Source organism: Ceratosolen solmsi, unplaced genomic scaffold, assembly GCF_000503995.2.
Source record: "Ceratosolen solmsi marchali unplaced genomic scaffold, CerSol_1.0 scaffold41, whole genome shotgun sequence".
NCBI classification, from domain to species: Eukaryota; Metazoa; Arthropoda; class Insecta; order Hymenoptera; family Agaonidae; genus Ceratosolen; species Ceratosolen solmsi.
In genome coordinates, this window is record NW_011948424.1 from 5,133,681 (window position 1) to 5,205,769 (window position 72,089).

A 72,089-nucleotide genomic window follows, 5' to 3' on the forward strand; every position below is an offset into this window, starting at 1 on the left:
GTTAAACATATATTATCACGTTTAACGGCCGAAACAATGGAAACTCACTGTTACGTTTCCGTAAATATTTTTCTAATTACCAAACTATCTCGGCATAGTTATGTATGCATGCGCCCGTGTGTATGTAAGAGAGAGTATAGATTGCCTAGTATGTGATATGCGATATATATTTTTTATCTTACTTTGCATCTGCTTGGTATAGTCGTAAGCACATAGATTATCAATGCAAATCTTTTTATGCTTTCATTCTTTTCATTTCCTTTTTTCGCTTTTCTCTGCGTCTTTTCTTTTTTCTGTATATACTATAGTACAAAAGACATTACAGAGATTATATGTGTAAATAAGTATCGTCTGTCTTCATCATTTTTCACTTTTCAGTAAGTGCCTGCTGATGTTAAACATTTTATTAGATGCCAATATTATTAGCTACAAATAAACACTCAATTCTAGTAATTTATCGTTTCAGTCGATTTGTATTTTGCCCAATGGTGTTACTTTTGCACGCCATTGATTCTTCCTGATATTTCATGTTGCGGTTTAAAACCGAATATGATTAAGTTACTCGTTTCTATTGCATCAGAAATATTTATTTTTTTTTTGCTTTTCGAAGGCAGTACTTAATATATGGTGTCGACTATGTTTTATGTACTTTGTATTCTTCGAAACATTTGATATTGCATTTAAGGTTGAGAAGTTGCGAATCTTGCGAGAAGGATGCGTCTCTATAATTGTGTTAGCATATAGTAATATTAGCATTAATACATATAAAAAATTAAATGGTAGTTAATGACAAATATATTAATAAACGGTCATTTGAAAGTATCCTAGCAATTCAATAATGAGTTTAAAATTTTAAATAATATTTTAATTAAAAACTGATTTCTAGTTAAATCCTGTATTTTTGTATGAAAAAAATGTTTAATCAATACATTACAATGAAACAAGCATATTTTTGTGATTTATGTTTTTTTTTTTTTTTTTTTTTTTTAAAGTAAATACGTTCTTAAACGTATTTATTGAATAATTTTAGAATTTTAAATTTCTTTAAACTTTATTTTCTACAAGTTGAATTTCAATATAAAAAACTATTTATATTTATAATAAAATTGTGAATAAATTTTTATGTATACTGAATACAATAGATAAAAATGGATATAAACGTTATTCAAAAATATTTATGCAAATAATTAAATAATGTATTAAATAAAAATTTAAGCTTGAAATTTAAAATCATTGAATTTTATATATTGAAATAAAAGATTAGACGTTAGCCATTATTGAAAGAATTTTGCCTTTATTGTAGTAAAATAATTTTGATTATAATGGGAAATAGTTTTAGATAGTAGTCGTATAATTAAATTTTAGCTGTGTTTGTAAATTTCTTTCGAAGACTGAATTCTTTAGCAGAAATTGCCGGCTATCGAGTCGCGAATTAAAAGAAGAAAAAAAAAGAAAAAGAAAATACCCGTATAGTCTGTATGTGTGTAATGTCACATGTATTGTATTATGTGTGTGCGTGCGTGTGTGAGGTTGGCAAATGAGTTGGGAAAAGATGTATATTGACGCGTATCGTAAACTAGTCGATTCGTCGCTCGAGTTGTCAAATTGACACATAGGCATATCGCCCGTGTAAAGTTGACGGCGCTTGTATCTTATCATTGACATAAGTCGCGCGTGTTACACGTATGCAAGTACGAGACGTGCCTACGAGTGTCGAAATCACTTATGATCGATCGACACGGGATATACTATTTCAGCTATAAGTTTCATTCGAAGAGCCAATGCGCTATTTTACAATTTAATTACTAACTCGTTGAATAGAATAAACCAAAGACTTAGAATAATAACCGAAGATAAATGATAGAAACGACTTAATTATGCAATAACAACATCAATAATTGTTATTATTATAATTAATTGCTTAATTATAATATGATCATTGATTAGATAATTATCGACAATTATTTAAATACGGTAAGTTTGCATTAAGCTCGTTTACAAACGCGACTGATGGCTTATGCATTGACTTTTAATTTCCGAACATATTATATTCTTGTAAAGGACTTGGCTTATGAAATCATTAAATCGACGGATGATCAAACGACCGCGCATCCATTAAATTGCAGAATGTCCATTCGAAAAGCCTCGAGAAGCCCTAAATGTTGCTTTACATTAAAGGTGGCTGCTCGTCCTTCGGGCACTCCTGCTACGGTGGACACGGGAAAAGATCGTCGTATCCAGAAGCCCTTGAATTCGATGTGGTGAGAAACGATAATGATCTTGAGATGAATTACGATCCGGATAGATCGAACGCCTGGAATCTGGCACTTCTGCCCTCCCAAGATTACGAGCGTCACGCGCAAAATACACTCAATTCAATGTACGAGCAGGCGCTTTCTTGGTCCATATTTATTAGAAAATTGGTGAGCCTCGATAGATCATTTTGTCGATTACATGTACATTGTATGAATCAGTGGTTATGTAAGTGACGCAATAAGTGGTCGTAAAGAAATAAAGAAATTTAATATAAGATGGCATGCGCATTTGGTTTATACGGCATAGTATTGTTTAAACGGAGGGAATCATGATAAATAAACTTACGGGGATAATTTTAGTACTAGTAATTTTAAAACTTTTATATATCGATTTTATTATGGCAAAAGTAAATGTCTCGCTTTTTATGATTTAAATTATTGGAAAATTTCGAAATTTTGAAAAGTCGACAATATGAAATTAAATACTATATTTTTATTTATTTATAACTGATTGATATATATTTATTGTTATTTATGATAATTGAATACTGTTAGAATTTTTTATTTGTATTATAATAATTGTATTTTACAAGTTGATGAGAAATTTCATGCAATTATGATAGTTTAAAACTTTTGCCGTAGAGTTCAATGAATAATTATATTATTTATAATTTGAATTCTCATTTACACATTTTATTCGATATATATATATATATATATATATATATATATATATATATATATATATATACATATATATATATATGAGATGAAAATAAAACGTATATTTGTATAAAAAACACTTTCACTAATACAGAATTTTTTTCAGTTGGCGCCTTTGCGACGTTCTTATATGGCCTCTCCCGATAGTAGAAATTGATTGCTTAAATAATTTTCTGTAACATTAAATTTAAAGTCATTACGCATAGAGTAATATAAAATCATTAATAAATCTACCAACAAGTCCAAAGCTTCCTTTTCACATGTTTCAATGTCTTAAACGAATAATACAATAAATCTATATATGTATACACGCACGTTCAATCTCTCACGCATGCGCGCGCGCACACACACACAGAGAAACGCACACGTACGCAAATGTATCGAAGTACACTACTATTTGACGTGCATACTTCTTTAGAAAATAGTCACAGGCATTTTGTAAAATTTTAAAAACACTAATTATATCATCCATATTTTAATTGTTTTATGAAAAGCGAATGAATTATGTTATTAATGAAAAGTATTCCTTAATAAATAAAATATTAAGCAAACGAAGATAGAATTATTGTCAATTGTAATCTATTCATTATTATTATGTAAATGGCAAATTTAATTATGTAAAAAAAATATTTATTCAATTATAAAAAAATATCACTAGATATTGATTTTCTTTTATTCAAAATTAAATTACACTTATACCAGTGCTAGATCATTTCAATATTTATTGTAATGAAATAATTAAAATTGCTAATAATAAATTATTACCTATTTATTTATTATAGTTAAAAATTGGAAAGTAGTGAAATATATAATAAACAGTATTAATATTGAAATAATTAAGAATTACAATTTATATAAATAAAGAAATATGTTTTTATTAATTAATTATATAATAAGTACTTTGAGAAAGTTTTAAAATAAAAAATTAATGCTCATAGATTAATATTAACCATTTCTGACATTTAGTGAATATTAGTATAAAATTAAAAATTCAATAGAACCTTCATTATAGTTTACTTTCAATGGTTTTAACAACCATAGTAATTCTAGTAAATTGTAAAATTTCGTCGAATGGCTGTATAAAATATTTTAATTCTTCTCTCGGACTAATTTAACTTGTTCGCTAAAGCGTATTATAATGTTTGAATGCTCATTTAAAATTTTCTTATTTAACTTAATTATGATTTATATTTAGCGAATATTTTTAATATTAATATGACTTATTTTTCCCGCATATTAATTAAAATTATCCTTCAAGTATAATTACGAAATTATTAACTTATCTATCCGATTAATTATTCTTTGAACATTTTAAAATCCATTTCCATTTGTTGTTTATCATTCATAACTGATTAAAATTTTGGAATTATTCTAATTCATATGTATTTATTTAATAACTAATAACGTATCCATTGTACAGTCTAATACTTTATTAATCCTTAAGTATTTTATTATTTGGTAAGAGAAAAACAGGAAAATGGTGTATCCAGTGAGATTATGTTACATAAATTAATATTTAACATTCTGTATAAATAATTATAATTACATGGGCATAAATTACATAAATAGTACACATTATATAATTTTTTATATATAGCCGATGATCATTTCATATATATTTTCAATATTATTTATATACATATTATTATTTATTCATTTTTTTTTGTTTTTTTGTTTTTTGTTTGACAATAAAGTATACAGATTAAATAGATGTTGTATTGTAGCATAATACTTCAACAAACTTTCAGGAACGATTATTTGACTAATCTAAAACTTTATATTTATTTTGTTTTAGTGTAAAAATAATGGAATTCTTATAATATTATATTATAATGTATGATCAGGATTGCACAAAATCTTAAATAATATATATTTATATATAGCAATTTAATTTAAGGAACAACTATTTAAATGTATCGAATCATTTTCCTACTCGATGATTAAAATTGTCAAATTACGCCATCTTTTACACTTTCTGATACAACATTGTAATGTTGATAATTTAGGAATCGCCTTTTACATTTATCTACTTGAGGTAAATTTTTTTTTTCAAAATCTTTTTAAAATCATTTTAAACGGAACATATTATTATTTTCTTACAATAGTACATCAAAAGACCATAAACAAATTAATAGTATATGTAAGTTAAGATAAATTATACTAAAGAGGTAGTTAATTTATAAATTTTCATACCATACATATGTGTTAATTTATTTAAAAGAAAAAGGAAAGACTATCAGTGTAGTATTTTTACATATTAAGAAATAAATTTGATTCATTTTTGAAGCATTTAATTTATTAAGAAATTTAAGAAATGGTTACATATTAATAATATTTTTAATATTATGCTCCATAATACAATATCAAACAATTCTTAATATTTAACAATACAATGAAATAAATCTGTATGCGAAATAAAAAAAAAAGCAAAACAATAATTAATCTCTTATTTTTTAATTACAAACCAATATTATTTAAGTTTAAAACCATATTAAAATTACCAATTTTACATTTAAACTTGAAAAATACAACAATCGCTTGATACAATTTGTCTTTGTTACTTAGGCTGAAGTCATTTATAAGCATGTTATTTCTAAATTTAATAGCATTTAATAATTTCACTGAGCCGTTTAGAAATTTTATTAAAATTTTTAGATGATTAGATTCTAATTGCGCCAATGAAATTAATACAGCTAATTTTTCATCCATATGGATGAAAATACTTTATAACAAACATTAATAAAATGTATACTATGTTTTTATTAAACTTACGTTCTTATGTTTAATAATCAATGGAAGGTGAAATATGTTAAAAAACTGTTTCATTTTAAAATTTTTAAATGCAACACACTATCATTTTTATTTATTTAACTATTCTCTAAAAGAAAATATGATTTTGCATATAAATATTTCTGATGAAATTCATTATTTTTAGTGCAAGCGTAATTTAACTCTTTAAAAATTGGTAATGCAATTTTCTAATGTTGTGTGGACGAACTGCAAAAATATATATTTGAAGATTTTATTTGAAGAACTCCGTCTTCATATTATTCAATTTAACATTTGCAAAATTACAAAAAATAAACGTTGTCACAATTTTCGACCCACACACACACACGCGCGCGCGCGTGTGTGTGCGTATTATAAATAATTATTTCGAGGAATGAGTTTTTATTTTTGATTGAATAATTTTGATAGAATTTGAATTTTTTTTAAGACAAAAACTTCCCTTTCAGACTGAACAAATCAACGTAATTATATAATATAAAAATATTTTGTTGAAATCTTAATCATCTAATGCTGTGAGATTGTAAGAAAATGGAAGATGTCCTTATTTCAACTTGTCGTCAATATTTTTCTAAAAAAAAAAAAAAAAAAAAAAAAAAAAAAAAAAAAACAAGTGTTATTACAAGTATATGTAAACATTGTTATATATACATATATATATATATATATATATATATATATATATAAATTTATTTATATTGTTGAAAAATATCTTACTAATATTTTATACAGTTCAACGTTTATTGCCTGGTCGTCTTCATTGTTGAAATTTTTGCGACTTGGAGATAGCATATTTTTCGGTGAAATGTCTTCATTTATATTTGAATCTCCTTTCGTATTGTCTATTATATTCATGTCATCCGAAAAATTATCTATGGCAGGACTATTTAATTCGTCAAAATGTAGCAGTATAATATTCTTGTGAAGTTTAAAATTATATTATTTACTAGAAAAAATGTTTAAGTCGATTGCTAATAGTAGATATTGTCTTGTAATTAACTTGTAAAGTAAGTTTTAATGCATAAATTGTACAGAAAGGGAGAAAATTTAACAATAACTTCTTAGAAAGATAATCTATTGATAATAAATAATATAACGTGCTTACGTTATATATATTTTTATTTTCTATGGAAATGTGAATAATATAAAAAATTTAATTCAATACAAAACTTTTTATAGCGCAATCTATATGTTTCTTTTTTAAAATATATATATTATGTTTATTTTCGATCAAGTTTTTAATTGTATTACACTATATATTTATTATTTCGCAAATATGTAACAAACAAATTTTAGTAAAACAAAATACACAAGAGAAAGAGAGAGAGAGAGAGAGAGAGAGAGAGAGAGAGAAAGAAAGATGCTGATGTATTAAGAAATGAAATTTTAATGAACTTAAGAAGCAGATAGATTTCAGTAAAGATTTTGAATCTTTAAATTATCATAGAAAACTAGACTATTTTTACAACATTTATTTAAGCGTTTATTTACTTATATAAAGTAAAAAGGTAATTTATAAAATATTTATTTTTAAATATTTTTTTAGTTAATATCTAAGAAGTATAATGATGAGAATATATAAAAATTCTATTATCATTTTCACATGAATAAATTAACATCGAATTACTTTATATTACTTTAATGATTAATAATTTGACATATAAAATTTATTGCTCTCGAAATGATTTTGATAATTTTAGTAAAATATTAAAGAGTTGTCTCATAGTTTTTGTAGAAATTTGGTATTTACATTACTACTTGTACTAGCCAATGTAAAATTGATAAACTTTTTATTGTTTAATTCATAAATATTCCTCTACTGGTTTTAACAATGTCTTGCATAATAAATTGTTTCATATTATATATATATATATATTTTTTTTGTTTTTTTTTTTTGTTTTTCATCTAATAACACGTAAGTATCAAATATCATAGAGTATTTGTAATTTTAATTAAAAAATAATTTACCACAATACGTAAAGTCTTCTACAGGATAATGGAATTAAATTTAAATAAGTTATATTAAATTTAACTCGCATTTATAATGCCGAGACTACTTTTAAACTTTAACAAGTTTATGTATGTACTGAAATTAGAGTAGAATAAACTCTGAATTCACATGAATAAGAGAGATGGATAATATCCTTCGAAATTTTAGAGAACTTTGTTAGCTGATTGTTAAGAAAAGAATATACATCTAGATTGATAATGTTAATATTATTTGAATTAAATACATTACACATTTATCTATCTCTATCATATGTTTATTAATGATGAATGAGAATTATAAAATTTAGCCTTTAACTACATCATTATCATACAAGTAATTTCAATCTTACAAAGTACAAACATTAGAGAGAAATATTATTACCGAAACGCAATCTACTCAATTCGTTTTATACTTTGATTTCTCAACTTTTACTGTAAGTTTCCATACTACATCAGTCCGAAGAATTAATGAAATTTTAAGAACAAAGGCAAATAAAAGGCAAACAACATTGGTATATACATCCGAACGTATAAAGATTCGTTGTAATAATATGATCCAGTAAATATCCGTAAAAGGGGCAATATTTATGTGCAAATTACAGCTTTTTCGGTGCATCTCGATAATTAAAAAGGAACTAATTATCTAAATGTAAGTCGAGATAATGTATGAATAATTTCGTAAACCTGGGTGACATCATCCCCTCGTCCCCTCCCCAGTATCGAACCACATTAATTAGGCAAACAATACTAAGTTAAATGCTCACCTCAGCCTCGGCTCGGTGAGCAGGGACATCTCGGGCATCATCCTGGGCCTCGACCGCGGACTCAGTGCCGCCTGCCGGTTGACCATCCGCGAGAAGAAGAGCCATCGGCTAGCCAAGCCCGAAGGGCCGATCCTCCTGTTGCCGGGGTCGGACTCAGGATCGTTCCGCTTCCCGTGAGCTGAAACTTCCGTTTGTTAGGAGAAATCTACACCGGCCGAACTACACTACTTCGCACTTTATGTGCGCGCGTCTAGAGAATCGATTACTCCTTCTCTCTCGATCTTTATCAAGTACGAGCCCTGTATTTGCATTTTTGCCTGGATGAAATTAGCCGACGATAAATAAACTTATTCGAGGCAAATTTTCTTCACAGTAGTTTTCTCATGGTGTAAGTTTGTTTTACGCGAATTACATATCCATATGCATTTATACACATATATTGGTTATATTCGAGCAAATACGATGCAATGGAATGAAAAATTGTAAATTCTTTTTAGGTTTAAACTGAGCCCAATAAAGGTGATCAAAGAGCTTTATATCAATCATGAATTGCGTAGATGAGGGAATCGTTGGAGTATAAATTAATTTCTTTTTATTTATACTTACCGCCCCAACAGGAGTGACCATAACTTAAACAGGAACCTGAAACTCGAATTAAAAATGTATCATTGTTAAGCGTTTGTAAATGGCTAATGCTTTTATAAATTAATTCAATCTATTCAATACAATAATATATTATTTTCAATATGATTGGAAATAATACAAACATCATCGAGTCTCGATAAAAGTCTCGATAAACATAAGGCAAAGTTAGTTTGGTATAGTTTATTTTCTATCGATAGATAAAAGTCAGAAAATTTGAAAATTTGAAAGAATTTCTTTCAATCATACACTATCGAATAATTTTCTTATAAGGCTTTTCTCTCTCTCTCTCTCTCTCTCTCTCTCTCTCCCCCTCTTATATATATATATATATATATATATATATATATACGCTAAGTTTTCACAATTTATAATTTTCCTTGCATGCAAGTACTTCTATACGTAATTATGAGAACGACAACAACATCTACGTAGGACGTTGTGAATGAAAATTAAAGCTTCGGATGCAGCTTAAACGCATTGAGCCGCTTCTGGACGAAAATTAATGGCGTCGATAACATTAACACTTTAAAGTAAGGGCTCCAAGCGTATCGTGTGACATAACAGTAAAGGAAGGGACCTATCAATGTAAAGCGGAACAAGATGAGAATAAACGCGACACATAATGCGTGAAAATGACCGGCCATTGAAAGCATTCTAATCGGCGAGAGAGAGAGGGAGTAGCAAGAGTAGGGGTGGGGACAGGAAATCGAAGCAACAGTCGTCCTCCGGGGACACGAAGTCGCGCGCGATGTTTTTTTTTTTTTTTGCTCGACATTGTAAAGCTTTGGCGCGATTGGCCACGTAGATCAACAGGTACCACTCGACCTGGTATATTCCGGCGATTATGGCATCTAGAAAAAGCACCTGCAGATACTTTTCAACAAGGAGTCTCGTTGCCCCCCCCCCTCTCACTCACTCACTCTCTCTCTCTCTCTCTCTCTCTCTCTCTCTCTGTCGCAGCTCCATCCTTTATGACTATTTCTCCGGTCGTTTTTGTTTTCGCGTCGGGGGATCAAGGCTATACTTTCCGATTCTCGATAGAGTTATTTTTTCATTATACGAGAGCTACGAGCGAGTGTCGCTATTTCAAAACTCGAAAGAAAAATAGACTTTTGAAAGGTCGGGAGTAGGACATAAGTGAAACGTCTTTAATCGCGTTATTATTTAACAATATTTCTCAAGTAAATATCGTTTATAACTTTTTTTTACGCGTCCCATTTAATTTATTAAGCTGAATAATAGGAAAGAGCTTTTCGACGATGAGTAATGAACGCGAATCAGTTTTCTTCTAAAAATAAATACGAAAGAAAAGAAAAGAAACCATAAAAGGAAAAAGAAAGAGAACAATCAAACTATTGTAGTTGATATTAATAAAAGATGTTGAAAGTGCTTAACTTTTAAAGTAGCACATGCAAATAAGTAGTGTCGTGCCCTCGCATACATCACCAACGATATCCGATATTAAGGCCAATATTTTTCTAAAGTTTCTTCATTAGGTTTGACGTTATTACCTTAACGACTACAATAGCAATTTTGCTGACCATTACGCTATACTTATCACCGTATAAAGCCAATCGCACACTATTCGTGTCTGTACAACGCTATTGGAAAAGCTACAGAGATTATTTTTAGCCGAAGCTCTTTATAGGTTAATGTGTATAAGCATATTTAATCATTTTGCTAAATGTTAAGAAATGAAAATTATATGCATAAAGTATCGTAAAAATGAAAATAATCTTTTAAGGAAACTTTGTTTAACTTTGTAGGAACGTTATTGTACGTCATGCGTTCGCATGATTAGGATAAAAATTTTACAATCTGTTGCAGATATAATAAAGAGTATGATTTCAACATTTATCATTTAATTATTTAAGATATTATGCGTAGACTAGAGAATCGTATAACATTTATTTGAATTGAAAATTTATTCGCCTTATTGCATGCTCAAATGAATGGCCATTTTAGTCATTAAATATTACTTTATTTTTAAAGGAACATTAAAGGAGCGCAGTTTCAATGAATAAAATTCAATTTAATATGTATAAGAAAATCAATCGACCGCAACTGTTTGCGTTTATATAAAGGTAGTAAGATCTGCTCAACGAGTTTACTCTCAACATCCAGATCCGTAAAATAATAATAACTAAAAATATGATTATGTTATTACTGTAGTCTTAGCCTCTCCCGGTAGAGTCATAAAATAAAGCAGATTGTCATCCCGTAGACGAATTTAATTTTCTGTCCAAGTCCGCAACGTAGTATTTGAACTCTGTTCTGCTTCAATAAATTACTCCAAGTTTGTAATAGAATAAATAATATGCATTAATACATAAATTGCATTTATATTTGAAATTTTAACTAAATTTAACACTAAAGTAGACTAGAAATCTAATATTAAATTACGAATTGTTTTTTTGTTTTTTTTTTTAATTTTTTATTTATTCATTTATTATTATTTTTTTTTTTTTATTGAACTGATTTAAAAAAAAATATATGAAAATTTACGAACTGTTAAATAACTCCAATAAAATTTAAAAGTATTTTACAAATTTCTACGTGAATTTATAAAAACAAAAGTGCACTTTTTATTTTAAACAATGATTTATCGAAGCTCGAAGGTAAATTATAAATGAACAAAATGTCTTCACAGTATATTGGGAGCAAAATAAAAATGGCGCTTTGTATACCGAAAGCAATGTACGTCATGTTATAAGAATTGTTATATTCCATACGTATGTACGGAATATCGATTAATACGTAAATCAATCAATCATTCAACAAAATTGTCACTCGATCAAATTTTCCACAACACACAATAGTAATTATATTGCTATTTTATTGTTTATTCATTCTTTCCTTTATTAATCTATTATTAATAATTTTAATTAATAACGATTACTTCAAAATTGACAAAAATATTGAATCTTTTATCCTCCGTCATTTCATTAAAAATCAATTATTTGAAAAGTGGCGTTAATAGGCAATAGAAAGCACCATCTTTTGGCAGCTTGAGTAATGGAAAAGTAACTAGGATTCGGATAATTCAGATAATTTTAATAAAAGCAACTGACTAGTGTATTAACACTTTCATGTTTATTAAGTATTACCTGACACTTTTTTTTATTTATTTATTTTTTATTTAGTATATTTGTCAGATAAGTATGAATAAAGTTATATAATCATTCGCTATTGCATAAATTGATAAATCATTTATGTATCTACGAAATCTGATGACTAAAATTGTTTCAGAGAGAGAGAGAGAGAGAGAGAGAGAGAGAGAGAGAGAGAGAGAGAATTCTAATCGAAGTAAGCGGAATGAATCCGAGAGAATATTTCTTTTTCATGAATAAAGTAATTTTATCTTAATATTTGGATTTATAATTTATATTTTGAATTTATTAGAATAGCCTAAGGAGATTGAATATCTTATTCTCTGTCTCATTGTATATAAATTAAATCTTTGCAATAAAGCATATTTAAGCATGTAATAATTATTGCTTTAATATGCCTCAATTAACAACAACATTCGGCTGTCGTAGAATTATATCAAATAACTACATTAAATACGAGATTAAACGTGAAATTATTAAAAGCCAAAGTATCGAAAATCAACAGCTAATAAAAATTTTTCATCTTTAATAAACTGGGAAATGGTTTCTTCTGTATATAATGATTATTATGGAGTATCGAGACCATTTATAGGCGTAGACGTAGCGTTCGTCTCTTTATGGAACGCTTTGGCTTTACTATGTGCACGTGCATGAGAAAATGCAAAATACAAGTACTTGGGTATCCTGGCAGTTTATGTCTTATGAAATACTGGAGTAGTTGCGATAACCGCTTTCTCTTTTCCATTGTGTAATGCGAATAACTCGGGGGTAAATAGATATAGTCGGAGGAATTTCGTTGAGATCTCAGTATCGTTGAAAAATTCTGAAAACTCGAATACTGCGACGATGAAATAGTTATGATTTTGTAAAACAATAGTATAAAAAAAAAAAAAAAAAAAAAAAAACGAAGATTTCTTCGGTGGCTTTTAAAATTAAAAGGTCCTATCGAAGCTTTTGAGTAAATTTTTCATTGGTTAATTCATTTGATCGAGTATATTATATCATATTGATTTAATTTCTATCCATAGCTATCCAAAAGCATTTGTTTTCCCATTAGATGATTTACATATTTTAAAAACACATAATTAATCTGCCAAATCTAAGGAGCAATAAACTTTTAGTTGGGCTTTTTAAAGCTTAAGAAAAAATAATGTTTATCGATATATTACCCATAATTTGCACATTATCATTATGGTGAATGTAATTTAATTGCATTACGTATATAGTCTTTACAAGCTAGTAATTCTTACGTAAATGTACATTTAATTTATATACAATGGAAATTTAAAGTTTCATATACTTGTTATGCTAAAATAAAAATACATGCAAAGACAATATTCTAAATCCATAGAATTTCTATTTTATTTTGCACGTACGTCAGATTTTTATTCGAACAATTTTTTAATCTTTCCATTTTCATCACATTAAAATATAAAAAATATAAGAAATATAAAAAAAGTCATTTTTAATACTAAATTCATGAGTGTATTTTATTCATTACGATGATTCGATTAATTCAGTAATTTTACGAACAATATTAATAAATGCATATTATTTTTTAATTTAAATCGAATGTACAGTTATATTTATAATTTTTTTTTTAAGTTCGTTAAAAAATACGTCGATGAAAAATGATTTCAATAAATATAGAGAAACTGTTTACTTAAATTATATAGGAATGAATAGAGTGAAGATTGTATTGCGAGTTACAAAGTTTTTTTTTTTGCACATTAAGACCACCATATTTTGCCAAATACTTTTTTTTTTTAAAACAATCCCTTTCATTCCGTGTGCCAATTGCAAAAATTTAATTGGTCTTGATGAATTATTCTAATTTCCAAAAGCGATAATTAAAAAATTTTTTTTATTATTAGCTTAACATAATAATGGTCCTATAGATTTTCAATATTTCATATAATCTACCTATATTTATAGATAAATAATTACCGTTAATACTGTATTGATTCAAACGATATACTATTTATTTTCTTCATCTTTTTTTTTTTTTTTTTTTTTTTTTTTTTTTATAATGTTTCATCATTAATTTAATTGAATAAAGTGTAATTAATCTTTTCACAAAATGTTTCTTCAACACTGCCATAATGTAGCGCCATTAACATTTCTCTCACTATTGTTCTTTAATCGTTTAATATATTCATTGCTTAATGGGAGGACGAAAAGCATATAATATATTGGAATATTTGAAAAACTATTATAAGTTATACCTGCTGCACATCCGGCGAAAGATGAGATTAATACCAATACAGCGATGAAACAATATATTTTCGACAGAATGATTAATTCGGCATTTGATCGCATTTTTACACAGTGATATTAATTATCACGTCTCCGTTGATTTGATCTGAAACAAAAAACATTCACAATTTCATTATTAATTTATAAATTTTGTACATATTATTATTCCAGTAGATGTAGTATACGTACGATCCTTAATATACATGAACCAACTTTCGGTGAGTATTATAGAAATATTAATAACTAATATTAATTATTATTGAGCATCTATTTATTCAATTATTCTTAAATAAGATATATTTTTTATAATCACATGTCTAAAAAAGTATTTGTACTTAATAAATATTTAACTAATTTCTTATAACATTTGTCCACATTAAAAATAAAAAAATATATTGGCATTATATATTGCTTTTTAAATATACTTGTATATTATTTATTTATTTTTTCAATTATCGGATTATAGGATGTTTATCGGCACTTTATATTATGTTTATCAATAATCATAAGTTGTTTGTAAGATTAAATATATATTGAGTACAATAAATTGAATAATTTTATATTTGAATTTATAATAACAGTCTGTGATTAATTTCAACGAAGCCAATGAATTCTTCATCATTATTCACGATAACTTGATTTATCCATCATCTCTATTCTGATTTTATATACTTTTTTTTTATCGAAGTACTTAAATAATGTTAAAATACAAATGAATATTCTTAATATTATAGCACTTTTACTAGAAAATCTGCTAACATACTTGGCTTAATAACTTCGAATTTAAATAATATGCACATTAAAGTTTCTCGCTACATGAAATTCATTATTTTTACATGAAAATGTTTAGAGGTAGATTATTTAAATGTTGGTTTATCTTCAATTTATTGTTGTACTTTCCTACTTTAAATTAAATTTGAATAATACAATAAGGTAGGGAGAGTCTGTACTACATCGATAACAATTTCTTTAGGAATTTTCGAATTAATATAATCTAAGCTATTGTTTTTGTATTTACTTTATTTGCTTTATTATGTAATGGATAGATCTATTGATTTAGAAGATTGCGAAGAAATGTATTCAATTTTATTTGATCGAATTACTTCGAAGGACTAACTTCTCATTACATTTACCGACATAGATTATTAATGCTGATCGAAATTAATATTTGCGTTGCTTTATTGAATCTTTAGTAGATGAAATTGAAGTTAAGTATTGAAATACCTTGAATTCCTACCCTATATGCTCGTATTTACATATAAATACATTGGAAATTGTAAAAATATAACAATTCACTTTAGAAAATGTATTCGAACAAATACATTTCTGTTCGGAGTGCATACATTGGTAATTTCACTTATATGATATATTCGGATAATAATAATAATAATAATAATAATAATAATAATAATAATAATAATAATAATAATAATAATAATAATAATAATAATAATATGTTAAAATTTTAATCAATAACAACGATTTTCACTCATGCAGTAAGCAATCTTGCATTAATTTGCTGCCTCATTTGTAATTTAATAGCTTATTCACAATTGGCCACTGTTCAAACACGAAAATTCAACTTCGTTTCACCATTCTTTAATTGACAAGAAAAAAAATAAAATATTTTTCAAGTAAATCGTTATTCAAAATATTATTTAATTTTTATATGGGCAAAATGATTTATAGTTATTAAATTTGAATAGTGTATTTATAATTGTTATTATTTATAATAACAGAGATATTTAAATAATAGAAAGAACAATAAACAATGTTTGCTCAAAAATATAGTTCATAAGCTGAATAATTCAACAAAATTATAGCAATAATATAAATAATACTAATGTTCTTAGCAAATATTGAAATATTTATTATTAAAATCTATATTCCGAGTAGTTATCAACAATTATAGATTATCAATTAAATAAATCAAATATATGTGTATTGATTAAGGTATCGATTATTGATAAAGAACTATTAACATTGCATTATAAAGATAATTTGATTATAAAAATCATTCTTTATAAAAAGCAAAAAATTAAATATAATTATTAGAATATTATTTTCATTTGGTTTTCTATTATAATTATTATTGCACTTTAGTATCTAGTTTTTAGTAAAATTAATTCTTTTAGAATATGAAATATATTTTCAAACTACACTTCATACTTTATTTTCAAATGAGAAAATTCCTTTTAAGTGACTTAATGCAATAAAAAATTTACCCAAATATCAATTAAATATTGTGAATTATGTTATGAACCTGATGATGTATTAATAAATTCTTCATTATACCTTTTTATCATAATTTCATTAAATAAAGATGAAATATTGTATTTAATTTTTTAATTAAATAAAGCATAATGTTAAATATTAGGCAACCAACTTATGATTTAATGATTAAAAATTGATTTACAAATTTTTATTTCTAATATGTCTTAATAAAATCTTTGACAGTAACTGATTTACAAAAAACATTTATTATAAAATTTCATCTATCTTGCTGTTATCATTTTGCATAATTGATAATTTTATTTAATTAAAAAATTTTGTTTTAATGTAAATATTTTTTAATTAAAAATAAGAAATATGAAATAAGAATTGATATACATTTATGGTTTTACTAATATTAATAATATATGCTATTTAATTTATTTTGCTGTTCTTATTGCTTTGGATTTTACTTAAAATCGATAATTATCTTAATTATTAACGTTAAACAGAATATGTTACTGTTCTAAAATAAAGATTTTTTTCAATACATGGCACGTGGATCTTTTAATGTGATGACTAAGAAGTGCCATTAAGAAGAACTCTTGTCAGAAGTTTAGGAATTATTTAAAACAATTGTACAATTTAATAGCAATCTACAAGTAGCATTAACAAGCAAAGAACTAATGATTTAACAAAGCATTCAAGTTTTCTGATTAGATGAAATTCATTTTATATCTAAATTATATAGAGGATTTCAGTGTCTCGTATATGCATGCATACTTAAAAAGGTTAAGGTTTTTTATATTTGTGAATTCACATTTGAATCAAATCTCAATACTATGGATATCGATTAATTGATTTTGAAGCTGAAAATAATTGTGCAAATAATATAAAACTCACCATCCTCGCAACAGGTTTATTTTGAGAAATGAAAATATGTTGTAGTATTACTTGTAAATATTAAGATTATAATCAATGAACCGATATGTTATTAATAACGTCGGTGTCCGATAATTATGAATTATGTATTAACATGTTGTTTAGTCATTGAGTAATTTGAGTAATAACAGCGAATAATTAATTGGAGATATTCACCGAAATTGAAACGTCCTTTTATAAATAAAGAGTTAGCAATCTCGATTGACTCGATCATATGCATTTAGGTTCCGACAGCACCAGCCGATTAGGTTCCGCTTACGTCCGGCACCAGAACTACAAACTTTCCCATTATAGAAGGTCAAAATGTATCACTTGGCGTGCCGCTCGCAACTTCAACTGCAATAGGTACATACGAGCAGTAAGGATTGACTCGTGTGTGCGTGTGCGCGTGTGTGTTTGTCTGTGTTTCCGCGTGTGTGTATGAGCGCGAAATGAAAGGTATCATGCACTGATAGGTTCATTAAAGTACGTTAATTCGCTCTCTCTCTCTCTCTCTCTCTTTCTCTCTCTCTCTCTATCTCTCTCTCTCTCTCTCTCTATCTCTCTCTATCTCTCACCGCAGTTCAGCGCTGCTGTTAGCGCCGTAATAGAGCGACAGCCAAGCAGTCTGAAAATGGAATAACTGGACTTGATTTGGCGCGCGCGCGTCGACGAAGATGTGCCGAAGGGTGCGCACCTGAACTCGCCGGGAGATGCTGTGCACGAGGGCTTTTATAGAACTCTTCCAGGGGTGAAGTGGCAGACGGGGGTATGACAGCGGGTAGGGCGGGGTGGGATCGAGAGTGTTTGAGGGATCACCCTCGTTGGTATCACGAGCGGTGGGGAGGGGGGATGAGGTGTCCCCCGCCGAGCCGACAGCGCACCTCCTTCACGTCCCCCCTCCATGGGCTGGGGCGACTGGAGATCGCGCACCTGAGTTATTTGCGCGCACCTGAGTTATTTGCGCGCACTTGTGCTTAAAATTTTCTTTGGGGGATGACACTCTTGGCGCGAATTATTTATTCTTACACAGCAAACGGTTTCCTCTCCTCGAGAATTTCATCGATTAAAAAAATTGATTAAAATTTTTTTCACTAACATAATTTTAAAACATTGCTTAATATCTCGAGCAATAAATGATATAAATAAAGCTAAGTATATGAAAGGAAATTGGAAAATGATAAAGAAGCGCTATCAGGTATTTACAAATGTAAATAAGTATGACGGTAGTTGAGATTTCGATAATTGTGAAGAATCACATTCTTCAGTTAAAGAGCATCTCGCGGTTAAGTTTTAAAAGTCTATCCAATAAGCAATAAAATAATATTTTAAAATTGATTAAAGTTTAACGAAGTATCTGATATAAAAATAAAAAATGTAATAATCGTGTATCGTATACAATTAGAAGAAAAAAAACTAAAGAATATGAATAGTTAGAAAAACAATGTTCTTTGATACACACACACACACATATATATATATATATATATATATATATATATATACATGTGTGTGTAGGTATAAACAATTTTAAGGAACGATTGACTTTAGGCAATAATCCTTATAATTTTTATAATTGTTATCATGTGCATTACAGATATATGTATATCCTGTTTAGTTTTACTAGCTTGTATGCTTTACTGATTATAATCCATCTATAGCTATACACGTGAAATATATCGTCCTTGTAATATACAGGATTTTACAAGCTCTGTAAGTAAGTTTGCGTGCATTTGCATTAATACAGAAAATATAAAAGCGGCGAGGTAAGTATATATATCGATAATGTCTTACTGCGAGGTAAACTTAGCTTAAATTTAATAAACATTATATAAATTTATATAATTTGTTAGATTAAATTTTTGTATATTAAGCTTTAAAGTCTTAATACAAAGTATTAATTTTTCTATTTTCATATATTTTTAGGCATTAAAGTGCGATTTAATGAAAGAATTATTCTGAATAATATAAATGGTGAATCGTTAGAGAATTTTTATACTATCATTTGATGTTACGAAAGACTTACAATATATAAGTCTTTTTAACAATAATGATAGTTAGAGATGAAATTAATATCTAATTAATTGAAAGTAATGAATTTTTCATTTCTATTATAATTTGCTGAGAATAATATATGAACTTGTAAAGATGACTATAAAACGATTGATAAGCTTATAAAGGCTAAATAGACAATATCCTTGATCAAAAGATCACTTTAGATTTTACTATTATTTTTAATTTTATTTTACTAAATATGAATAAGAAATTTGAAAAATAAACGAAATTAAAATTGTAATGAATAATGCAGCATCAATTGTCTCAATAACGAAAAAATCCAATGACGTGGATATTCATCTTTGTTAACAATTTCTTCATAATAAATATACGCGTTATTGATTAAATATATTTAGTGACGATATAAGAAAAGTGTGAATGTTAAATATAGAATAATATAGATAAAACGAACGCTTTAAAATATAAAAGTTTTTGAGCGTAAATTATAGTTATCATGAATAATTAAAACGAACAAATTAAGCTTTTCTTATTATTTATAAACAATACAATGTTCAAGATTTAATTATAAATATGTTTATCGTAGGACCTTTGTATGATATTGTTGTCAAGTTAGAAAAAGTATAAAAACTACAAAATACATATATTTGTAATAACATATCTTTGAATAATTTTATTTCATACTAAGAAATAAAGGCTAATAAACTTTGTATAACATTAAGTATTGAAAAAAAAAAATTATATTATAAAAGTGTAATTAAATCGAAAACATCGATACTAAATAATAGCAAATATAATGAAAAATTATCTTTATTTTATTATCCACTTTATAACAAACATCACACATACACGTATTACAATATTGTAATATTTTATTGTTTATAAAATCACTTGGTGCAATAATTATAAAAATATAACAACGTGCAGTCAATTTATATTATAACTATACTCTCCTTCTGTAAGGTGATGTGTAATATTTCTAGGAACATGTACATATACATTGCTAGTATTAGCAAAGCGTAAAATCTGGCTTTTAGAACCATGCAGTCTCTCCTCCCCCCCCCCATCCACCCCTCATTCACTCACATATTATCTCGCTATATCTTTACTATTTTTTAGTACGAGATTAACATTAAATGGTCGCTTGTAAAGAAAATAAGCCGATTATGAGGGCGATAATGTCAGATGTCGACGCTTGTCTTACAGTACATTACTCTAGCATATATATCTAACATAAAAAAGCATAAATATCGAACACCTGTAGCTGCCTCAAATTTCTGGGTCACTTAGAGTGTATTTGAGTTTATATTGGTCCATTGGAATTTCAGCAATTTTCGGTTATCGCGTTTTTTCATTTTCATTTTATCTCTGATAAATCCGTGATAAATCCCTACGAATAATCCCTTGCAAATAATGATTATTCCTGTTACATAGTCATAGCAATTTTATAATTTAAATTTTTAATGTTATAGTATACATAATGATATATATATATATATATATATATAATGATATAGTATTTAATGTGATAGTACATGTAGTATCACATGTAGCGCAAAGAAAATTTTCAGCTTCAGTTTTAAACTACACGTACTGCTTCTCTTTTTATAAGTTAAAAAACTATTACTATAATACTTATTTCTTAGTAAACTTATCAAAATTGAATAGTATAGAAAATATATTGAAAACAAATTCCCTAAAGAACTTTTGAAATATAGAAAATTATTTTAACACTATTTTTTCTTTTAATGATTTGAAATGCTAAAACTCGCAACGATCACGTTCCTAATATAATTTCTACAATTTTTTGTAATTATAAAACGTTGAGTTTTATAATAAATTTCATCATTATCTAGTAATTATTCTAATGACAGTTTCTACTTAAATCATTTTAAAATCTACTATAAACTATAACATTTTTTCTCTCATTATATTAAGATATAATTGTTTTAATGTAATTTTAATTGTTGCAAGTCGATAATCATTGAAGATTACGTTTATTTTTAAAACGTTTCTTCAAACATAAGTTTAATGAAAACACGTATTCTGTAAAAATAACATTTAAATAATGAAAATGACATTTACTTACATTAGATTTGTTGGAATTAAAATCGTTGAAATATATCATGTATATAAATTTAATTTTTAGAGATAAGGAAAAACATTGAAGAAACTAATTACTACGACTTGAAATACTTTCGTCGACAGACTATATCGGATTTTTACTACTCGATAGAAATTTCAAGACATCGATGTCCCATTCGTTCTTATTATTATTATGCTTGTAAATGATCGAGAAATGATACTTGTCAATATGTAAATTTGTTATAATGTTTGTTTGTTGTTTACGAAGCTAAATTGTTAAAATTTACATTTTAAAAAATTGTCGAATTTAATTGTCATCTTATTATAATTTAAGTGGGATAAATAACAGGAAAGCTTACTTGATTGTATTAATTTTAGAATATTATTTGAAACTTTACCGAAAAATAAGAGCAAAATTTCATTTAATAATCGGAATGAAGTTTTTAATATTATTTTCATACGGCAAGCACTAAAAATGTAAATATACTATTATTACAAGCAGTGAGATAAAAAATTAATGCATAATCTTTGAGTGAAATTGAGAATGCCCAGAGAAAAGTAGAATTAAAATCTTTAATTTTACAACGGAAAACATTTTCCTTTTAACTCTACTGCTTTATTTTTTTCTTTAAATACAATGTCGTGTCACGTAAAGTGTCTTTCTCCTTTAAAGTCCTGTATAAACAAGCTTGGGAAAAAATCATTTGTATATACAAGCACATCTAAATGGTATATTGTATAAAGGCAAACCTCGTTTGCAAGTTGATAAAAGTATGAGAGATCAATCGTATAATTGAATATAGTTGGCGTATATAATTAACAATAATTAAATATTATTAATATTATAATGAAGCTATTCGACAATGGAAGTTTAGATGGATATAGAATGAGATAGGTTTGGTCATCTCGAGACCTCCGTACCCTGGCCGCATATCATTTTATATTTGTTCTGAAATCATTATTTTCTCTCAGAATTTCTCATTCATTTCTCATCGAGTCGCTTAACTCGCACTGTTTTTAATTACAAACATAAAAAGAAAAATATATGGATCTCTTAGAAGGTGGCGAATGACAATGACAGTGAATGCTAACCACTATAGGCTATATTAGATATAGATTTTCTAATTGTAAAGTTTACAATTTGGTGCTGCGAGACCGTCATCGATTAGCAACGATTCGTTGTCACTGTTATCAGTACTTGCTGTACTTATGATGCAGACCCGAAAATAATAGGATTACGACAAATAATGCACTCAATTTTGACAATAAGTTAACCTTATTTTAATTTTAATAATTTAGCATATATCAACTAACTATTTACATACATTCGAAACAATTTTTAACAAAACTAGCTACAGATAGTATAAAACTTATATAATTCCAAGATGTAAGAGTTATCATTTTCTGTTTCCTCTCGTTCGAGTGCTATCAATGCAATATAACATGAAGAGGAATAGTTTTTTTTATCTATTATTATTATTTTATTATTTTTTTTTTTTTTTTTAACAAGAAGAAAAAAATTAAGTAAGAATACAAATACAAAATTATATATTCATAATGATATTCATACACAGAGGATGAGAATATGATTAGAATATTCAACGTTAAAAGCAATATATCTATATAAATTTATAAGCTATGTTTTATTATACTCGGCATGTACCTACTTACTTACATACAAATATTGCGATGCATTAGCCTTACTATTTTATGCATCTTCCATGTATAGAATGAACTTTTAGAACGTTAAGCTGCATCATTTGTGATTTAAATGAAAGGGGAATTTAGATATTAAACTTCATTTCAGAGTAAATTCGTGCATGCTCCACCTATTGCAAAATTTATCATTACAATTTATAAAGATGAATGAAAATTGAAAATTATGTTTCTTAAATGTAAATCTTACATGTAAATCTTGAATTATATAATGTTAAATCTGACTATTTAGGCCAATCGACACCTGACTTATTTATCGAAATAACGCAGTCATCTTCCCTATTTCTTGCTATTGCTTCACCTAATATTCAATAGGACTTATTCGATAAAAGTCAAGTGCAGAATATGGAAAATGAATGATTATATTTAATTTTAAATGCATTAAAAAATTTACATGGTAATCAATTTTTCTCTCATCACGCATTGCACTTATGCGCATGCGTATGCAGATATGAGAGTGCGTTCTTCCAAATATTTCTCCATATTGACGTAATATTGAAAATCTTGCGGGTTCGTGTATAAAATTATTGTTAAATATTTATAGGATACTGCGTCTATGTAAGTACCGTTCGAAGTATTAGATTTAATATAGATTAATTAGATTTTATAACACTTTATTATACACGTATAACAAAGATAAATAGACGTAAAATTTTCGATACTTCTTCAAGTCTTCGAGTATTAATATTATGAAAATGTAACTCGCAGTATTATGATTTATCTGAACAATAAGTTTAATTTAATGTTAATTTAATCTACGCTAAAATAAAAATCATAAAACTCTGCGTTCTATTATTTCTTACTATTCTGTACTGCAGAAAAACTTACCAAACCAAAGATTTTATCATATCGTCCTCGAATAAATCATGAAAATAACTTTTTCACGAATAATTCACATAAATTATTAGTCTTCGATGATGCTTTGTATTGGTCTATAGAATATTTTTCAACTTTCTCAACTAATAAAGTTCTTTATTAATCATAAAGGCTAAATATAAATAACAAATATAAATATAAATGCTTATTATAATGCTATAATTTAGGAGTTATTATAAGTTTAAGCAAAATCTTCATCGAATATTATCGATTTTTATCTTTTAACTAGAATGGTGAATAAGAGTATTCGATAAGAGCCTCAAAACATTCATACGAATGTTCACATAGAAATAAGAATAACAACGTTGTTGTTTATTCCAGTGAATGGGCAAGCATTTTTATTTGCTCCTTCGATGCGCAATGTAGGATAAAAGAACGTAAGTTAACGTGCCAATAATCTATTTTATGTTTAAAAATAAAATAGTTCAGACAACATTTATTGACATTCAGACAGACGAAAAGTGACTCCTTAATCTATCGTAATAAATATTTCTCATCTCGATAAAAAAAAGTAAAAAATCCTCTTTAGATAATATATTATTACGTTAATTAACGATATTAAGAATGGTGTTTTCTAAAGCTTAAAAGTTTCAATATCTATAGCCAAACAATAGATATTAAAAATAACTTTTTAATTCGTAAGTAATTTTAATTTTGTACCATATAAAATATCAATATCTTCTTCTGAATCAATAAATTTCTGAATATAATATATTATATGGATACAGAAACTTATTACTAAATATCAAATTTCAGGATGGTGGACTTTTGAATACTTTTGAAATAAACAAAGCCAACGCAGTTTTAATACGAATTAATAGAAGAGGCAATTTATATGTTAAAACGGGGGAGGATGGGACTTTAGAAAATTCAGGTTCAAGCGCATGGGGGCAGACTATTTTCAGAATAATTAAACCGGATATCGCGCGATTTTCGTCGCTCCGTAGATTTAAAACGTGACGTCCATTGAACGAGGATAAATTCTCGGCTAACATTGTATTTACTCGCAGCTCGACGACTCCATGAACTTTCGAAGATTATAGAAATATAGATAATACGCATTACTTGCGCCCGATAAAAAGATTCTCGGAAGACAAACGGCCTGTAGATGTTTGTTGCTTTTAAAGTTTTAATCGAGCGAATTTTACATTTTATATCCATTTCCTCCCCTTCTATCTAAAAATTTGAATAATTTTTTGTTTTATACAAGTCCTTCTTCGCGCTACGGACGTACCTATCATTGTGCACGACATCTGGCTTTATACTTTTATTTTATCAATGATTACAATGATGAAATTATTTTTGTCTCCTTTCTACCTTATTTACTTATCAAATATTATTAAACCAAGCGCGACGACTGGGAAAATAGCGATAACATAATGATACTCATTATAATAGAAGATATTTTATATTATAATTAAATAGATAAATTTACAAGAAATAAAGAGACATATTTTGCAGATTAATGGAATTGCCAAAACATATTATTCGCATTAATTTGACTTTACTTATCTTTACATCATTGACGACGACTTTTTGTAATCTTTAGTTTAAAAAAGAATTTTCAACAATATCATTATATTGCTATTTATTGTATATGTTTCCATATAAATTTGTATATTATTGATTTATTTTAAATTGATTATATTTAAATTTTCAATTTTTATTATGAGAAAGAAAAATTTAGTACTTGAATTATTTATACAATATTATGCTTTTCGTCATTAAGAAGCTTACTCGAAGAAATATTTTACACTCATTTTCAAGACGATTACTCCCTTTCTACATTGAATGCTCAACAAACTTTCTATTTTCTTAATCTTTTAATTGAATTTAAAATGCATATTAATGAAAGACTTTATGTTATATTTATGAAATATCCATACCTCATTCATTGGCAAATAGAATTTCAATATTTAAAAATATATTATTCGTTCAAGAGAAACTTCATTTTGAAATTATTGCTATCTTTAATAATACGCGCCATAATATAAATGTAAAATATTCAGATAAATTCAACACTATTTTAAAAAATATAATTGCATATTATTTATATATCTATTTTGTAAGAATATTGTAATAAATTAATAATAATTAAATCTGAATATCAGAATATGGTATGACATTTCTAGAAAAAAATTGTGATTAGCAGAAGACATCTATGTATATTCCAATAATGAAAAATTAATTAATAAATAATTTTTAAAATGATTAAATAAGTCGCTTGTATTTTCATTAAATAGTAAGAAAATTATTCGTAAAATTGCAAGATGTCGTCAATAGTTTTTGAAAACTAAGAGAATAAATAGCATGTAGTTTTTACGTTTCTACAAGCACAAAATTATCATTATTTTTTCAACTTAGAAATCGAATATTTGAGTTACAGCTACAAACATCGATTTTACGATATTTTGACTGTATGGGTGTGGCTAATAAATTAGTTACTAATAAAAAAAAGCATATAGGAATTCATCGAAGTTAAAAATTATTATGAAAATTTATAAGAATGCTATTCTCCAAGAAGGAAAATCTATATTTCGTGATGTAAGTATTGTATCTTTTTATACATAATTTAAGCAATAAATTTTATCTACATAGATGCACATATATTTGTAGTAACAAAACTAGTAGTTTAATTGAATTATAACTTTTATAATTAATACTTCACGACCTAATTACTTATAATTATATATTTGATTTTACCAGATTATATATACATATATATATATATATATATATATATATATATATAATTATATTTTATGATCAATATACTTTTCACATCATTATATTGTATAATTTATAAATTTAATGGAAAAGAATTACGTAAATAGTTTCTGTATATTAAATTTGATAATAATAATAAAGAAGATTATTAAAATTTAAGTAAAATTTAAAAGTATGATATAGTATTTATAATTAACTATTGCGTTCCCATATATTGTACGAGAGAGAAAGCCGTATTTATAGGATTCTATTAGTGGAACGTTTATAAGTAATAAATAAAAATCTTTGACTGGATTTTAATAAAGAATATTGAAATAATTTTATATATCTTTTCGTATTGTCTTTCTTTATGTATCGGAGAGAGATTGTAATAAAATAGGTGATAAATGGGATTTATAAAGTAAAATCACTTAATTCTTCGAGGAATCGTCGATCGTTGTAATGAAATTACTCGTACTATCTCTTACTTTTTATTTTGCATATTACAACGAATATAAATAAAAATACTTATAAGCTTATGAAATTTATTAAATAAATCTGAATATATTTGTAGCATTGCATTGGGAAATAACGAAATCATTTATTAATTATAATTTATCAAGGTTTGATATTAGTTATATTTTAAAATAAGTACATTTCATTATACTATTTATTATTATATTTAACTATGCTATTTAGAATATAAATAGAAATTTTGATTATCTTTGAAGAATTAATTATATATCGCAATTCATATAAAATTAGATTATTATATGAGCATAGATAATGTTATAATATATATATCATCATTATCATACAGTCGATAGAATACTTTTCTGTATATGTGCTTTATTTAAAAATCTCTAGATTTACTTTACCTTTGAGGGTATTTTATTTATGAATCGATGTATTTATATTATGAACATTTATACATAAAATGAATATTTATACATAAAAAGTATCTACCTTTATTGAGAGCACAAATAGAAAATACATTTCTATTGTTAATAATTTTTGAATTATATAAAAGTAAAACCATAAATCAAATAGAACATGTATGAAAGATATTCTGTTATAAACATTGTAAAGTTTTCATTACATTTTCTGTGAGTTATCTTCATGTATTACATCGTATCAATAATGTTCAATATATATTAATTATAAAGATTATAATGATACTGTTCTATACATTTTTCTCACTCACGTGAACATCGTTTTATCTTTTATTTTTCAATTAACATATGAAACATTCGAATTCATGTTGGTGTGTTTAATTACAATCAAAATATAATGCTTATATGTGTATGAATTATCCCTTTACATTCATTACATTAAATGATATGAAAGAAAATTTTTTCATTAACAAAAATTTAAGTGAAAAAACTCATCAATTTTCAGAAACTAAGCACTTTTCAGAAAATGCAGATTTCGCTTTGGTTAAAAAATAATAGTAAATAATATTCATATTCTAATTTTACACTTAATTTTTTTATTATTTAAATTTAATAATAATATATTTATATTTATATATAACTGATATAATATTTGCATATAATGGTTAAAAGAGTTCATCATTGTTTTAAATATTAATCAACAATAGTGGCTCACTTAATCATTCTGCTTTGAACACATCAAGGAGCTTTACATTATGCTTTATTCATAAACTGACCTTTCGTCTACATATTATTGCATAGTGTGAAAATAATTGTAAAGCACAGAACATGAATAAATAATAATATATTAATGGGTAAAAAATTATTTAAGACAAGGTTTACGAATATATAGATCAATATATTTCGTAAGATTTTGTTTATTTACATAACGCGTATTAATTAAATGTCATAAAATGTAATAGAAAGTAAAAAAAAATACCTAAGTAGTTTTCAATAAAAAATATATGTTTAAGAAAATAATAAAACCTTTGTAAATTTTGAATAGAAACATAGAAACAAATCAGTTAATTTAATTATATTGTGCAAAGCGACTTACGAATGAAAATACACTTGCACATAATTAATTATTATCTAATATTTATAACGCATAATTTATTACATTTTTAGAAGGCCAATTTTATAATTACAAAGTTAATATATGAACAATTGTAAAACAGATAAATTAAATACAAATGATCATGTTTTTTTTTTTATAAATGGATGAATCGTATATTATATTTTATAATACTTTGTATAACACCTAATAACGATATATGAAAGAATTTATATTATAATAACCGGTAAGTTCCATTCGTCAAGTTATAGTATTTTAATTATATATACGTTTTAATGTTTTAAACAATACGAATAAAAAAAATTAAATATTGTTTTGACGCTAAGTTTATATATGGTTTAGTCACTGTTTTACCAACTATCGTTGATGGTGCGGAGCATAAATTTTTGAATACATGATTAAGTTTAAAAAAAAAAAAAAAAACTCTTTTCAACGAAAATATTCAAATATTATTCGATTTAATGCATTCGATGTTTCATATTGTATATGATTACATATATTATTACATATACTGTGATCTCTAATTTAATTAAATAATATTATTTTAACAATACTTCCCAAAAACTTTTGATAATAATTTATTCTCATTACGCCTAAGTTTTAGTGTATATGAACCAGTTAATGATAAATATTTCAATTGTGATAGTAAAATTAATTTGTTAGTTAACTATTTCTTGGAATATTATTACGTACGAACTCTATTTCTTTCTAAAGTTAAAATTATATTTTACTTTTAGTTTAACATGTCATGAAATAATGTATTTGTACTTCTGTTAAATTTTTTGATTGAGCCTTTAGAGATAAAATTTTTTAATAGTTTATTAATTTGTCGTAAGAGTAGTATATTTAATATTGACAATTTAATAGTTAAGGCTATATATAATTTATTATTATTTAATGGTTTGTTAGAAAAATTAAGGATGATGGTGTAATAATAGGGAAAAATCTTTCTTTAAACAATTGAAGAGAAATATCGATTTTTATTTAATCTGATAAATGATTTCACATGTTAAACGATACATTATATATTTTAATATTTGTTAATTATGACTAATAAAGTGTCAACACAGTCGATAATTTTAACAAGCATTCATTTTAGATTTATGTACGTTTACGTTTACAATCACCAATTGTGAACAGCAATGACATAAAGATTTACCATAGAGTCAGATAATCGTAATGTAGTTTCGACAAAACTTTCCGTAAGTATTCGTTAATTAATAAATTGAGTATGAAGAAAATCAATTGAATTACCCAATGAATAAAAAGCAGACGATACATAATATTGTGAATCTACCGATGCAAGAAAAATGAGAAATAAATTTGAAAATCTCATAGTAACATTTGATCCCTTAATACCATAAATCCAATTTTCTTTGTACATAATACGTCCATTCTGGTAATTCAATATTCTTATATTGATAATTTCAATTATTTTTTAATTTATGCCTTTTTATGTTTTAAGAGGTCAATGTCTTTACTATTGGATGTGAACAATCAATAAGTGTTTGTTATTTATTAGATGAAAGAAAAAGGATTTTAATACGTCGAACCACTCGCCCCGTAAGATTCCGATTCCGATTCCGATTCCAATTCCTTTGAATTTATTACTATACTCTATAATTTTTGACAATAATTCATTTTATTCTTCTCCTCTTTGATTCTTTTCTTTTGAAATAGTAACGTAGAATGACGTCTAAGGATCGTTCTAATGGATTATTTCTGCGCATATTATTGGGCAGTGTGATCGACGTTTTAGAAAATCAATGAGAAAATCACAGAGAACTTGAATTTCGCATGTAGAATATACCAAAATGCATATATATATATATATATATATATCTTGCATAATCCAATTCTATGAAATTAATATTTTATTCAATATATTTGACACTTAGTCTATAACGGAATTATATATATATATTTTTTTTATTTATTTATTTATTTATTTTTTTCTTATTCATACGTCAAATAAATGCTTACGCTTTTTTCATCATCATCATCTTCTTCTTCTTCTCTTCTTGTGCATAATACTCGTGAACGTAATTTCTTTGAATGACAATTTCTAGATGACATCTATTATGATTATATATAATTATTTTCAACGCAGAAATATATATTATATGTTATTATTTATTAAAACATATAATTCGGCTTAATAACATCGTAGACATAGCATATAATATTTTTTCATTAATTTTTATCTTAATATGGCAAACGATCGTTTGATTTTTCCTTTCTTTCTATCCACTATTCATTCGCATATTTTGTTGTTGCAGCTAGTAGTAACGTTTCACGCCTACGCTTATTCCTTCCTATACACGTCGATCAACTCGTCGAAAAATACTTTATCTATGTAAATTTATATAGCTTTATTGTTATGATTACATAATTACTTCATCTCTTATTAATATTAAAATATTCTTTTCATTGACTCGTTTAGTTTGGCATAGTTGCATTATAATTTGTTTATTAAGATATTTCGATCAAAATTTGACCAGTAGCATGCGAACACGTTCCGTTTGTAATCGCGCAGATATGTGGACATAAACGTTAATCGAAATGACTTTTTAAGGGAGGAACGTAAATCAACTGTTATTTACTTTTTGCATGACTTTGATATAATCATTAACAATTGAAGCACATTTTACAGCGATCGTATGAAGACACGGAAACATCAAATGAACGCGACAATATATTCAATATCCGCTGATTTACTTCACTTAATTTGTATTTCTTTATTGACATATTTTTGTATTATTTATTTATTTATTTATTTTTTTATTGGATAATAGTGAGTAGCTAGGAACGTTGATTAAAGCTTGTAATGTTGTTCTTCCGTTTTATTATAGGATAGTTTACAGATTAACAAGGATAAAGTAGACGTAACATACAGTATTTGAAATTAGAAGACAAATAGCGCAGACTTAATTAAGCTGAACGTGATCTGTAAAGCAAGCGTTTGTTGAAGAATAAGTGGGCGCAAATTATCACGAGACTTTGAAAATTTGAGTAATCATCGTCGCATGCAATCATCGGCGAAGCAAAAGTAACGGGCGTTTGTAATGCGGTAGAAGCCGATCCGCGCTTTCGACGCGGACAATTAGTTGTCTCCATTGGAATCTTTAGTCTCTCGCGCTGTTTGTCGTTCCTTTGCCTCTATTGTATTTATTGTAGCTCTGTAGGGTTTTTAATTCGACTGTATTTGCCCATTGGTATTCCGTTGCCTGACGGCTTCGTCGTTGCTCGTTGCCGTCACCGACACTCGGGCAGTTAGAATGAATAAACGTCGCCTGCGCATACGTTGACCTCATCGCTGCTGCCCAATTGTTTAATAGACCGTCTTCCCGAATATGAAGTTACCGGCTGAAGTTGGGTCGTCCGACGAGAAGAACTGCTGCCAGAGCTTTTCGAACTTCTCGCGCGTCACCTCGTTGCCCTGCAAGTCGTGCACGCTTTATTTTAGTAAATTTTATTGGTGACAGGGGAGATTGGGTTTTGGTATTTATGAGTCGTAGAGCTGCTCGATAAACTTTAATGCTTACTCCCAATATTTTTAAGCTGCTTAAATTACATTTTATCGATTAGTTTTCTATATCTTTTTCTTTTATTAATGGTACAACGATAGGTTGAAGATTAATTTTTCGAATTATGTATGTCATTAGTTATTTATAAAGCCAAAGACGAATAAGAAAAAACGATGGGAAAGGAGAGAAAAAGGAAAAATAAGAAATTCATACGCATCGAATGATAGAATTATTGAAAATTATGTAAAATATATCAGTACCATACTTTCCATTACCTTAAGTATACGTTACCTGCTGTTTCTTACATGGAGATTTTTCTATAAATAACTTAAAATATTCAACTGAAATTTAAATACCATAAATAAATGTAACACTTCGTATAAACATATCTATTGAATATCTTAAAAATTTAGGATAATGTTATCATATTGTACTATTTATTTCATTATATATGTATGTGTTAGCGGGTTAGGGGGAAACTGATTTCAATTGAGAATACGAGATAGAAATATAACACAATACTAAAATAAATCATAAGATGTTGTTTTTGCTGAAATATTATAAGAATATCGAGTTAGCAGATGTTTTTATTAAAATAGTATAATATATATATATATATATATATATATATATATATATTGTTACATTGAATTTATTGGTTAAATTTCTTCTTTTATTCAACTCTCGTAAATTCTATTTATCGTGTAGTGGCAATATTGTTGTGTAATAATAAAAATTCATAATGATTTGGTAAATCGGTGGCGCATTTCAAAACAGAGCCTATAATGATCAAAGTAACACATTTCATATCCTACTATGTCAGACGTGTATTGTAATATTGTAAATGATCTATTCCAATGAAATACAATTTTCTTAAATAAACATTATTTTATGAGATAGCTAAGAATTGAAATCGAAAGTCGTTAAGTGACTTATCAATTCTAATAAATCCCCGATATAAGGCCGACTGGTATTGCCAGAAACTCAGGCGAAACATCTATTTACGGCCATCTTTCAATCAAGCTGCGCCTCAGCTGAGCAACGCAAACGCTTTAATGGAAAACGGAAACACTTACGACTTGGAGCTTCTTAAAGGCCTCTCGCGACTCGTTCTCTTCCACGCCGTAGCTCCTGCACACCTGACTGAATTCTGTCTCGTCGATCGAGCCGTCACCTACGAACATTATTATTCTTTTATCGTTATCCTTGTTTCAGACATTGACATCCCGTGGCGAAAATTATTGCGCCTTTGCACTATTTGCTACTGCGAATCGATGAATTTCATTAAAAATGCATTTATATTTATGTCGCAGTTTGTGTAGTTGAATATTACATGTGGCACGCTCGCCTATGTAAATTGTTTAATCCATATGTATGCTTACGAGAGGAAACATTTATTCAAATTATTACGGCTATGGACGTGTAAGTTTATAACGCTGTCCACTATTATTTCAATAAACAACGGTCCAACAACATTTCGTTTAATCACGCATTTTATATTCGTACGATTGGATTGGCCATGTCTTTGGTCTCCAAGCCGCATTTATCGTACGATTTGCATTGCTTTTTATATACTTTAAACGCTTCTCCAGATTTATCGATCATTTTAACATAAATGAGATGTGTTTAATTGTATTAAGCGAGCGAATGCCTTGGCCCGAGTCTTGCTGAAAATGCTGTTTTTCATGAATTATTTATAAAATTTATTACACTTTGGTAATAATCATTGCGTCGATGATTGCGTTAATATTATTGCCTTAATATTGTTATATTCTATTAGTATTTACGTTTACGCGAGTTAAGTTAACAATGCTTACGATTTACGAAATACTCGCGAATGAAGTATTTTTTAATCTTGCGTATAAATGACTTTTTAAACTTGAATAGTTCCTTGAATGGTTTATTTTATATAAATAATTCGAAAGTCGCGACTATTCCTTTGGAAAAGAAATCTGATTATTCTTTATCTTGACTTTATCTCATCGATAACCATTCTTATATCATTTGCGCGGACGTGTTTATGTAAATATGACAGATTGTGACGTTATGTCTGAAGGAACATTGTCAATGGTTCTATTAATTTAATTGTAATGTCCGTTCAAGAATGTTCAATTTAACGATTGGCATTGAATTCACAATCTCCCGAGAGAAATGCGTTGCCGCAGCCGGACGACGAACCGCGGGCAATAATTTCCCGAATAAGAGCGAATCTCCCTCAACTCACCAGAAGTATCCTCAAGGTCGAAGACGAGATTCATGTAAGTCTGCTGCCATTCCACCGCGTGTTCCGGATCTTTGGCGTACTCCTCCCACATCGAGTACCATTCGTCTCGGCTGATCTGCATGCGAATCATTGAAAATGGTCGATTAATCGGAAATGAAAGAAAAGCGCAGTGGGAAAAGTGCGATCGCATGCAACGAGACTGCAATTTGCATAGAGCGCCGTGCAACGAGACCTTTGTCCTCGCCTCCAATGGCGGCTCGTCTAATGGTTTATCTACTTAAGTCTCAAACTGCGACAATCTAAATCACTTAACCACTCGAGAAGTATTACGTGTTCGCGGGTCTGAATGAAGTTTGTCGCCGACGAAACGCGTAAATGGAACGGCCGGCCGTCTGATCTGTTTCGATACGCTTGCAACTCGAGATATTGAAATCTCTGGCTACATTTATCATTCCTCTTTCGCTTCTTATCTAATTGTTTCCCGAACAGATATAATAAGGGCAGATCCCGAGATATGCCAATGGCCGGGAAGAATTTCTTGAAATAAACGAGAAACATCTTTCTACTTGGAGCTGAGGAGGAATATTTCATTAAGAAAATAGTCACTGGCAGGTTGGCGAAGATTATCCGATGGACGGATCGAATTATTTTAGTCGAAAATTCGCGTGATTGCATCTTTCTTAATATTTAATGCCCATCAGTCAAAATAGCCGCCCCTTACACTCGATAACAATTAATTGCACATTAAAATTAAAACGCGTCATAAGCTTTTAGCACAAAACTTTGATAATTAAGTAATTTAGACACGTTCATATTTTACGACAAAACTATTTTTTAATTTCGTACAGAATCTGTGAAATTATATGAATTGTTGGTGATTATTTTGAATACATTTTGAGAACATTGAATATACATTCTTCGTGTACATTATAAAATTAGAGAAAAGATTTTATTATTTTTCTCGTAGGATATAAACTGAATAGCATAACATATAATACATGTAATGAACGAGATAAATAAAAATGTAATTACTTAATTACAGAGTTCGAGCATTGCTTCGATAATTCATTTATTCATTAACATATATTAACAATTAATAGTGTCTGACTAATTACTCCTAATTACCTGCCCATCATTGTCAGCATCAGCTCGTTTTCGAAGTCCATCCCATACAATATTCAAAGTATCTTTAGTTTGCTGAAATCTTGGATGATTGGCAGCCCATCCCCTTGCCTCGCAAATTTTCTGATTTCATAAAATCTTGTTAATCCAATATTTAAACGTTAAAACTAAATTAATTTCTAACTTAAATTCTTAACTTACGTGTACTGCTAAATCAAAATCTTTTATGTCGATCGATCCACTTTGATTGACATCTGAAAGAAATATTCAAGTTGCAATAATTTATAACCTTAATTTATAAAATAGATTTGCAATATTAAAAAAGAATTTTTTATTTTTTTTTAACACAAGGAAATTTATATATATATATATATATATATATACCCAATAATATACATTTCCTCGCTATATGCAAACATTAATAAAATAAATATATATTTATATGCATCTTTCTGCAGAATATTAATTTCCATTGGACAAGTTTTTGAAAAATCACTAATAATTATTCGTATTTCTAAATACTGACAGAACTATTGATTATGAAACATTGTATCATATTTTTAGGTTTTCAACTTTCCAAAATTTAAAAATCATGATATTTATTTTGTTCACATTGTTATTTTCTACTGTTGCAGTTGTATGGTGAAACCTAACAAATTAAGATTAAAAATTGTGAACAGAAATTAATCACTTTTTGTTTTTAATTACACAGAAATGTTGAAATTAAATTATTTCTTATATGTCTTTGAAGTTTAATAAATATATAAGAATTTTGCCTGCTAATAACACTCGTTCTAAATATTCTTATATATTTAAAAATTAATTATACGCTGTTTTTTTAAATTACATCGAAAATTTGCCAAAGAAAACGCTGTTCACTTTTGTTACTTCACTTTTTAATGGTGAATGGAAAATTTTACTAAATAAATTTTACTTTTGAAAAAAGAATATATCAATTTTTCGGCGAACCGTCTTCTTGGAAATTTATAATCTTACTTTATAAATTGTTCTTTGTACCTTTGAGATTCTCTTATTAATTAAATAATTTCTAAAATAAAAATGTTCATATTACAATGTTAAATTAATAATTTCAGTAAACTATAGTAACATTAGTATAGAAACGTCTTATAAAAAGTCTCATCTTTATAATTATCATATAGTAGTAAAACATTATTTTCTTATTCTAATATTTCATTTGAAATTAATGGTATTTTGTTGTTAATAATCGTTTTATATTCTATAGAAATTTTTCAATTAAAAAAATATCGATCAATATCATCTCATTCGTATAATTTTCATTCTTTTAATTAAAACATGAAAACAGATAATAATTCTGTTACATTCTTCACATATACATCTTTGTGTATTATTCCTTTTACATATTTTGCACTCTCTCTCTCTCTCTCTCTCTCTCTCTCTCTCTCTCCTTGTCCCAACTATTTGTCTCTATCTAACTATCTATCTGTCTATCTTGTTCTATCTCTCTTTGCCTCCGTGTGTCTCCCTTTATATCTGTCTCTTTTACTTAATTTATCAATGGAAATTTTTGCCTAAATTGAAAAGAATAGAAACTTCAAAGAAAACGATGAGGCTGTTATCCATCAACTATCGTCTATACGTGATACTTTCTTTTTAAAATCCGTTTCATTCCATTTTTCAGTTCTAAACCTTTTTGTTCTTAAATTGCAATTCCTCTCAATTGAAGCTGTCTTGAAAATTAAAACATAAAGTCAGAAAAAATTTGTCCTCGCTGCCTTTCACATTTTTTCTCTCTCCTTATCCTCAGGATGATAAATATTAAGTAGTAACATACGTTATATATTAGATTTTATAATTTTATATTTTATATTTTATTACTAGTCTCGTTTAAATACCACGTGGATGGCACTGACGTTTGTCATTCGTATTAATCGATTGACATTTATTAGGCATAAATGATTGTCAACAAATTTGTCACAACTAAAGATTAGCAGCGTTATTACATACCAACCTAATGGCAATTTATTTTTCAACGATTCGTATTATCTATAGCCAGAAATTTTGTACAATTGAAAATTAACTGTTTAAGATAATAATAAACGTAAGATTACGAATGATTACGAAATTCAGACATTTTGTCTAGAGTGAAAGTTTTCACGCTCCTTTATGATATGAATAGCGTACTAGTTCAGTTTTATTTTTTCAGTGTACAATCTTGATTAATGATTCTCAATGTAAATGCTGATATTTTTCTGAATACATTGAAGGAGACGACAATGGCGTAGGCTATATGAACATTAAGTAAATTATTTATGAAACGAGCTTCTGATTTTTCTTATGCTTAATAAAAGTAAAAGTTCTGCATTTTTAAATGCTAAATATTTTGATATTTTACATGTATCTAAGGATTATTTATATCTTCTAGCTTTATTGAAACGAGTATTTTTAACATCCTCTGCATCTTTTTATTCCAATACTGTAAAAATTATGTATTTATTAGCTGTTGTTTACGAATTTATTTAGTTATATCGAATTGTAAAATTTAATAGCATATTTATTTTCATATAACGATTATTTAGTTAATTAACAAAATATTTTGGTCAGAATGGAATGTTTATCTTGCACAACAAAGCATTAAAAGGAAATATTTTTTAATTCAATATAACGTATTCCGATAAACTTTCTTTTTTTTTTCTCTCTTTTTTTTTTTTTATAATTAAATGTGACTATATAATAAATAATGTATCAAAAATTGTATGTTATGGATATATATATTATTTGTAATAAAGACGTGAAATTTTGGATTGTTTTTTAAAAATGAAATATATTATCTATGTGATATTTTATATTTCTTTAGATACATAAATTAAATAATGTTATGTATAATAATAATTATATATGTGACATATTTCATTAATAGAAATTACAGTATTCTTTCAGTAACAATTAAATAAGCCAAACATATAAACATCTAAATATTTTTCAATGTTAAATATTTATTATAAAGAAAAATAACCATTTTCTTGCTGATTTTTTAATAATGATAGAATAAATTTCAAGACATCGCGTCATGAATTTTTTATTGGTACTATCGTATAATTTTGTGAGAGTTTTACGAATACTTAGTATAATTTATTTAAAAGACTATTACGAAATAATGCATAAACGTTCTTTATTATGTAATCATTAGAGAATCTAAGGCTTTTTAAATAATAGTAAAGATATAAATAATAAGATCTTAAACAATAATAATAATAATAATAATAATAATGTAAATGTAAATAATATGCAATATCAATCATGATAAATACAATTATTATCATAATAATTTATTTCTTTAAATTAATAATGATATTACAATATGCGACATTATGTGATTATCTATTTACAATTTTAACTTAAATATACAAATTATTAATTTGTAATAATATTAATTCAATGCATACTATTAATTTCTAATCAATGAAATTATTATAAAGCATACGGCTCAATGGTTTATTGAGAATAATTGCAGATATATTTTTGAATATTAAATATTATATGCTGCTAATATAAGATAATGAGAAATATTGAAACGATTATTATTATTTATTTAGCAATAATATATTGTCACACCCGTTACAAATAATCATATCATTGCGAAAGTAATTCAACAATATCACCATAATATTAACCATTATTATACGGAATTTCTCAGCCTGCTGCAATAATTCTATATTTTATTACTTTATTCGCATATAACAGTATGCATGATGGCCCAGAGTATTAAAAAAAAAAAAAAAAAAAAAAAAAAAAAAAAAAAAGAAGAAGAAGAAGAAAAATAGAACCTTAATTTTCAATATCCTTTTGATATGTTAAGAACAAATGGATTTTAATTGACACAAAAATTATGATGTGTCTTACAAAGCTTATGTCAAATGAATAAGTAGGCCGAAGTTTTGAAAAATTTTTGAATCTTGAATTAATTCATGTATTATTCACACGATAACCATACGATTATAACTATAATGTCGAATCTAAGTTCTTAACTAAAGTAGGGAAATACAATGAAATAATAGCTTTAAAATATGTACTTGCTCATCTTAAATGGCACGCATATGAATATAAAGTACGAGCTTGATAAAGTAAATTATTATTATTGCGCTAAGAGTTTCAACTAGAGACTTAACAGACGATTGGTCGACGTGCATAAGCGCTTGAAAGGGACCGATTACAAAGCCACTAAAGTGAGTATTGACTTAACGTCATCTGGATTCAAAGTAAATGGAATTATGTCGCAGTGAAAGTAAGCGAAAGTCTACGCAGTATAATAACGATCCTATTTTTAGCAGCTAATACGTGACAGTGTTAATATCATGAAAGTTTACTTTTTATTATACGCGTGATGCGTTAAGAGAATAAAGAATTTCTAAATGTAGGCAATCGATCATAGCAATGGCTACCAAAGAGTTTTATCGCTTATAGGGCAAATGAAAATTTACAATATCATCATAGCCGAGCGGTGATATTGAACTTTCATATTTTTTTTTACCTCTGTCGTATATTTCTCTTTAAAAAGTTTAATCATTCGAGTCTTATGGATTGTGTTGTTGAACGCGGTTTTAATTCTTTGTTTTATAAAATAACAAAGAACTTTTTAGGATCAATCGATTGAGATCTGATAGTTAAATATAACGGAATTCTTAAGAAACATTTAAATTCGGAAAATTTGTATTACGCATTCATTTACATGAAACTAACAAATTGGATATCTCTCAATGCTTTAGCTATTCAAGTTTTAATGCAATTGAATTTTTAATAAATATCTTGCTCTATGGAAAAATCGATTATAATAAATTCTAACAATATAACTCGGTTGCGTTAAACTTAATAATTAATAATTATTAATAAAATTAATTATTAAAAATAAATTATTTAAAATAATCGCTCATAATATTTTGTGGGTGTAGAGTCAAAAGGAGGAAAAAAGTTAATAAATGCTATTTCCTCGATAAAATAGTTGATGTCATTCAAATTTTCATCTTTAAGAGATTTAAACATTCCAAGTGCTATTAATCAAACGGCATGATATAGAAAAGTAGATTTATTAAAAAGAGATCGAAAATGAGAGTCTTTATGAATTTCAAGGTCATTTGTACTTTGTAGTAAGTCAATTTATCATGTAGTTGAAGAAGATTCATCGGTAATATCTTTTATTAAATTTTTAATAATAATCGTACAATTTTCATTACTTAAAATTTAATGTCTAATTTTTTAATAATCGCAAGTGTTGAAAATTAACAGGTTAAATGTTTTTATGACTTCCTCCAACCCTAATAAAAGTGAAAAGTAAAGCAATCCTATTATCAGGAACAATAATTACAAAGACAATATAATTTGAGTTTTACTTCTTTTAATGATTATTAAGTAAGACGATAAATACTGATATGTCGAATTACAAAATTCATAAGTATAAGAAAATTTTGTGTACATGTTCAATATGAGGGGAAAGATGTTGTTAGGATTTTCTTCTTTCTTTATCAAAGTAAAGCAAACTTCAATATATTATAATATACATAAATTTTCGCCACTGTTCGCCAAATATAAAGATTTCTTCAACATGGTATCTTTGTCGATAATTTTGATTAATTTTCAAGATAACAGCGTATCTTAAACAAATAGATTCGTATAAAATGTTTACGTTTTTAACAATTCTGCTTGTCTCAAGAATATTCGCACATCGCGTTTATTTTCTTTGTTTCTTTGCTTTTTTTTTTCAATTACGGCAGAAGGCTCGGTCTCTAAAGAAAGGATTATATTAGAAAGGATTATATTGGAAAATTTGAATAGTTCCACGCTGCGTAAAATGTGTCGAGAATAACATCTAAGATCTTAGCCGATAAGTTTCGTCTCAAAGAGACGTTAATAGACGACCCTGAGATTCCGAAAATATGAAAATGATTCGGGGCTCGCACTTTCAATACGGAATCATCACAATGTAAAATGTGCCCGGCACTCCGCCATTCCACTGAAAAGAAAAGGGAAATGTGAATACAGAACAAGTGAGATGGAGTGCGGGAAGAACCGAGAAGAGGTTAAATTTATTTTTACTCCTCCCTTGAGCGAAAGGAACGCTACCGTCGTGGGGGAATCGCGTAGATCTCCGAGCACAAGCGGCGCACATGAAAGGAGAAAAAAATCAATCGCCCGGTCGAGGGTGTGAATTTTTAAATTACTAAGCCTAGAACACATCCCTACCTCTTCTGTCTCCATCCTCAGTCGGCAAGTGGCGCACAATCGAAGGCCACGATGTCGATGTGCCACTGGCTTAGCGTCCCGAGCTCCGTTAAAGAAACGAAACAGCCTCATATTAAATTATAAGGGAGCTTTAAGGCGCTTTTCATCTCCAGGACATGAGCTTCGCCACGTTTCTTTAAGCTTTCTTTAAGCTTCCGATGCAAGTGTCCCGCGTCATTCCGACAATTGGACTTTTCTTTACAGCGGCATGCGAGACGCGCGTGTTATAGAAACCTTTTCTTACCAGTAAAAATTCCCTTTATGTTGATGCAACGAGGAATGAGCATTGTTGGAAATATAAATGTCCGCCTTGGTGAATTGCGCTGAGATGGAGAAAAATGGTGTTCAAGTGATGTAGGAAGATTATTGGGATTGCTCTTTTCAGAAACGCTCGCCTTCGACTTTTTGTCTTATCAATGGAGCGTTAATTTTATTTAATCTGACTTGTGAAAAATCATTCCCCCCTTTGAAAATTACAGCACTTATAAATTTTGCATGACTTTAAAATATAACGAAGAGAAAATATTTGATAGACTCGCGTTATAATAAATTTTTTTCATTTTTATATCGGCAATGAAGATTTATCTAACTGACCTTCATGGCTCATTAATGCAATAATTTCGAAGCACAATCTTATATTTCATAATAATTTCATTAATCTCTATCTCTCCTCTCTCTCTCTCTCTCTCTCTCTCTATCTATCTATCTCTTCCTCTCTGTCTCTATCAAGAATATAAATTTTTTTTTTAAATTTGTCTTATTAAAAAAACAAGACATTATAATATCAATACTCATTTTTTTTTCTCTTCACTTTCTCAATACTCATTCGTAGATAAATGCAAATATGTTTGTAAAAAATCCCATTCGATTTATATTTATTACAGAAAATTACCTTATAAAAATATCTTTAGTATATAAAAGAAGTTAGATTATCTACTTGCATATCTTCCTTTTGTATTCAGAATATCTACCACATACTTTCAAATAAGAATTTTCGTTAGTGCCACTCTTTCATTTTTCAACACATTAATCAATCGTTTTTTTCTCTTCGTTTTTTATGCTTTTGATTTAGAAAAGTTTTGGAAAAGCACACGACGGTAGATAGTAGAATTGTTATTGAATTTAAAAGTCTTATATTCGAGGATACAAATTACTACATTTAAATTGCATTGATTACTTGGATGATCAACTAATTGCATACAATTTATAATATCGTAATCTGTATTTATTTACATTTCACCCTACACTACTGCAAACGTGAAATATTAATTTATAATAGTTTTAAAGTATTAATCGCAACGTGGACATACACCAGGTCTAAGTTAAAAAAAAATTTCATCAATTTTTTTTTTTTTTCGTTGATGTTCTTGAAGATATATTTTGAGAATTATCAAACGCTTTTAATATAAATTTGCAGTTAAATGTTCAAAATATATAGTACTTTAAATGATTAGTAAATTCGGAAAACTTGCATTAAAAGTTAAACGAACACTATCCCCGTTAAATAAGTCCGATTTTATACAAGAAATTTATAATAATTATTATTGAACACTCTTTTTAACATACTTTCCACGCTTCAATAAATAATTAATTTTCTGCCTGAGTATATTGTAGCTTTCTGGTACGTCGTACCGAAGCTACGTTTTTTTGAAACCTTTCTTTTTTATTTCTCTTGCCTTGTAGAAACTGTTTGCATTCTGCCATTCTAAAACCTTCTTTCAATTTTACCTTTTCAACCGCAAAGCTTGACTACAGACTTTGCACTATAGCTTCACTTGATAAGAATTTCAGTATGCAAATTAATTTTAAGGAACCGCAAAAATCCAGTCCTCTTTGGCACAGACTTTGACATTTACGGATATACTTTGTTCTTAATTTTGCAACCAATTTCAAAAGAAAAAAACTCCTATAAATTTCTTATATTAATAGTCGCTTTTGTCTAATCGCCGTTTGTTATTGTTCGGTATTCCTTTTTCTTAGTTGAAGTCTCTTTTGACTTTTAAACTTGCCGTTGTCGTTATTCTTCAAGAATACTTCATCCATTAAAAAAAAAAACTGCACAATAAATAGTTAGAAATTGAAGCATGTACTTACCAAAAAACGTGTTGAAGACGAAGAGCAGCTTTTTCTTACGGAATTCTGATAACGGCATACTTCCCCTGCAATAGCGAAAACAATAAGTTTAGCGACAAATTTAAACAATAAGTTTAAATATTTATAATAGTTGTCGACTTTGGTTCTCTTTTATATAAAATAACGTTACAATGTTATTTTGACATCAAAAGGAGCATTGACAACTAGTAATAAAAATTGTATTCTGTTGATAGTGTACAATTATATTTGAATGCTTATAATTATTAATTGATGGAGACAAAGTAAATAATAGTTAGCTAATTGCATTATTATCGAATAATAATTACAATTTAGTCGATCAATTTATTTTAAATATGATTCTTGTTCGTCAATGAACATTTATAAATTATTTTGACTGCTTTGACAAAATTACATCGATGAATATTGGTTTATAAAAAAAAAAAAAAAAAAAAAAAAAAAAAAAAAACAATCATCGAACTGCAGTTTTATTTATACTTTCTTTGCATAAGTACTTTTAAAGTAATTAATGCCGCACCGTAGCAGCATCAAAAGAGTAATTAAGTAAAAATTATTGATGCAGTTAATTACTTTAAATGTCGGACTTATCGGTTCAAATTATTTATTTATTTTATTTTCTTCTTCTCTTCATTATATCTTAAAGTACATAAACTCGTTACATTATCTGCTTTCGGTATTAATGTTCTTAATCCCTTTAGTTATAAGGAGATTAGAAGACATTATTTTCTCTTGTAAATAATACTGCGATCAATGGAATAATTTTGCTTAAAACAACACTAATGTTAACTAAAAATATAACTTAAACAATAATTTACAAACTGTTTAATTCAAATAACTTAGCATAATCAACAAATTTTTATTTATAATTACAAATTAGTTTGCAAAATTTATAAGCAGTGACACTCCATTGCATTTACTCTATATTAAGTTTCTTTCAGCCGTGCAATTATCTTGTTTTTAATTTAATTTAATTTTCATATAAGTAAAATAGAATATAAAGAGAAAATGATAATATAAGCAGCTTTGTAGATGCGCTCGCCTCGATTTTCAAATATTCTCTTTCATTCCATATTGTTAAGTTACTCGGTACTTGGCAAGCCGTCAAAAATCATTCGCGTCTACTTGATAATCAAGCGGTAAATACTCCCGATGGAAGCCTTTCAATCATTCAGCAATAAGTTTTACACATCGAAAGCTCTGTGTATACTGATCTTGGCGCCTCGATATGCACTGGAGATACAAAAAGTCACCTCTCCGATAAAGATTTGTTCCCCTATTGGAAAGCAGTTACGCGCGGGCGACAAGAGAGGCAACCGATTTAGGTTGCATCCCCTCTACGCCTCTCAACACATTTCTTTCGCTTTTATCCCTCCCTCTACCTTTTTCGCGCGCCCGCGCGTTTTCTCTTGACTCCTTCTCCCGCGGCTTCTCGCTACGCAGTTCAAGCTTTTACTCTCCCGAGAGCCCTTTCCCAGACAGCACAGCAACTCTCTTTGTAATAAGCACGAGGAGCGACGCAAAGCGATGAATAGAGAATCGATGCGCGGTTTCCGATTGACCTCGACTACATGCGAGTAGCTGATTTGCGAAGGGTGAATACCGACCCTCGTCTCATCCGCTTCTCTCTAACACACACGCACACGCGCACACGCGCGCACGCACACTATATATATATATATATATATATATATATATATATATATATATATATATCACTCTTACTCTCACTCTCTCACTCTCTCATTCTCACTCTCACTCTCACTCTCTCACACTCTCTCTGACTCTCTCTTTCTGTCGATGCTAGTACCAATTTACATGTAAAGTTGTCATGATAGCCACCTTTTCGAACGAAGCTTTTCCAAATTAAAAAGCCAGGCTACTCTTTCAAATAAATAATAGTGATAGAAAACAACGCAGATGCGAAGCGAATTCCCGTTGATCGAGCGAATAACACATGACTTTGGCCCTTCCCTGACATTTCGATTTTATGCATTTTTCCAAACTCTGTTATTTCATGCGACATAAGGCTGAGCTCTATATTTTCTACTTTTAAATACTGATAATACATTGAAAATAATAGAGCAGACTTCATACATAAATTCAGCTCAATGAACGTACTCTTATTTTAATATATTTTATCAGGATCGCCACATAATGATATTCATATTCAATAATATCAAAATTTTCAAAACTTATGTATCGCTGTTGATAAAGTCGGTAAAATCCATTGCTCGGAATAAATTCTTCATTTTTAATAAAATCGATTATTACAGTACGACTAGATAATTATTTTATCATTTTATCAAGTATTATCAATATACTGTATACTTTAAAATAAATGTAAACTAATATTAAATGAAATTCCGAATAAGCACCAATATATTGTTTTTTTTTTCTTTTTCTTTTTTTTCGTTATTTTTAGTTATTATTTCTATTCATACGGAAAATGTTAGGTAACTATAAATATATTTCGCGAGAACCTTGGCGAAATGATCTTTATGAAATAAAGGATAAAGTAAATAATTATTTGAATTTTATGTTACTACGTTAAATGTAATTAAACATATATTACTATTATAATTTGATAAGGACTAAAAGCGTTGAATAGCTAAGTTATCAAAAGTATTGTCTCGCGTCCAGACGGAATACCACAAAAAATCCACTTTTAATTTTTCAATTCGGTACTTCGATTACTTTCGTTAAATGTCTACCAATTTTCTTTTCTTTTTTTTCAACAGAACGTTTTACATGTGCCGTATCAACTTAAATGAGTGACTGTTCACTTACGTTTAATCCGAAACTCAACTATCGACGATTTAAAAACTTTGGCTTTCTTTTATAGACTTGTCCGTGAGAAAAATTAAACGTCACTGTCAGTCGATTTTTTTTTTGTCTACACTTTTTATTAAAAGCCTTACACTGATGAAGAAAACACCTATCTAACTATCAACATCTGTGTGCGTATATATAAATATATGATACAAAAGACTACAAAGGATATACTTTTTCTGAGTAAATTTTTTTATCAAGCCATGCTTATATATATATATATATATATATATATATATATATACATATATGAACGGTACAACATGTGGGTGTGAAGATAAAAAAGGAATGAGATGAAGAGTACCCGTAAGTCCATTATGACGCAGGTTCCCTCGTAATTTTTTATGGCACCGCAACAGTAATCAGCGATATCAAAACATATTACTATTACACCCACACTTACTTCTCTTATTGACTCCCACTCTCTCATTTTCGCTGTTTCAATCCCTTCCTCACTCTACCACTTCCCATATTTATCTTTCTATATATTTACTTATCTCACTACTTTTGCCTATCTTTCCCTCCCCCTTCCCCCTCCCCCGTCACTCACTTTTTTTTTTTTTTTTGTTTTATCAGATTCAGAATCATAAATGACGACTTTGGTTGTATGTACACAAACTCAAATTGCAGACTTTCACGAAATTGAGCAAACAAAAGAACGTTTGAATAATATATCTTTCATCATCTCAACGTCTCTCTCTTGGTTTCCTGAGTAAGCATAGTATTCGTACGAATAACGGTATATTTGTTTAAGCTGTAATAGATTTGTGTAATTTCGTACATGCATAAGATATCTGTTCGGAATGGCTAATAAATTCAAATTAAAATCAATGAAATTACATACATCCTTCAAATTGTCATTCAACAATGTCACGATCTGCTTCAAAATTAGTAGAATTTCTAAGTAATCTACATAATGTTTTAATTTTAATTATGTAAAGGATAATATTTTTGTATATAAATTGTAAAAGTCATAATAGATATTTAATTCATTCGTGTAATACAAGAACAATAATATTTTCTGCAAACTGCATTTTGAAAGAATAATGCTATAAAATAAACGTAATAATAACAATAATAATACAAAATTGTTACTTACTAATTCATATTTGTATAGGATATTTACATTTACGTTTTCAAAATTTCCGAACATTTTATACATAATGTCGGCATTTCTTAATGAATTTTTTGCTGTTAATATTAAACAACTCGTATCGAAACACGAATTTTATTTAGAATATTATTCATTATATTTCAAGGATTGTAATTAATGATTTGTTCTAAACTTCGTTCTACTATATATTATTAATTAATATTTATTAGAATAGAAAAAAATTATTCTAACGTTCGACATGTAAGTTTTCAACTGAAAAATCCATGTCTTCAGAATAAAGCATTAAACGAATTTTATCTGTTTATTATTAAATAATTACACTAATTATTCAAAAAATGGTAATTATATTTACTTTTACTTTTAATTTATCAAGTACAATAAAATATTGAGATATATATGTGTGTGAATAATGAGCGAATACGCATGAAAAATAATAAAAATAAAACGCTGATGCTTTCCCATAGAAATGTTATAAGAATTGGCAGGTCCACGAGCTGCCCGTCAATAATATATCGATTAACTTTTATCTCTCTTTACTAACGAAGGCCATTACTTAATCAATCTAATCGACAGTCTTCGATTTACAAAAATGTGGTCATAAAGCCCTTCGTCGTGCTAATAAATCGTGATTCCTTTGTACATCAGAGTTTTCGAGTCAGGCAACTCCAAACGATAATAGAAATAAGAAACTAAAATGAGTTAAGAAACTTCAAACAAAAAGTCTGCCGGTGTCTATATACGATATGCGCCACTGAGTTTTCTTCTACCCAAGTTAATCTTAAATAAAGTTTTTGAAAAGTATTGCCATTGTCTTTTTTTTTTTTTTTTTTGCTGCTCGCTTGGCTGGTGGAGGGAAATTACAAAAATCCCTTCTTCTTCGCCTCAGCAAAATTGACTGATCGCGCAGAATACATGTGTCAAAAAAAAAAAAAAAAAAAAAAAAAAAAAAAAAAAAAAAAAAAAAAACCCCCCCCTAAAAAAAATTTTTCCCATCGCTCGTCTAAAAAAATTTGCTACTCCCTTGCGCTATATTTATATCATGATATATGGACCAGAATGAGAAGTCAAAATTTAAAGATAATTTTACTTAATATAATCATATATTTGGAACATTTTGAACTTACGAGTAGAACGAGTAATGAGATAATAACGTGAAATATATAAATTTTGCATCAATTGGAAAATTCTTAAACTAATCGTAACTTTTACAAATTTTATTATTTTCAATAATCTTGTATATTAGGGTAATTTAGGGCAAAATATCGAAATTATAATTAACATATTTCCCTCATTAAATTATATTCATAATACATTCACTTACATCACAAAGATGCAGTTGAATTCGTTTTTTTTTTTTTTTTTTTTTTCAACTATCAAAACTAGAAATTATATTTCAATTAAGAAAGCAATTTCACCTTTAGATATTTGATTAAAGATACCCCAGTCAAAAATTTTTATTGTCTAATATAGTATCAATCAGTGGAAAATCATTTCTTTATGCTGTTCAGGAATTAAAAATATCATTATAAAATGCTCAAACAGTAAAAGTCTAATAATTTGATATAGTGGAAGAATCTGTTGATTTACGCATGATTAAATACGAATTTAAATATGTAATTTATATAAGCTGTAAATGATTAGTCAAATCATTGAACAAATACTTATTTTTATTTCGTACACTATGTATCGTTAAATATTTATTTAATTCGTGCATATCGTATATTTTTACACATCCACATTTACAAATTTTACAATTTACAATTGATTTTTTAAGCATTTTAATGTTAAGGGTGACCATTGGAAACTTCCTTCTAACTTCTCAATTGAAATTTTGTATGCTAATTCTTGGATCATACTTATATTGTGATGCCGTTTTTTCTTTTTATCGACAAATGTATTTGTCTCCCTAGGTTACATGTTAAATTACACTATACGCGATACTTATATATTATAGTTATTTATAAAATTGTAAAATTTATTAAGTAAGTAATTTAGAGTCCTAAATCGAAAATTCATATTATTTGAGAAAACATTGTATGAGTTTTTTATTTATCAACTGTAAGTTCCAAGTGTCGTAGAGCACTTTTTGTGCACTTAACAAAGTAAAATTCAACTTCTAAAAGACGAATTATCAAGTTAGCCGTAAGACTTCTATTATAAAATAAAAATCTACCGCCATTGTTCTAAGCTTACATTCTTCCGATGATTATTTAAAGTCAGCCAAGTACATTGAAAAGATATTAAAAGATTAGAAACCTTATTGAAGCTTTCAATTTAATTAAATAATAATATTATATGCGGAAATTATTAATAAATTGTACAAAAAAAAAAGTAGTTTTATATAGGTTAAGTATTATAAAACTATTTCAAAAGAGTGTATAGTTCTTCTTGAGTAGAAGTATCGAAGCAAAAAAAAAAAAAAAAAATTCAAATTATAAATAATGAAATGGATATTTTTTTTGACAGACAAAAGGAAATTTAATCAATAATTTTCCAAGTTGTTTATCATAAGCGTTGGTATGGGATCCACCACATTCGTATAAATTGCCTCATAATAATAACAGTCATTATTCTAACATACAAATGACCATAATATATTATAGCCATTATTGCTTATAGCTAATAGCTCATATCGATTACATAACATAATAATAATAACGTAACAATAGTATTGTAATGGTGAATGGTGTTTGAGCGATTCATAGGAATGGTACGTACCATATTCATTCGACAGAAGGCAGTAAGATGGCGAATGAGAAAAAGCTTACTTAACTTGATTTATCATTAGATTTATGCGTTGCAAATAATCGCCTCGAGGCACGTAAGCATTGATGATGTAACGCTGGGCGATTCCTTCTATTTATCATTCGGCATGCTCACCTCGCTCGTTATCAAAATTCGAGAGCGATGACGCTAGATTTGTGATAAGCAGTGAATCTTAACATTCCCCCGCACGTGCTAGATCAGCATGCATGCAAGTCCCGCTCGCGGCGCCGTTCATGAATCTTGCGAGCAATGGTTGAAACGACCGCGCAATCAAGACGAAACTCCAACTCGGCCGACCACCCCTCCCCGTCCCGCCTCTTTGACGTTATTCCGCGAAGTCCAAGGGGGATGGGGCGGGAACAGCGAGCTGGAAATAATTCGCCGGTAAAGTAGCGCGGGAGCTGAAAAAGGAGACATGAGGGAATCGTGAGGGCAGCGTCGAGATATAAGGATGGAGATTGACTGGCCTGGCTTGATATTCTTCCAGAAGGGCGAAAGAATCCTGTGGCCGTTCAATCTTGAATAAACGAGGGGATGCTGGACGGTCGACCATGGGGAAGCACTTGTGCATGTAGTTCCAGAAAGAACAACGGACGAATAGGCGACAGCACGCGCATTCCCTGCATAAGGGAATATGAGAGAGAGAGAGAGAGAGAGAGAGAGAGAGAGAAAGCATGTGCATATGTAAGCATTAAAATGAAACGTAGATGATAATAAGGAGTAAATGATCCAGGAAAGAAATTATTAGTGTTTGAATACATAGAAAAAATGGAACGTGTTCCTTCAAGTTTTGTAATTTCAGTTAACCTCACACAACTCTCGCAACACTTTATCCATCAAATACGAAATTTGCACTTCGTTAAAATTATATATTAAAAATATCGTTGCATTCTGCTTTTTTAAGTGTTGTTTTACGAGCATTCGTTATTCCCTCAACATTTTAATCGTCAATTTAATTGCATTAAATATCACTGATCGTTGTCTACTTTTTGACGACTTCTAATAAGGCTCATTTAAAAAGTAAAAGCAATTTCTCGAGAGATTTATTCCCCCAAGCGCAGCGTTGCACACTATCGTAAACTTCCTTAGCTGAGATAAACGAGCATAAAAAGATTTATGTCGAATCTGACTTTAAATTCGTTTGATCCGAGTGCAATGCAAGGCGAAAAGAGCCTGTAGAAAGGAATGTCAGGTACGCCAGACTTCCCCCGTTCAACTTCTAGCCGTAAAACGCCATGCCTGACAATTGCGGAGAATTACATGGGAAAATGTGTACACCACATACACCCATAAACTCGATCTCCATACGAGAGTCCAGTCCCTCTGAACAATAACGCTAAAACGAAAAGTAAAGGTAAAGTGCTCGGGAATGGATAAGCAAAAAATTGTTGCGCGAATGGGGCTGGGTGGTTTAGATGGGGGGGGGGGGTTGCGCGGAATAGGAGATCTAGCAATAAATGTGTTGAGGAGGATGGGCGGTAAAAGATTGGAGTCTGAGAAGCCGCCGGGGCATAATAAAAGTTTCGCTTCTAGGGAATACGGACATCATGCGAGCAACGGAAGAGACCCCCTGGACATCCGGTCTTCCGAAGTGCGTTTTCAACGAAATAGCCTTAGCTCGTCTCTCATTTTCTGGTCCAATTTGGAGAAATTGTGCGAATTGCTCGACCATAAGTCTTTATAGATGCCGCCGATGCTCCATTATGTTCTCACATATACTTATACATATAGGCGTGTGATTATAGATGAAGTACACGGTGGATAATAAGAACATTTTCTTCCGCCTTATTGTACACGCTACAATAACCTTGCTTTCTTTTTTTCTTTCTTTTCTTTCTTTTTGTATTCATTATGCATTTATCGCAAATATTGGCAATACGCTATATATCCACGTACTTTTTCATATCGTGATTCATTATGTAAAGATACGTTATCATTTTTAACCTTTAAGATAATTCACAAATGCTTATCTAATTTGTACAATAAAAAGTAATGTTTAAGCGAGCGGTTGTGGATTATTATTGCACCGAAGAAAAAATATTATATTCTATTTCTTGTTTCTCTCTCATTCTCTTGTTTTCTTTTTTAATAAGTGACATTTCACCCATTCGCGTATTAATTAATTTCATCTCAATAATGATAATTGTCGATTTAATAAATGATTTGCTCTAAAGACTCTCTCATTGAAATGAAATATTGGGTCAATATTTTTCTGAGAATATAACAATTTTACTGCTTTCGCTTGAAAGTAATCGTAGTAATTTATACAAAGTTTACATGTCATAATTGATTGCGCGCACAAATATCTGAGTGAAAATTTTAACAAATAATTGCGATATTTCTTACGGAATTATTAGATGCTTAAATAGATGTTGTAGCAAGACGAAATTCAAAGTATTTATTAAAAAAAATTTCTTTTTTTTTCAAATATAAATTATGAATAAAAAATAGACAAATATCAAAGGATTGTAATTAAATGTTCGTTTGATAAGATTTGTATATTAATAAATATATTATGAGACATGGCTACTAGTATAATTTAAGTAAAAATTATTTGAGTATAATCATTCATATTTTGCGAGATATTCTCGCTGTACGTTGTATTACGTACATTTCATATCATATTCCCTAAAATGCAGTTGCTTTATTCAAATGAGATTAAAAAAAAAAAAAAAAAAATATAACGAAATGATTAAATACCTTGCTGTTGAATTATTTTTATAATAATACTTTTATAATAGTGACATGCTGATATCTGTGCAAATGAAATATAAACGCATGAGAGAAAAAGTCAATGTCAAAATAAAGCGAAATTCAATCTTATGACTTTATATTAACAATTCTATAATAATCAACTCAGTATCTAAGAGGTTAAGGATAAAAATTTCGTCACGTAAATCAATCTATCACGTTGATCTGTTAAATCCAGTTTTCTTTCCTTGCACATCTTAAACTACGATCTATAGCTATTTTACACGAAATAAATAAAGGAAAATATTTACCGTCTCCAAAGTATAAAATTTAAAATATAAAAGCTTGATAAAAATAAAAATGATAAAAAAAAAAATATATATATTAATAATAAATAAATTTAAAGATGATATTTCTTTAAATGCATTTTATTCGAATACACTTTTTTTTTTTTTATAACGATAAATGCTTAAACAATTTTCCCTCGGGATTCTCATGACTGCTATACTAATTATATATAAATAGAAGAGATAAATATAAAGTTACTTTGATCACGCGTAATATTTATAAATATCGAATAAGTGAATCATATTTCAATTTTCCATTCTTAACATCCGATATAATATGGAAACAATTTATCGTATAATACAGAGAAATTTAGCGTTGCCATTATTCTTGTAATGAAGAGCCCCTAAAGTAACAAATAATTAAAAGAATTTGCGTGAAAGAAAAAATTATGAAAGACGAGACTTATAAGCCCTGTAATGTCGCCTTCTTTTCCTCTCCTATTTCGTTAATCATTAATAATTTTTCGTCCTTGTTAAGTCTTACTAAACGAGAAATTCGTCAATTTCCAACTAATTTCAATTAATAATCATTGAGAAAGAGCAGAAACAGAAAAATAGAGAAAAATAAAATAACAATAATAATCAGGCTATTCGATTTGTATTAGAAATAGGCGAGAGCTAAAAAGAAGAAGTAGACAAGTTCGGATGGTACAGCGGTGGCTTTGCTCTTCATGGCGAACGAGGAACAATGAATTTACGCTCCTCTGCGCCTCCTGGCTTACTGAATATAACTGCCGTAACTCGGCGAGCAAATATGACGCGACGCCCCCGCGTACCCCGTAAATAAACGGGCGTCGCCGACGTCCGCACGAAGTTAGACGCGATTATATCCAGGCACGCACACTTGCTTAAACGATATCGCGTATTTACAGCTAATTGCCTGCGAAATGCTCCCGCGATGATCGTAAATCGACTCTCACCGTAACTGGAGTTGACGCCGGTGGAGTCGACCTCCGTCGACCCGTAATTAGCATAATCGTGAGCCCCCCACCCTCCCGCCCTCCCCTACCCGTCTCACCGCAGACTGACGGTGCGCGATTATCTTGTCTGTTTCCAAGTATGTGCGACTGGGCGCATTAATCATCTGTCTTACTATATTTTTATAAGCGCACCGATGGATTTCCTGGATTTCTTTGGGCGACCTATTCGACTGATTTAACATCAGTGCAGGAATCGCAGGAAAACTAATTTCCCCGCTTGAAGTAAGATCTTTTATTATGTAATGGAGCTAATTATTTTGATAACGCTCTGGCTGTCTGTTGAGAGTACCGAACGCTACTCGGAGACTTTACGATTTCAAGAGTTATGCAATGAAATTTAATATATTTAATAGAGTTGTGTAGCATACAAATATAATTTAATATACGATTATCCTGTCTATATATATATATATATATATATATATATATATATTAATTAATTATTGTAAGAAATAAATATTAGTCGGTAACTGTCTTCAATTTATGTCAGTCTTTAATATAAGATTATAATAAAAAAAATTGTATCATATTTATCCCTGTTTTGAGAAAAGTATTTTTTTCTTTACTACTTCAATCGAATTAAACACAAAATACACAATCGCTTCTTCTTTACAATATTTACAATCTTTACATTAAGATCTATATATTTGCCAAATAATTAAATTATTATTATGAGAAAATGAATAATTAGCCGTTCTCTATCATCAATTAAAATAAACCACAGTTAATAACTTAATTTCCGAAAGAGTAGAGACTCGAATCTTCAATGAGAAACGGTTAGTAGAAAGAAATCATTGGTACATGAGTTCTATTCATGCATGAATAACTTAAAAGTTTTATTCGCTGAAAGCGAGCAGTAAATTTAATACGCACATGATTTTCCGTATTGCAAACTACTTTAACAATTTCTCAATTACTACAATAAATAAATGAATATGTATGTGTATGAAAAGAAAAATTGTCGGAAAATAGTAGCCAGCCGGTGCATGGAGATTTGATTCAAAACTGACAAATTTAAATATACATAAGAATATGATTTTAATAAAATTATCTTAAATTCATAAAATTAACCGCGCTACAAAAAAAATTATGATTGCAATAATGCATTTATTAATGTAAAATATATTTCTTAAATGTAAAAATTGCATTATTGAAAATAATTGTTCGATGTATCGGCTTATGGTACATGCATATATTGCGTATTATAAAAATTTGTTTGACTTTAGAAAATTATTATTAAATAAAAATAAATCATTGAATAAATAAATTTATTTCACCATTAAATATAAATATTATTGATAGATTAATATTATGAATAATATATATTATAAAAAAATATATATAGTAAGTTATCAATAAGTTGACAATTGACAGCACAATTACGTGTCGTAATGACGGGAAGTAATTTGAAGCCGCTTCATCTATAAATATGTTTTTTAAATTTTTTCCACAAGAATTTAAATTCTCTATGCACGTATAAGAATATAAGCTTATAATATAAGCTCGTTAAAAAAAAACATAGTATTTATAAAATGGCAGTAGCATTTTACTGAATGAAGTATTTATAAAAAGACATTATGACAAAAGTATAAATCCTACGGGTTCGTCATACCCAAGAAAACTAGGTTTATTAACACCGTTCTAGCTAAACTAAAGTTGCCTTGTGCTTGTAACCTATTTAACCAAAATGCAAATTTTCACGGTAATAAAAGGAATAATTGTTGCGCAAATAAAACTATGACGTGCGAACGAAGCGCACGTCGTTTCCATGATTTTCATCAAGCAAAACTGGACAAGGCACGAGCAAAGGATAACTATAATTTTATAAAAAAAATATCAAATTTCCTATGGAATTGAAATTCATGAGATATTTAAGATAGCATTTTAACATAGCATTTCGTATATTTGAATTATTGAAAAATAATTCACTAATATTACAATTTAATTCGATAATAACAATATAGCCCGTTGTGAGAAAATTTATCAAATCATTTCTTATGTATCTATACCATTATAAAAAATCTTTTGTAATACTTTTCTTTCTTTCGTTCTTTCTTTTTTCCCTCTTTCATTTTAAATTTTCATAATAAAGAAACTAAAAGCTTTTTGAATGTGCGTGATAAATATCAGTGCTTGTAACGAATGATGAAATTCCTAAATCTTGAATAAATTTTGATGAAAAATTTATCCTAAAACGTATTCTTATCGAAATTTTCATGATAAATTCGATGCTAAAGCAAATGCTTTATAATTCTTTATAATAATTATACGTTTATCTTATCTTCCTATGAATCATTAGCCGGTACAATAAATAAAAAGCCAAGCCTTTTAAGTTAAATTGTAAAATTATATTTATTTCAAATTGAATTGACGATGCTCCAAATTTTGTTTTTTAAACGCCTTCGAAACTTTAATACTATTATTGCTAATTCATTACTGCAGAGCTGGAGAAACTTTTTTCCAATATCTATTCAAAATCCCGACGCATCCCCATCACGTCTTAACTCAGCATATATATATATATATATATATATATATATATTAAAGAGCCACTACACACTTATAACTACATCTACAATTAATAGCGCCTGTAATAATGGGCATTTGACATTTAATGGCTTTTGGCCTATTCGTGTAACTGGAATTGCAGGCCAAATTGCTCAGATTGTCCGGGAATGAGTCGCTGAATGTAATAGAAGTAATGATAGGTGGGGCGAACGTTTGGCAACGAAAGTTTCATGATAAAATCAAAGAATTTGAGCTTTAGTCAGTAATGAAGCGTAGCCGATGTTCATGCAGCTGCACCGACGTATCAAAATTTATTTAATATAACGAAAATATAACGAAACTACGGGAGAATCGACGAAATTTTTACATTTTAAAATGATGAGTCGCTATTAATTTTCATATAAGTAAGAATTATAGCCGATAGTTTTGTATGACAAAATTTTTAATTTAATGGCCGTTATAAGAAAAAGAAAAAATCGCGAGGATGTATTATGTGTTAAAAAAAGCCATTGATAGTTGTTACTTGTTAAAAACCTATTTTACATAAACAATCTTAAACATTATAGTATATTCATTTTAAGAATATTAATTTATTATAATCTAAAAGTAGTGTAATAAGGATGAACGTAATAATTTTATCCAGGATTAATAATTTAATTACAAGCTCGTGTGAGTCTTATATTTCCTAAACATTTCATTATAAATTTAATACATTCTATTTTAGATAAATAAATTAATATCTTCATAAATAATATATACTGATGGTAGCAATTTACTGCAGGAGGAGAGAAATATGCGCATATTAAGAAGGATGACAGCCTCGTGGCTTGACTACGTAGGTGCGAAGGATACTTTTTTCGTTTTAATAGTGGCATAATAATGATCATAAACTCGGCCCAATAGCCGTGCCAAGCTGACAAAAAATTAAGGACTCGGAGGAGTAAAATATTCTTTGAAACTATATAAAAGGAATATCAAGAAAAAAGTGCTTCAATTTTGGCCGTTTTCCTTCCGAAAGATATAATCCGATGACTATGAGCGAAAAAACCTTTTTCTTTTCATTAATATTTAGGTATCTAATTTTCACAAGCTAAATAATCTGCTAAATTCCAAATTATATATATATATATATATATATATATATATATTATTTGATATTTTCAAACGAATAATTACCATTTTTTTTCGTTTCTTTCGTTTATATCATTACTTCGTTTCATTTCATTACTTAACATTGTTTATAATGAATTAAATTAAAAGAATGTTTTAACAAGTATTTTAATACTTTTAGAATGAAAGACATGACTTTATACCCATAATAATGGACATCGCTTTAAATATTATAATGAAGCTAATAAATAAGTATTATATAGTATTTGTATAATAAATCACTAGATCTTTTGCATCGTATTTTATGAAATTTTTACTCTACCTTTGTATATATATATATATATATATATATATATATATATACACACACATTATTGCATGACGACATATACTCATTAAATAACACACATTATTGCATGACGACATTTACTCATTAAATAATTTATTGCTTTGCATGTGGAATTCACGATGCATAAGAATCCACTGATAGGCTTCATACACAAACTTATAAAAAAATTTATCAATGGTTTCATATTTGAATTTTTATAAATTTTTACTCTTTAAATTGTAATATTATTTCATTACTTAAAAAAAAATTTTAGAATTTTAATAATATGTATGTCATATATATTTATCTATCAATTAATATATATTTATATATATATATATATATATATATATATTTAAAAAAAAAAAAATATATATATATATATAATATAGAATTAAAATTCAATTTCATTTTGTGAAATAAACGAATATTATTATAAATTATAAAAATGTACAAAAAGTCTATTATCATTATAGCCAAAAATAATAAATGCCTAAATCTAAAAGGAAATATTTATTTTAAAAATTTTATAAACTGTTAAAGTAACAAATATAAAACTAAGTTTTAAATAAATACTACATTAAAAATAGGAAACTATGTCTTAAATAACTTTTATGACTACATTATTAGCTTTTAAAAAACTTAAATTTTACATGAAGAAATAAATATTTTATTATTTAGAAAGAAAAACTGCCTAATACTTTTAATAGAAATTAATCTTGGTATTGTAGAAGTATTTTGAAGTAATATATATTTTAACAGTTAAATATTCAAATATTCTAGATATTCTTAATTTAGATAAAATAAGATAGGATTACAATTACAAATCTCAATATAGTTGTAAATTTATTTTCATGCACTTTATTATTTTTTTTTTTGTTTTGAAGAGAATGATTTTGACATTTTTAACTGATGGAGCTCGAATGATAATGAATTTTAATTAAATAAAGTGTAACGCATCATTGTGGTTTTGTATTTAAATACAAATCTGAGAATAAAATTTGGCAAAATATCATAGAATTTACGAATAATACTAGTTTTTAATTTATACAAATAATCATTACATTATTATAAAATAACAATTCTATCTGTATCTTCTACTACCGCATATCTCCATAACATAATCCAATTAATTTAAATGCAACCGCAATGGAAAAACTTCCCTCGTATTGTTATTATTATTGTTGTTGTCATTATTACTATTATTATCATTGTTATCATTGTTATAATTGTTATTATTATTATTATCATTGTTATTATTATTATTATTATTATTATTATTATTATTATTATTATTATTATTTAAGATTTTTCATTTTCCAAGTAATTTAATTAATCAGCGTTAATCGAAGGAAAACACCTGTAAGATCAATCTTTCAAAAGATCACACGGGAGCTTGTAATAACAAGCTTTCGCACCCTAGTAAATATATAGACGAAATACGTGTTCGGTGATGTGGTTAGTGAAATTACAGAGCGTAGAAAAGAAACAGAGGTCGAGCCAGGAAAAGAGATGAGACAGGAAAATGGAGGTAACGCTAATAAGGGTTACTCTTGAAATTACTCAGAAATAAAAATAAAGAGAAATGGGATACACGCGTGGTTCAATAGAGAAATGCCCGCGTACGGGCTTCGTTAGTTAAACAAACCCTCGCTTTCTGCATATAGAAATGCAAGAAAGGCAAGCATTACAACCACATCACTCGACTGACAGCGACCTTACATAAAGATGACTTTTTAATTGAATTTTCGAAATAATTGTTATTTGATCATATGCAATAATGTATTTACGAGCCTTTTCTTCCGTATAATAATCATGATTCGTGTAATCATGGGCTCATCTGTGATTGAAGGAGGAATACATGAATTTTGCAAATTCATATCGCACTCAATGCTTGAAAAAACATAAACATCCGTAGTACCTTAAACAGTACTTTCAAAGATATCGATATTCGAGGTATATTCGACGGTCGAAAGTACGCGATATTATTCATTTTATGTAAATAATTTGCTTTGATTTTTGTATGTCTTCGCCAACAATAATGTGCTTGGAATTAAGAGAGGATGTAAAGGAAGTAAAATTTAAGATTAAGTATTGTTATGAAAAATGAAAGTGTCAGGATAATCGACACAGACATTTAATTTTTAGAATGTATTTTCGATTTTAAGAAAATAATAACTACAACTGCATTTTCATCGACTGTTAAGATATCGAAAATGTCAAATCCTGACAGTTTTCCAATGATGTATGAAAACTTAGTCTACTGACTTACTTGTCCCTAAATTTATCAACTCTATATTTTCTAAGTTATTTATAATTTTTATAACGCAGATAGTCCAACTGTAAGCAAACAACCATTCACTTTTTAATTATTAATTAATTGACAGTTTAATATTAGTATACATGCATAATCTTCATTAGAAGATCATAAAGTAATTCACCAATAAAAGTTCAACATAACGCTAATCAACGTAAAATTAATAGTTCTATAAATTTCAGAATTTTCAAAAAATTTCAGAATTAGATAAGTGTATTTTAAAATCTAATTAGTTATCCGGAGTGAACAGAAATTATGATTAATGTATAAACTTATAAAAGTTCATTCTTAAAATGTTGTAATGGAGCGCAGAATATGTATATTTATAACTTATATTCTTAAACTACATGAAAGTGAAGCAGTTAATATCATTTTAAAGGCAGTTTAATAGTTATTATTTTTCAATGTCTAGATTAACAGAAACAGTCCAATAAAAAAATCAACCATCATTTTATTATTTTAAAAGAAATATTATAAAATCTTAAAATTTTCCCAGATCTTATAAATATTATCTTGAAATTCCGCAGTCGTTTGTTTTTTTTTTATGTTCTACTTATTATTTACATTCCCTACTCTCTTTTTCTTTTTCATTATTCACGTTTTTACTCCTATTGTTCTTTTATCATCTCGCATACAATTTATTTTGTGCAATGTAGCTGTAAAAATTATTATTTTTAAAATATGATATTAAAGCTTTAATTGAAGGAAAATGAAATTTCATTAAAATATTTGCGCTTAACTACAAATTATTTCAAATGATTGTTAATAATGCATATTTAAAGAATTTATAAAAATGTTTTCATATGCATTTCGTAGGAAGGTATTTTTAATGTTTCAAGATAAAACATTTAACATTATGAAGTTAGAAGACATAAGACAGCTTTCTTAAATATAAATAATAAAAAATCTTGTAGATGAAAAAATAATGATAATGCTATTTTTTTAAACAAAAAAAATATACAATAAGTGTAAAAAATTACATTTACCAATGATAAATTTGAATATAATGTTTTATTAAAAAATGTGTTAAATTTTTGTCTTAAAATCTTTACCATAGAAAATCCCTAGAATCCTTAGTTTCGTTTGAAAAATTATTATATCTTAATAAAAGATTATTGCAATACATAAAAGTAATAGCTTAGAATAGCTTAAATTTAAATTTAAAAATTTTCATGTTTAATATAATCATCAAATATCCGTTATATGATTCGTTATATTATTCCATCGTGCTACATATTCTTGAAAATTGATTTTCATAGTATCGATTTAGTATCAGCCAGATTCAATTATTCACTTAAAATTAATATTACTAATTAATGTTGTTATTATTATTAATAATATAATTTTTATATACCTACTTAAGTGATATGTTAAAATTAATTATTGTTATAAGAGTATCAAATAATCAACTATAGTCATAAACGAAAATCAATATTTAAACATCTCTTTTTTGTAATAAAGGGAAAATTCTATATTCATACTAAAGACAAACAAATATCAAGCATTTTACGCGAATGGTAGTAACCTTTTTTAAAATTAAATTAAATTATACTGTAGAATAAAAATTTTTTTGTTTTTTTTTGTATGAAAAATGTTTCCAGCATTAGGATATTATCCGCGTAATATTATTATATGGCAAATTCTTATCAAAATATAACTGTATTGATTATTTTTCACAAATAATATATTGAGTAATAATTATCGAAGGATTATGAAATTTTCATGTTTAAGTACAACATCTGATTATGTAATTCGTTTCATTAAATAAGTAAAAAAAAAAAATTCAATCTTTTTGCTTAAATTTATTTATTTATTTACTATAAAGATATTAACAATACTTTGAAAAATAATTTCTCCTTTATTACTTAATAGGACGGATTACATTTCCGAATGCATAACATCAGTAAGTACACGCACCTGATGAATATATATCTCAAGTAAAAAAACAGTGATAAATAATACAAAAGCATACGTCTGCTCTACTTTGATTAATCAGAAAGGGCGACTCTGGTTTGTGCAGACTTGGCTATATGTGTGTAGAGTCAATGGGGAAAAAAGTATATACACCCTCGTAAACGTGTATACATACATCGTTACCCTACCGCCTATCGCCTTTTTCTTTTTTATGAGCGCAGCCTTGGAAACGATATTTTTCTGAACCTTCTGGCGATGAGTACAGCAAGAGATGTTGCGTTTATATCACAAAGAGTTTCATCCCTCCCTCGTGCCTCTCCCTTTCTTGCTCGCTCTCACTCACTCACTCACTCTCTCTCTCTCTCTCTCTCTCTCGTTCTACCGCCACTTCCACTCGAGTATTTCTCACTCATCCTGATTTTCTAGTGATCCCTATCCACCTCTCGCACTCTATTCATATCTGCTAGTTTCCTTATTATTTCCTTTAACCATAATCCATTAAAAGTGATGTATATATTATTAAATAAAGCACAAAATTTGCAGTAAATAAAGCAATGAAAACTATTATAACTAATAGACATTGTTTATATATATATATATATATATATATATATATATATATATATATATATATAATTTATATTTTTTAACATTCATTTTACTATTTCTATAAAGAAAAGCTTCAATATTATACCATAAAAATAAATAGTAGGAGGTTTTTCATAGGCGGAAAAACTGTATGATTTATCATGCGATAAAAAATATTACATATTTCATTTATATATTATATATATATATATATATAAATATATAGCAGTCGTAAAGAATTGAAGCAATGAAGAGTCTATGTTTCTTTATTACATTCCATACAATTTTTAATATTGTGAAATCGATACGTTCAATCCTTAAGAGTCAAAATTTAAAATTATAATTTGTACTAAATATATCTACGCTCTACTATAACTCCAACTCAACTAAATTTATCGTATTTATTAATTTTATATATTTATTTCAAGTACTATAAACATAATATCTTAATTTTGATTAACTCTTTCAAATTTATTTGGATTTATTCTTTGAATAATTAATATTTTATTCTATATTTAATACTTCGAATAAAATATCAAAATGAAAAAATTTGCAAAAACGGAATTAATATTTTTAATTTTGAATTGAGTAAGACTAAAGGTAAATACCATAAATTGATTGTTCTATTAATATTTGATTTCAGAAATTAATGTGACAAATATTTTATTATTCATTAATATATACAAAATATATGCTAATTAAGATTCTTTATTTAAATATAATTTATATATATATATATATATATATATATATAGCAAATAAATTTTTCCTATTGATTTTTATAATTTATTTTTCTATATATTTTAATTGAATCCTATTTTTCAAAATATATACATAACGTCTTAAATATTATACAATATGCAGTATTCGATATTCGAAAATGGAAATTTCTTAATTAAACAAAGATAAGAAAAAGATCTTTTCATGTATACTCTATACTACGTAATTCTATATTAATATTATTTTTATATCTTTTATATTATTAACACAATACAATTTTTATATTAACTATAAATCACTCTGATATAAAAACATTAATGATTTTATACTTGATTGTTATTTACGAATAAAAACTATATTTTTACATGCTTTTACTATCCTTAGCAAGAATTAGTTAAATTATTCTCATTTCCGTATAATGTAACTTTATATATTCTCTCTAATCTTTGTTGCATTTATCCAAAATATTTAAAAATGTGCTTTTATCAAAATTTGCTTCTTATACAGAAAATGAACTATTATTAATGGCTTAAAAGTGTAGTAACAATCCCGATAAGAAGAAATCTATTTATATATTTTTTCTATAGTATTTGCGTGGCTCATTACCTTACTGAAACATTTATCAACTTTTCTTATAAAATGTGTTTTACTGCATGATTACTTATCAAATATTAATAAACTGATTATTAAACATTTAATTTATATTAAATTTAAAAAGAAAATATTTTATCATGCATTCTGCACTATTTATTTTATTGTACAGCACTTGATATTATTTTTACATTCTTATAATGTCCTGTTTTCTGTCTGTTCTTATTTTTAATTAAGCTTAAATAATATTTCATTACTGATATCGAAGCTTTCCAAATCAAATCAAATAATAAAATAAACAGATATTAATATATTATTCGATTTTAATGTACTGTGAATTAGAAGAGCTCGTTATACTTCAAATCTTCTCCTCTTTCTTACATATTATAATTCTAAAGATAATTAGAGAGAGAGAGAGAGAGAGAGAGAGAGAGAGAGAGAGAGAGAGAAGGAAATGGTATTTACGAGAGTGAAATAGAAATAATTTTTATACATCAACATTTAATTCTTTGCTCTAGTGTAACTATAGTGATAATACTTGATATTGTACAAACAGGTACACATGCGTATATAAACGAATGAATTACATTTCAATTTAAAGGTTATTGATTTTAATTAAAAAAAAAAAAAAATAATAATAATAAAAAATAAAATATCTTTGGGTAAATATTGGACAATAAAGCTGCTTCAAAATTTATGCATAACATAAAGCAAAATTAATTGCTTACGTGGAGATTATTTATGGGCATGATATATTTCCGATTGCTAACGAACAGTTTCATAAATGGTCATATCTATTCACGTTTTCGAATATTTCGTTTGCAAATTATAGTATTAAATAATTTTCAATAGAATACCACAATAACAACGCTCCATTCAAATTCAAGCAAATAATTTCGAACGATGTATGCTTATATGAATGAATCCATACATTATTTACGTTGGTGGTATACTTTCATCAGTTATTTAGCAATAAATTAAATAACCAAGCTGAGATTTATGTAAATGTTTATTACGTTATCTTCATTTTTATTCCAGATATTGTTTTCTAATAGCAGCTATCCGTTACGAAATATGCAAAAATGATTGAAAATCAACAATGATAATTTCATACATCAAATTTTTCCTGTTAAAATTGAATTTGTTACTTAATATAAAATATAATACGGCGGTTAATTAATTATATTTCATTGAATATTATGGCCACTTGTATAATTAATTTTCATTTTATTAGTAATGTTATGGTCAATAAACTTATCACGATTCAATTATTATTAATTGAACTATATTATCATTTTGCTCTCTAATTTTTTTTTTTCAAACTAAACTGTTTATCTCATTAAATTTTGTCTCATTATTTACTTGTATTTATGTATGTGTATATTTACCCATGGACGTAGTTAAAAGATTTCGATGCATTTACTCAAATGAGAAAACAGAATATCTTGCAAATAGTTTCATCATCTTTTTGTAATCTCTCATAGATATTTCCACTCTCGTTTCTGCTATCCCTCCTTGTTTCAGCTTATACCTATCTAATCCAATTAATTTTTTCATTTCTTTATTGATCCTTCTTATACATATATATCCACTAAAGAACTTCACCTGATGCATTGAAATGAATGATATTTATATAAATTATAAAAATTAATGTTTCATGCACACTTGGTCATACCAGATTTTTACAACAGCGTACTCCTTACAACGATTTAAATGATTATATATATATATTTATATTTTTTATTACAAGATCTTTTTTTTCTTTTTATACTACCTTCACTATATTGTAAAACATGAATTTTAATTTTTATAAAATGTCTATACAGAAATATCTATTGATTAACGCATTAAACATTTATATCATACATAACTAAGTAAACAGGTTTTTCTTAACATATAATTTTCTTATACGAATTGTCTTTTATTATGAATAGTCACAGCATTCACGAGTAACTCTTAATTCATGAGTGAAAATATAATTGAGCAATTGAAAGGCGCCAGTTTAAATCTCCACGTAGAATCGAGAGCCACAATTAATTTACTTACATTAGCTACAATTGTAAAAACTGCTACGATATTGTCTAATTTTGTATAATTTTATAATATTAATTAATTACTTATAATTATTAATTACTGTATAATTTTATTGTCTTGAATTTGTCTCAAGTGACGTAAACGGTTGTATTATTTAGCAAATGAATTTCTCAAAAAAAAAAAAAAAAAAAAAAAAAAAAAAAAAAATAAATAAATAAATAAAAAAATAATAATAATAATAAACAAGAAATAATATTTAAGTTAAGAAACAAAATTTTCCGGATTCTTCGTATATAAGCTAAAAAGAGGAGATATTTATTAAAATCAAATGTTGATATTTTCTGGATGATGCCAATGCTGTCTAATGCATTAATAAACTATAGTTTTGCAATAAATTTAATTTTTAGTATAATAGTATTAATCTATAAATTGTCGATTCGAATAATTGCTACTTCACTCTCGTTAAATTACGCATGCATTAAATGATAAAATACTAAAATATAAAATTAGTGAATTATATAATTGACGAATAATATACATTAACAATTTATTTAACATCTATTTATCTGCAAGACATGAAAATATAAAATTTGAAGCGAAATTTGAAAAGTAAGTTTGAAAAAAATCCAATCCAAACGATTATAAATACAGCTTTTCAATTAATTGACTTTAAAATAAATATTTTATTCTAAATACATCTAAGTAAAAGTAATTAATATTATTTCATCACAATTTAACTTAATGATTTAATAATAATGATCGTCAATGATCATAAAATATACAAACACGCACACGCACGCACACGCACGCACACGCACATATAATATCTAATATCTAATAAATCAAAATAAACAATTTTATAGTTGCAGTTACCATAATGAAAAACAATTTAATAACATATATGAATAGTATTATTGTTACATCCCATTAGGTTATATTCGAAGTCGCATTAATTAAAAATACCCATGAAATGTTTGAATTTAAAGGAAATGATTGAGAAGCTCTATCTACTTTAAATCAAAACGTTAACAAGGTAGTTGTTCCTGTTGTACACAATATAAAATCTACAGTAACTGACTTTCAGTTTTATTACTTTTGTTTTTATGCTTCTATGACACAATGCATTGTAAATATTGCGATACTAAAACATAACTCCGTATTCGAGTAGATTATAAAATAATGTTAATAATAAAATTATGCTTTGCTTTTTATCTACTTAAAATAAAAATCATTTTTATCTGCTATAAATTCATCTGTTTTATTGTTTAATAGAGTTCTATAATATTTTCATATGAACAGATTGAAGTATTATTGGAAAAAAAAAAAAAAAAAAAAAAAAAAAAAAAAAAAACGAGCATTATACAATATTTAAATATTCCATATGTTGTTTTTTCGATGTTTTTCTTGTTTTTAGATAACCTTCTGTGTTGTTTCACTTCAACTAGTTAGATTAAGCGATGTCCATCAACAATTATAATTTCTATATTCAATACGTTAAAAGGTAATTGTTGAAAATATTGTTTATATTATTTTCCCTTATAAATATCAAATTATCTCTCACAACACACACCTCTGAAATATATATATATATATATATATATATATATAATTTATTTCACTTGAATATCATATAAATTTTATTCATTATTGCAAATTTTAACTTTTTATTGCTGCTTATTTGCATATTACTACAATATAATAGAAATATAAATTAACGAATTTTAATTAAAACTTACACATTATATATATATATATATATATATATATATATATATATATTTGAATCACCCTTAAAAATTTTGTTTCATTAAAATGTATGAAAAAGGATTTCTATATAATTCAACATTTGAGCAACCGTTTACTTCAAATGGGATGTCTTGTATATTTTTTATTTTATTATTAGCTTCCTATAACAGATCCATATTACTTTTTATGTACATTTATGCTATAACGACGTTCTTAAAACGTAAAATTATTTCGATGATTTCAATATAATTTGCCTCTCTTTTCCTCTAACGTATATTATGTGAATTTTTTAAAATCTATACTGTCATTAAATTTTTGTATTAACATTTGCTTAATAATTAGTATTGTATATATATAATAAAATTTAGTAATGAAAAATATAAAAAGTACAATATTGTACTATCTAATGCTTAATATTATGGAATGTTGAATTTGATGGAAAATTTTTTTTTATTTAAATTATTAGTTAAAAAGGTGATTGAATAAAATTTTAAATTATACTTGAAAAGATAGATGTTTGTAACATTTGTAAAGATAAAATGTTCTTGCTTTTAATGAATGTTTAAAGTGATATAATGGACTTTCATTTCAAAATATTAGTATATAAAAATATATAATATATATAATAATAACAATAATAATAACAAATGAATAATAATACGAAATGAAGCTACTTGAAGTGTTTTAATTATTTGTAATCTGAATAATCAGACATTATTCGTATGGATGTAACTTTGAGGAAACATAATTAAATGAAAAGAATTCTTAGTTAAACCATTTGACAATATTTAAAATAGAAGTGATGCTTTCTAAATTCTTTTATGCGGTTGAAAAGTATTTATTTATTTTTTTGCATTATTAGTTTCGATTAACTACACATGATCGATTTTTTATCTCCTACTCTTTGTAATATGTGTTTACTTTGTAAAACAGTTGAATGATGTAGTTTACTAGTAATTTTATAGGCAATTCAAACGATCCGATATAGATCGGAGAGATTACAAACTGTTCTTCCTATATGACTGATCCATCATTTTAGTATAACAAATTTGAGAATTATGTCTTCGATACTGTTTTTTCTTTTCTTTTGTAAATACATTTACATTTTGAAATGTTAATTCATAAAAATACAATTTTTATATGAAATTAGCATATCTTATAAAAACGAAAGCAATTTCAATTTTCATATTTTAAATAAATAATTCTATCACGTAAAATGATTATATCTATCTGGATGATTAACAAGTTTTAAGTCTCATAAACTCATATCTGAGTTTGTTAAAGAGATCTAAATTTTAGATAATATAACAGTATTTATTATTGAAGTTTATTTGATTGAACATTTTGATTGCAAGTTGATTTTTTGTTTTCAAATAAACTTTGTATGTCCACATGTAAAAAGTAAAATGGTTATAAGATTGTGAAGATTTCTTTTTTTTTTTTTATGTTAATTTGTTTCATCCTACTATGAATTTATATTAGTAATCTTTTAACCAATTGTATGTTTGAAATATATAATTTGATTAAGTAAAATGTGATGTTTCAGCGATAATTTACCTATAAAAATTAAATCTTTATTCCCATTTACTAAACTATATGTTTATTAAATTATTAAATTTTAAACTTGCACTACCCTCGCAAATTATGCACCAAAATCAAAACGACACGCGCGCGAGCGCGTACACACACACACACACACACACACACACACATAGTTTCATATAAATATATGGATGATACATATTTTGATAGTGAATTTAATCGTTGGATGAAAAATAAACATTTATCGCTCTGCTTAAAAGCCTTTTCTCCTTTAAAAAAGAAAAGAATAAATAGGCATTCGTTCTTTTATATCCGCTGCATACGAAATATCAATTCCATGGTAAGCAGAATCTCATGCTTTTTCGCGCATCTTACCACAGCTACTTTTCCAAGCTCTTTACCTTCCTTTTTCTCAAGCACTGCGCGCCATATTCACGCGGCAACTTGCGATCGCCACTTTAGGAGACGCGCTCGCGTTCACGCTCACGCGACACACTTTCATCAATTATTCATGGACTTAATATTCTAAAGCCTTATCGACTGTCGCCTGGGATTATTCTTATATACTGTAGATACGATCAAGGAGAAAATACAGAGAGCTTCCGTTAAACGTGGCGATGCTAAAACTAAGATTGGGAGTTACGCGTGTATGGGGATCGAGTCATAGTTAAAAAAAATTTGTCTAGTATATGTCAAAATAGTTACCATTATAATTGTATAATTTCTTTGTACTTGTCGGATAAGGATATTGAAATAACTACTCTGGAGAAAGTCTATTGGGCATTCTTGTAATTAAATGTTAAGGTACATTGAGTTGTTAGTGTAAATTAGGAAGGCCATTCTCAATTTATAGAATAGTTGATCATAGGAATTGTTAGTGCTGATGAATTAATCTCTTAACATTACGAATGTAAAGAGATGATGTAATATTCAAAAAAAATTATGATAAACATTAATCACATTCAACATTAATAAAACATATAAAACAGCTTTGTGAATGCACGTACAATCGATTGTTTTTCAGGAATGTATTAACAAATTAATTGTGAAAGATAATTTAAAAAAAAAAGTAGAATATTAGAATTAATTATGTGTGATTGAAATTAAGTAATATCAGAAACATTATTAATAATATTGAGCAAATGAAATATTAAATGAATGTATGTTTTTGCAATTTTTTATTGAAAAGAAAAAATTTCTTTCATATTATTTCTAACGAATAATTAATCATTTTTGATAATGATTAATTAATTATTGGGTTTTCCTTTTGTGAACACGTTAATTTCATACATATTATTATTCATTTGGAAAGAAAAATAACACATAATAACTAACGGTATAAAATATATATAAAACATACTTTCAGTAACAATTATCATGATTTAATAATAATAATAATTATGTTGTAAAATTTACCTAATGAAAATAAATTAAACGATAGTTAAAAATTGTTATACGAGTATATTCATTTACAATGAAGAGGTAAAATTCAAGGTAATTGCATTTCATGAACGACGTATTACGTTAGTAAATAAAAGAAACAGAACTGAAATTCTGAAAATCATGTTACAAAAACCTGCTTCGACTCTTCACTCATTCGCTTCATATAATTTCATTAAAAAATAATTAATTTTATAAACTAATGTCAAATAGTAATGAT

At 27.3% G+C, this 72,089-nt stretch overlaps 3 protein-coding genes across 5 annotated transcripts in view; 1 reads left to right on the top strand and 2 right to left on the bottom strand.

Annotated features, from left to right (window-relative positions):
* LOC105362725 (uncharacterized) overlaps positions 1–4,744 on the top strand; it is a 24,554-nt gene extending 19,810 nt beyond the window's left edge. The window contains exons 2-3 of the mRNA XM_011500212.1: positions 2,179–2,423; positions 4,727–4,744. Coding sequence (XP_011498514.1) covers positions 2,179–2,423; positions 4,727–4,744 — 263 coding nt within the window. The remainder of the gene's footprint in view (positions 1–2,178; positions 2,424–4,726) is intronic.
* A 3,770-nt stretch (positions 4,745–8,514) lies between these two features.
* LOC105362726 (uncharacterized) lies at positions 8,515–14,629 on the bottom strand. The gene is made up of 3 exons (XM_011500213.1): positions 14,499–14,629; positions 9,125–9,160; positions 8,515–8,696 (listed from the first exon to the last, which is right to left on the bottom strand). Exons 1-3 carry the CDS (start codon positions 14,590–14,592, stop codon positions 8,515–8,517), a joined length of 312 nt encoding a protein of 103 aa, XP_011498515.1. The 5' UTR covers positions 14,593–14,629.
* A 17,589-nt stretch (positions 14,630–32,218) lies between these two features.
* Positions 32,219–47,292, bottom strand: Scp2 (Sarcoplasmic calcium-binding protein 2). Of its 3 annotated transcripts, none has more exons than XM_011500057.1 (7): positions 46,974–47,292; positions 44,287–44,351; positions 36,139–36,191; positions 35,941–36,060; positions 34,816–34,930; positions 33,668–33,765; positions 32,219–32,503 (listed from the first exon to the last, which is right to left on the bottom strand). In XM_011500057.1, exons 2-7 carry the CDS (start codon positions 44,342–44,344, stop codon positions 32,396–32,398), a joined length of 552 nt encoding a protein of 183 aa, XP_011498359.1. In that variant the 5' UTR covers positions 44,345–44,351; positions 46,974–47,292; the 3' UTR covers positions 32,219–32,395. The 3 variants fall into 3 exon arrangements, with proteins under 3 accessions (XP_011498359.1, XP_011498358.1, XP_011498360.1); XM_011500056.1 differs by lacking the exon at positions 46,974–47,292 and adding an exon at positions 45,388–45,584; XM_011500058.1 differs by lacking the exon at positions 46,974–47,292 and adding an exon at positions 45,395–45,583.
* Between the last annotated feature and the right edge of the window lie 24,797 nt (positions 47,293–72,089).

What these genes read in the sequence shown, in the direction of transcription:
- LOC105362726 (XM_011500213.1), bottom strand. Translation starts at nt 14,592, where the DNA reads ATGCGATCAAATGCCGAATTAATCATTCTGTCGAAAATATATTGTTTC. An exon ending in TTTCGCCGGATGTGCAGCAG is followed by an intron (nt 9,161 to 14,498) that starts GTATAACTTATA and finishes TTCGAGTTTCAG; the next exon opens with GTTCCTGTTTAAGTTATGGT. An exon ending in TGGTCACTCCTGTTGGGGCG is followed by an intron (nt 8,697 to 9,124) that starts GTAAGTATAAAT and finishes CGGAAGTTTCAG; the next exon opens with CTCACGGGAAGCGGAACGAT.
- Scp2 (XM_011500056.1), bottom strand. Translation starts at nt 45,416, where the DNA reads ATGATTTTTGACGGCTTGCCAAGTACCGA. An exon ending in ATTTTGATTTAGCAGTACAC is followed by an intron (nt 36,061 to 36,138) that starts GTAAGTTAAGAA and finishes TTATGAAATCAG; the next exon opens with AAAATTTGCGAGGCAAGGGG. An exon ending in CGACCTTGAGGATACTTCTG is followed by an intron (nt 33,766 to 34,815) that starts GTGAGTTGAGGG and finishes TAATGTTCGTAG; the next exon opens with GTGACGGCTCGATCGACGAG.